The 72,089-nt window shown below is 32.9% G+C and overlaps 3 protein-coding genes across 3 annotated transcripts; 2 read left to right on the top strand and 1 right to left on the bottom strand.

Annotated features, from left to right (window-relative positions):
- Nucleotides 1–3,200: 3,200 nt before the first annotated feature.
- Nucleotides 3,201–8,413, top strand: LOC134686662 (uncharacterized). The gene is made up of 5 exons (XM_063546336.1): nt 3,201–3,296; nt 5,473–5,558; nt 6,406–6,495; nt 7,706–7,720; nt 8,142–8,413. The coding sequence occupies exons 2-5, from the start codon at nt 5,537–5,539 to the stop codon at nt 8,384–8,386; spliced, it is 372 nt and encodes a 123-aa protein (XP_063402406.1). The 5' UTR covers nt 3,201–3,296; nt 5,473–5,536; the 3' UTR covers nt 8,387–8,413.
- Nucleotides 8,414–17,409: 8,996 nt separating this feature from the next.
- Nucleotides 17,410–25,254, top strand: LOC134688611 (uncharacterized). The gene is made up of 5 exons (XM_063549439.1): nt 17,410–17,845; nt 20,555–21,354; nt 21,809–22,007; nt 22,567–22,683; nt 23,724–25,254. The coding sequence occupies exons 2-5, from the start codon at nt 20,605–20,607 to the stop codon at nt 24,518–24,520; spliced, it is 1,863 nt and encodes a 620-aa protein (XP_063405509.1). The 5' UTR covers nt 17,410–17,845; nt 20,555–20,604; the 3' UTR covers nt 24,521–25,254.
- Nucleotides 25,255–34,435: 9,181 nt separating this feature from the next.
- On the bottom strand, nt 34,436–50,244 carry LOC134688206 (uncharacterized). Its single transcript, XM_063548678.1, has 6 exons — nt 49,892–50,244; nt 38,496–38,604; nt 37,596–37,907; nt 36,912–37,079; nt 36,336–36,611; nt 34,436–34,732 (listed from the first exon to the last, which is right to left on the bottom strand). Exons 1-6 carry the CDS (start codon nt 50,242–50,244, stop codon nt 34,436–34,438), a joined length of 1,515 nt encoding a protein of 504 aa, XP_063404748.1.
- Nucleotides 50,245–72,089: the final 21,845 nt, after the last annotated feature.

The following is a 72,089-nucleotide window of genomic DNA, read 5'->3' as shown; positions in this document are numbered from 1 at the left end:
GAATACAATATCATTATATCCATATTCTTATTATTAGCATGTCTATTACCGAATACAATATCATTCTATCCTTATTCTCATCAATATTATGTCTATTATATTACCGAATACAATATCATTTTATCCATATTCTTCTCATTATCATGTCTATCATATTACCGAATACAATATCAGTATATCCATATTCTTATCATTATGTCCATGTTCTTATATCATTATCATGTCTATTACCGAATACAATATCATTTTATCCATATTCTTATCATTATCATGTCTATTATATTACCGAATACAATATCATTATATCCATATTCTTATCATTATGTCCATATTCTTATATCATTATCATGTCTATTACCGAATACAATATCATTATATCCATATTCTTATCATTATGTCCATATTCTTATATCATTATCATGTCTATTACCGAATACAATATCATTTTATCCATATTCTTCTCATTATCATGTCTATTGCCGAATACAATATCATTATATCCATATTCTTATTATTAGCATGTCAATTACCGAATACAATATCATTTTATCCATATTGTTCTCATTAGCATGTCTATTACCGAATACAACACCATTATGTCCATATTCTTATCATTATCATGCCTATTGCCGAATACAATATCATTATATCCATATTCTTATCATTATCATGTCTATTACCGAATACAATATAGTTTTATCCCTATTCTTATCATTATCATGTCTTTTACCGAATACAGTATCGTTATATCCATATTCTTATCAGTATGTCCATATTTTTATATCATTATCATGTCTATTACCGAATACAATATCATTTTATCCATATTCTTATTATTATCATGTCTATTGCCGAATACAATATCATTATATCCATATTCTTCTCATCATCATGTCTATTGCCGAATACAATATCATTATATCCATATTCTTCTCATTATCATGTCTATTGCCGAATACAATATCATTATATCCATATTCTTATAATTATCATGTCTATTGCCGAATACAATATCATTATGTCAATATTCTTACCATTATCATGTCTATTGATGAATACAATATCATTTTATCCATATTCTTATCATAATCATGTCTATTGCCGAATACAATATCATAATGTCAATATTCTTATTATTAGTATGTCTATTGCCGAATACAATATCATTATATCCATATTCTTATCATTATCATGTCTATTGCCGAATACAATATCGTTCTATCCATATTCTTCTCATTATCATGTCTATAGCCGAATACAATATCATTCTATCCTTATTCTCATCATTATCATGTCTATTACCGAATACAATATCATTCTATCCTTATTCTCATCATTATCATGTCTATTTACGAATACAATATCATTATGTCCATATTCTTATTATTATCATGTCTATTGCCGAATACAATATCGTTATATTCTTATTCTTATTATTATTATGTCTATTGCCGAATACAATATCGTTATATCTATATTCTTATCATTATATCCATATTCTTATTATTATCATGTCTATTGTCGAATACAATATCATTATGTCAACATTCTTATTATTATCATGTCTTTTGAATAATACAATATCATTATATCCATATTCTTATCATTATCATGTCTATTGATGAATACAATATCATTATATTCATATTCTTATCATTATCATGTCTATTGATGAATACAATATCATTATATTCATATTCTTATCATTATCATGTCTATTGATGAGTACAATATCATTATATTCATATTCTTATCATTATCATGTCTATTGATGAATACAATATCATTATGTCCATATTCTTATCATAATCATGTCTATTGATGAATACAATATCGTTATATCCATATTCTTATCATTATCATGTCTGTTACCGAATACAATATCATTATGTCCATATTCTAATTAATATCATGGCTATTGCCGAATACAATATCATTATGTCCATATTCTAATTATTATCATGGCTATTGCCGAATACAATATCATTATGTCCATATTCCTTTCATTATGTCCATATTCTTATCATTATGTCCATATTCTTATCATTATGTCCATATTCTTATCATTATGTCCATATTCTTATCATTATCAGGTCCGTTACCGAATACAATATCATTTATATGCCCATAGTCTTATCATTATCATGAGTACGTCCCTGGTAAAGAACCGTATGTAATACAATGTGTTTAACTGAAAACAAATGTTGAACGTTTTGAATATATTTTTATATAAAATTAATATAAATAGACGATATTTAGCTGTCAGTGTAAGTCAAACGTTACTGAGAATTCCGAGGTAAAATATTTGTTCAAGCATCTTGTTGATTGTTTAGAATGTTTTGATTTTTTTTTTACATCAGAACGGTGTGTAAGGGATGTGACAGAATTTTAAAACACGTTTATAATGAAGTAAATTGCAAAACAAAATGGGTTTTTTTTAGAATTGAGGGCGAGGACGGGTCAATTATTGCTTTTGGGCAACAAAAGGTATTCGACTTTGCGGACCAAAAATGTATTGATGTGTGTTTAGAAAAATATGGTTTCAGGAGGAAAAATAGATTGGCTGTTAAAATGTTAATAAGATGCAAAACCTTCGATCCGAAGAAGCGGGTTAACCCCCCCCCCCCCCCCCCCCAAATGTGCTTTTAACTTCTACGTAGAATTGGATTTTATAGAAAGCTTAAATAAACATCATTGAAAAGTTTTTCTTCTACAGTGATCTAGAGGTTTTCGTAATAGCTGTTAATACTGAAATCGAAATTTGACAGATTAGATAATTTTATACTTGGATCATATACGTTATCTAGAGTTGTTGGATTAACACTTATATTAGCTTCATATCATACTAGATCGGAAATATTCTGTAAAATTAAGATTAACTTGTTTTTGTATTTTATTTCACCTAAATTTGATAATTTCTCTAATAAAATGCATTTGGATAGAGCTAAGTTGGAGTTTTCTTGATAATATCTATTGCCGAATCCCATATTATGATGTCCATATTCTTATTATTAGCATGATGATGTTCCTAGTGAAGATAGATAATACACCGAATATTTTGTATTCAGATACTTTCTTTACAATCACATTGCGTTTGATAATTCTTCCTTCATTTCAGCTGTGACGGAATTTCCATGTACCTTTCCAAGTCCATGGTCGAACCAAACATTTTCAGTTTCTATTTCTAATATACATGTTGGGAATTGGCAGTTTAACACTGATTGCCAAACATATACACAACACGACGGATTAACAGTTCTGTGTCATCAAATAACAGAACGCTTCCTTGTTGTCCGGTATGTTATTACTTACAGTTCTTTAACATAAATAAAAGACTCACTCAATCTTTAAAATTCTGAAAACAGAAAAAAAAACATAATCATGAAATATGTCGATACCAGGGCAAGTTGATTGTTAGTTTCTGAGGATATCACCATTTATTAAGCCAATTTCTTGTATTGCATACAACTATGGAAACCCTTGCATTGAATGTGTTGTTTTAAATTTAGGTAATTGATTTTGGAATCATAGAACATCTCTCCCTGATGCATAGTACTAGCTTTCTCAATTTGGCTGGGTTTTTTCTCTTTTACATTAATAATTGTAGTTGTTTTAGAATTTGAAATCTAGCACCAATATGGAAATATCAATTGTAGAACTAAGAATAGTTGTCAATTAGAAATAACTGTCGAATAAAGAATACTTGTCGAATTCAGAATCTAGTGTAGCATCATTGGAACCTCAAATATAATTGTTATTTTCCTAATGCTCATTACTTTAGTAGTATATTCCTATGATGATATCACTATGTATTGTTTGAGAGATATGTGTGTTATTGAAGATTTCCCTCAGATGATATCACTATGTATTGTTTGCGAGAATGATGTATGTTATTGCAGATTTCCCTTAGATGATAACACTATGCATTGTTGGAGAGAATAATGTTTTTATTGACGATTTCCTCAGATGATATCACTATGTATTGTTTGAGAGAATAATGTTTGTTATTGTAGATTTCCCTATGCTGATATCATTTTGTATTGTTGAAGAGAATAATGTTTGTTATTTAAGATTTTCCTCAGATGATATAACTATGCATTGTTTGAGAGAATAATGTTTGTTATTGAAGATTTTCCTATGATGATATCACTATGCATTGTTTGAGAGAATAATGTATGTTATTTAAGATTTTCCTATGATGATATCACTATGCATTGTTTGAGAGAATAATGTATGTTATTTAAGATATTCCTATGATGATATCACTATGCATTGTTTGAGAGAATAATGTATGTTATTGAAGATTTCCCTCAGATGATATCACTATGCATTGGTTGAGAGAATAATGTATGTTATTTAAGATATTCCTATGATGATATCACTATGCATTGTTTGAGAGAATAATGTATGTTATTGAAGATTTCCCTCAGATGATATCACTATGCATTGTTTGAGAGAATAATGTATGTTATTGAAGATTTCCCTCAGATGATATCACTATGCATTGGTTGAGAGAATAATGTATGTTATTGAAGATTTCCCTCAGATGATATCACTATGCATTGTTTGAGAGAATAATGTATGTTATTTAAGATTTTCCTATGATGATATCACTATGCATTGTTTGAGAGAATAATGTTTGTTATTTAAGATTTTCCTATGATGATATCACTATGCATTGTTTGAGAGAATAATGTATGTTATTTAAGATATTCCTATGATGATATCACTATGCATTGTTTGAGAGAATAATGTATGTTATTGAAGATTTCCCTCAGATGATATCACTATGCATTGGTTGAGAGAATAATGTTTGTTATTGAAGATTTCTCTATGATGATATCATTCTGTATTTTTTGAGAGAATAATATGTTAATTGAAGATTTCCCTATGTGCGGGATTTAAATCATCAACACTTTTTGACTTGGATATATATGTTAGAAAAAAAAGGGAGTACAAAACACCTAAGGGAGTTACTTTAACTTAAATATTTCGGTCAAATAGTGAAAGGACAAAAATGATTCGAATAAGTCAAATCTTTTTGAGTCAAATAGTTATCAAAAGAACCTGGATTATAATTTAGTACGCCAGACGCGCCTTCCGTCTACATAAGACTCATCAGTCACGCTCATATCACAATATTTATAAAAAAAAGTAAAATCACAAAAATACTGAACTCAGAGGAAAATCAATTTGGAAAGTCCATAATCACATGGCAAAATCAAAAAACAAAACGCATCAAAAACGAATGGACAAGAACTGTCATATTCCTGACTTGGTACAGGCATTTTCAAATGTAGAAAATGGTGGAAAAGCCAAACAAGTACAAAGTTGAAGAGCATTGAAGAGCATGGTACCCCTTTAAACAAATGATGATATTAATTGAAATGGTATGCAAGTGATCTTTCGGAAAAGAAATGATTGTATATTGATCTTTAGCTGCGAATCAAATTGATATTTTTACTTTTTCAGAGTACAGGGTTCTGACAACTTCGCATGTTTCCCGATCTTTTACAATCTTCAAAGTGCTCCTTTAATGTTTACATTTGGAGCAAGTGGTAAGTTGTAACTTTGTAATGAACTCAGTACACTTTGTAAGAATGTTTCTGGCATTTCTATACCTTGTCTTATTTGTTTATGATATCAATACAAACATTCAAATACAATTCGATACAATTCGTTACATGTTTTTTTTTTGTGATTCGACCTACCAAGTATCAGCAGTTATGACGTAATGTACATTTTTACAAACATCGTTCGAGTTTTTTTATTGCGCCACAGGGATAACAATTGAAGATGCCACGTCAATAAGACGCAAGCCCAATATTTCAAAAATAACTGGAATTAACGTCTCCTTTTCAACAACCGACCTGGGTCTTTTACTTCAATCCCGAACTAGCTATGATATTCGTTTAGACAGCAATAACAATATTACAACTGTGATATTAATAGAGAATATCATATGGCTTTTTCAATATCGCATCCGTATTAACCCCAGAAATGATTGAGGGTTGATGCAGTGTGTGATATTGAAAAAAAACATATCATATACACTTTATTATATAACATAAACCTCAAGTAGATGTTTTTTATGTGACATGACGTCATACAGATAAGGAGGTTTGAAATGACGTCATACAGATTATAGGTTTGACATGACGTAATACAGATTAGGGATTTGATAAAGCCTTTGCAACAGTGACTGCAATCGATGACGTGACGTCAAACAGATTAAGGGTGTGATCAAGCCTTTCCCACCGTGTTGATATGATATCATCATGGTGGCTGATACAGCACGCTTGTCAATAGTTGTATGACACATACAATTTATCCGTATTTACTACAAAGTATATAATATTATAAATGCATTAAGCACTCCATAACTAAATGTTCTTTATCGTTTAGACGGAATCAAAACGTTTGCCAACAAAACGGGAGAATTTACAGATATATGTGCAGTCTGTAAAATGCCAATTGCCACTTTGGTAGTTAAAGGTAAGGATATATATTTAAAATCTGTTCATTCTATAACACAACATAGCATGCATCCTTTGTATATTGAAATTTCTTTTGTTTTATAAACAATACCGTTGAAGATAAGAAATTGTGATGCATCAATCGAAGCGATGCATGTTAAGTCTGAACACATATAATATCAATGCTTGTTTAAATAACTTTTCAGTACACTTGAATACCTCATATATTTCATTAAACGAACTGGTTTTATTCATGAGTGTAAAACACTAGCATCATATAAAATTTCCTTTTAAACTTCTTAATTAAGCCTACGCTCTGAACTTATATTTTTAGATTCTCCTTTTACAAAGATTTATCTGGGATAGATGTGTACATAGTATATTGAAAAAGAGTCGTGAAAGATACCAAAGAGACTTTCAAATTCATTAATCGAAAATAAACTGACAACACCATGGTTGATAAGAACAAGATAAATAGACATATAATCATTACACACAAAATAGAAGTACTAACGACTGAAAAAACGAAGAATAAGAATGATATCAGGTGCTCCGAAAAGGTACACATATACTGCTCAACAAATGACATCCGTCATGTTTATATATGAACAAGTCTAAATTGAAAACAACGTTAAAACCTAAGATTGAGTTTGATATTTTTTAAACGTGTGAATCCAAAACAAATTTCTAGGTAGAGGGGTTCGAATACAACACACACAACATTTCCAACAGACTAAGAAAATGAAAAAGTATATTTTAACAAAACGCATTTGACTAGCAGGACGAAACCGGATGTCAACTGGCATTGCCAAATAAACAGATCACAAGATGTAACAAAATTTTAATTATATTAAATACCAAACAGAAAACAATAAACTTGTGGAAAAGATGAATTAACGCAAACAAAAGTGAAAACATTAACACAATATTTTAGAAAATAAATGGCTCTTTAGTGATGTCAGGAATCGACACGGTACTTTGAAGACCGTATAATTCACTTAAATTTGGGTAAGACTCTTGAATTCTGAAGAGTCGGAAAAGGATCACCAGAACATATCAATCCTGGTATCTTGTTATCTTTGTATCTTTATATAATAATCATTATTTGGCTAAGTAATACCCCTGGTATCTTGTTATCTTTGTATAATGATCGTTGTTTGGCTGAATGATACCCCTGGTATCTTGTTGTCTTTGTATTTTTGTATAATGATCATTGTTTTACTTTGCAGTTTTGGGATCACCTGGTAAGTATATCTAGGCATTTCTGTTTCAATTCATAAATTTAGACGACCAAACGTTACACAATACCCAACTAAAATCACTCATCACCTTGTGTATTCGCCAGTTTCATTGACAGTTTTGAAATAAGCTTTATTGTTTTAACAACAAAGGACATAATTATACGTGTAGATGTCTGTCAATGCAATTGTGGCATGTGTAAGTGTGAGCACAATCCCCAAAAAGAATCAGAAAAAGAATTTTTATTATACATGAAAAATTCCTCGAAATGTAATTAAATATTCAGTTCGATCAAAACTTGTAACATATTAAAAAAAAACACATAGTATTTCATACTGTTCACATGAGTTGCTGACATAATTACTTGTGGCAAAAAAAGGTAATGAACACATTACCGAAATATCAATAATTTGAATATGTTTTCAGCCTTGCCCCCACCGTCTCGTTCCTGTGATATACCTTCAATGTGCCCCTCACCTGGTAAAGCATGTAGTGCGAATGACGTCATCCCTAAAGGTTCTGGATGTCCAATTCCTACACCAACCCCATCCGAACCAACAACAACCACGCCTGAACTAACAACTAGTGTGCCTACAAGTACTTCTGAAGCAAAGACAGCGACTCGTGTCTACCGCAGTCATTGCAGGAAGAGAAATCACCGACATCCTTAGTGTCATCATATAGTGACATGAGAAATCACCGACATCTTTAGTTTCATCATATAGTGACATGAGAAATCATCGACATCTTAAGTGTCATCATATAGTGACATGAGATATCACCGACATCCTTAGTGTCATCATATAGCGACATAGTTCATAACAAATCCAAATATGTGGATTCAAAGAAGACAAATAAAAATTATTTGATTTCACAGTTTTGTCACTTTTCAATCGAGTTACTCTCTGGAGCCTTCTCTTTCTTTTAGTAAATAGTCTTTAATCGTGTTCACAGTCCGTACATTACACCAAATAATTTATGTTAATGAAAATATCCTGTTATTGATTTTTGTGTGTCCAAACGGCCTTTTTGTGTAGTCTTTCATAAGGAACGCTAAAATCCATGAACTGAAAAGGGACGAAAAAGTAACCCAACACTGTAGGAATACGATGACCAACAAAAAAGTCAAATAAACGTGAAAGTAACATGCCTATGTTCCGGATCATATGAGTATCTGGACCATACGCGTATGGTCATGACCATGTGAGTATATACTCATATGGTCCGACCGTACGCGTATGGTCGGGGTAATTTACACTCTTTTAATACTTCTAAACTCTTTATATCTAGTTCATTAAAAAGACGCATTCCTATAGGTAATTTTATTATTATGTTATTATAAATAGATTAGTTAAATAAAAATTACATGTTTCACAAAGTTAATTTAACTTACTTGTCAAAACTATAATAAACACATTTTATACCGATGATCATATACCGATTTGTTATTACAAGTGACTGGCAAAATGTCGACTTAAAGCCTAAACTCCAAATATTTCTTAATGAACCGTTACACAAGAAATCACTGGAAAGTAATATAGTTTTTTAAGATGTCTTCTGAAAATAGTGTATTGCAGTCATGGTACGATATTTGAGATCTTGAGCTTCTTAAACAAAAACGTACACATATCGGAACGGTTAAAGACCTCGGTATCCCTGTACGCAGCTACAAAAAGGATAGCTTTTCACTCGCAAGCAAAAGGTGTAGATAAAAAGGATCGTGCACAACCAAGACTTGCAAATGGAAAAAAACTATGCTATCGTGTGAAAGTAAATGCCAACCAAGCCTTCCCGCAAGATGTAATTAGCGATGAGCATCTATATTTAATTTGTACGTAGTACTTGAATTATAAAAATAATGCATTGCTATTTAAAAGAGGGACGAAAGATACCAAAGGGAAGTCAAACTCATAAATCTAAAACAAACTGACAACGCCATGGCTACAAATGAAAAAGACAAACAGAAAAACAATAGTACACATGACACAACATAGAAAACATTCATTGTTTGTTCGGAAAAAGTTTTTATATAAAGGAAACTTTTATAATGAAATTTAAAAACAAAATAACTATATAGTCCAAATACTCATATTGTCCGACTTGTTGATAACCAAACGAGTATTATAATCATATGGTCCGACCATACGCGCATGGTCGGACCACATGAATATCCGCATATGGTCATGACCATACGCGTATGGTCCCAATACTCATATGGTCCGGAACATTTATATTAAGTGATAATTAAAGTGAAGTAAATGATATGATTGATAAGTTTACCTATACCTTCGAAGCATTCACTTCGTTTGAACTGAGGTTGATTGCTGTTTCATTGGCAAACATACAACATCACTGTACATATCCATAATTTTACATTATTCGTTAAAGCACAAACAGTACAACCATTTCCAACTTGAACCATTTCAATGTACACGAAATGAATAACAAACGTTTGCGCTTAATACAACCAGTGTTGTTGGGAAGGGATCACAACAGAAAGTTATACACAAAAAAAACAACACCAACCAACTATAAAGGAGGGGCGATAGGTACTTAGTCAAGATGGATACTTGAAATGATGACCCGAAAATATACTGACAACTGGCTAAAAAGAAAAAGGCACACATAGAAGGCTGTAGGGTAACATAGTTGTTAATTTCAGTCCTTTGGTCTCTTGTGGAGAGTTGTCTCATTGGCAGTCATACCACATTTTCTTTTTCATACAACATAGAAAAACTAAGTTTAAATAGTTGGCAAAAGTACCAGGATTATAATTTAGTACGCCAGACGCGCGTTTCGTCTACACAAGACTCATCACGGACGCTCATATCAAAATATTTATAAAGCCAAACAAGTACAAAGCTGAAGAGCATTGAGAATCCAAAGTTCCAAAAAGTTGTGCCAAATACGGCACATATATGCCTGGGATAAGAAGATCCTTAGATTATCGAAAAATTCAAAGTTTTGTGAACAGGAAATTTATGAAAATGACCACATCATTGATATTCATGTCAACCCCGAACTGTTGACTACTGGACTGGTGATACCCTCGGGGACGAATTAAACGTCAATCAGCAGTGGCATCGACCCAGTAGTGTAAAGAGTTATCAAAGGTACCAGGATTATAATTTAGTACGCCAGACGAGCGTTTCGTCTACACAAGACTCATCAGTGATGCGTATATCAAAATATTTATAACGCCAAACAAGTACAAAGCTGAAGAGCATTGATGGTTTAAAATTCCAAACAATTGTGCCAAATACGACTAAGGTAATCTATGCCTGGGGTAAGAAATCCTTAGTTTCTCGAAAAATTCAAAGTTTTGTAAACAGGAAATTTATAAAAATGACCACATCATATTCATGTCGACACCGAAGTGTTGACTTCTGGGCTAATTTCATTTTCATACAACATAGAAAACCTTAGTTTAAGCAACACGAACCCCAACAAAATCAAGGGGGGACTCAGGTGCTCTGGAAATATGAGTTAATCCTGCTCCACGTATTGCACCCGTCATGTTGGTCATTTTAGGGCAAACCCCAACTTGGTCTATGTGAATATTCAACAATGATGGATCCATGACAAAATTGTGTTTTGGTGATGGTGATGTGTTTGTAACTCTTACTTTACTGAACATTCTTGCTGTGTACAATAATCCCTATCTATAATGATTAGCCCAGTAGTTTCAGTGGAAAATTTTAGTAAAAATATACAAATTTTATGAAAAATGATTAAAATTGACTATAAAAGGCAATAACTCCTTAGGGGGTCAACTGACCATTTTGGTCATGTTGACCTATTTTTAGGTCTTTCTTTGCTGTAAATTATTGCTGTTTACAGTTTATCTCTATCTATAATAATATTCAAGATAATAACAAAAAACAGCAAAATTTCCTTAAAATTACCAATTCAGGGGCAGCAACCTATCAACCAGTTGTCCAATTCATCTACAAATTGTAGAGCAGATAGATTTTGACCTGATAAACACTATTAACCCCTATCAGATTGCTCTAAATGCTTTGGTTTTTGAGTTATAAGCCAAAAACTGCATTTTACCCCTATGTTCTATCTTTAGCTGTGGCGGCCATCTTGGTTGATTGGCGGGGTCACGCTACACATGTTTTAAACTAAATACCCCAATAATGATTGTGGCCAAGTTTGGTTTAATTTGGCCCAGTAGTTTCAGAGGAGAAGATTATTGTAAAAGATTGCAAAATTTACGAAAAATTGGTAAAAAATGACTATTAAAGGCAATTACTCTTTAAGGGGTCAACAGACCATTTTGATCATGTTGACCTGTTTGCAGATCTTACTTTGTTGAACATTACTGCTGTTTGTAGTTTATTCCTATCTATAATAATTGTCAAGATAATAAGCGAAAACAGACAAAATTTCCTTAAAATTACCAATTAAGGGGCAGCAACCCAACAACGGGTTGTCCGATTCATCTGAAAATATCAGGGCAGATGGATCTTGATCTGATAAACAATTTTACCCCATTACAGATTTGCTCTTAATGCTTTGGTTTTTGAGTTATAAGCCAAAAACTGTATTTTACCCCTATGTTCTATTTTTAGCTGTGGCGGCCATCTTGGTTAATTGGCAGGGTCACGCCACACATTTTTTAAACTAAATACCCCATTGATAATTGTGGCCAGTAGGTTCAGAGGAGACGATTTTTGTAAAAGCTAACGCCGGACGACGGACGATGGACGCCTTTGGGCCAGGTGAGCTAAAAAATGTGTTAGGGTCAGGGTAAGGTTAAAGTCAGGGTTAGGGTTGGGGTTAGGGTCAGGTTTAGGGTTAAGGGTAGGGTGGGGGCTAGGGTTCGGGTTAGGGTTAGATGCAAGGTTTATAAATGAACAGGTGTATATCTCTGTAATAAACAAATGTAATAATTTGATCACATTCCCCGACAAAAATATAATAAGGGTATCTTGTTATTCATAAAAAGCTTACGATCGGCCTCTTTTAAATAACATCCCTTAAAGTCAAAAGAAACCTCAAATTAAAAAAAGAAATATGCATATGTTTTTTTATAACTTAATGGATAGTTTTCATTATACAAATTATATACACATACTTTTTTCTGAAGAAAATTGTTTAATTTGTTCTCATTGAGAGGAAGTTTACCTATTGTTAATTGTTTCCTTCCAGGAAGCAATTCGCTGACATATTTTCCGTATGCATAGTGACCTGAGCGTAACCCTCCTCGTAAAAATCCGGTGATCGCAATACGCATAGATCTGTCATTAAAATAAACAAGTATCTGATTGTACATGTTAAACACGTGCTAAATACCCATGCTTTTTGTTATTTGTTTACTTTAAGGTGACAATCGGTAAACTTCGGTTTCAAAACACGGCATTTAATGAGTAGCCATATTTGTTAAATCATCATAGACAGAGAGAAAACAAATTGTCGATTATACAATTTATTTGCGTAAAAATTGAGAAAATCGTGCACAGAGGACTTAGTTTATGATATATACATGCATTGGTTCAAGAATTGGATAAACATTATTTTTCACCACTCACTCGTTTCATATGACTTTGAAATGACTTAAAGTCCGTACTTTGACTTTTGAGATGAAGAACAGAAATATAAGCGCTGTTTTTTGCGTTTTTTGTTGTTTTTGTATGTAAAGACTGACTTGCGCGTCTGGCGTATAGAATTATAATCCTGGTACTTTTGATAACTATTGTGTACTACCGGGGATTTTTTTTATATCATAGCATATAATCGTACTTTAAAAACACTGTAAATGCTGGACGAAAGATACCAGAGGGACAGCCAAACTCATAAATCATAAATTAACTGACAATGCCTGGCTAAAAATGAAAGAAGACAAACAATAGAACACATGACACAACATAGAACACTAAAGAATAAGCAACACAAACCTTATCAAAAACTAGGTGATTCTGCGGAAGGGTAAGCAGATCCTGCTCCACGTCTGGCACCCGTCGTGTTGCTTATGTTATAACATTGATTGATTTTTGGTTGCTTTACGCCGCATTAGCACAAAAAGGCTATATCGTGTCGCTTATGTTATAACAAATCCGGTAAATAGTCTAATTCGGTAGGTCACATTCATGAAAGGGAAGGGGATTGCAGTTACGACGTGAGGAACATACCCGTTATCATTTGTGAAACGGTTATTCCATAACGGTCAACCAACTCGTGATGGCGTCCGTAAACTTTACGAAGGGATGATTACAACTTCACCATTTGAAACACTTGGTTTAATAGCTTCCTTGTGAGCAGCCACCTTTTATCAAGAAAATCATGATAGGAAATGCAAGCACGGGAATATCGTATCAATTGGAAGATATATACCCCGTATGCAGGTGCTGCTGGAATGTTGCTACTTAAAATTGAAAGTTCACAATTGGAAAGCTGAAATAATCTCTTTTGTCGTGAAATTTAGTTTTCAACCGACACTCATTGTCAATTTCTAGATGTAAGATCCCCCTGGTTTTTGGTGGGGTTCGTGTTGATTATTCTTTGGTTTTCTATGTTGTGTCATGTGTACTATTGTTTGTCTGTTTGTCTTTTTCATTTTTAGCCATGGCGTTTTCAGTTTATTTTCGATTTATGAGTTTGACTGTCCCTTTTGGTATCTTTCGTCCCTCTTTCAAGATATGAAGCCGACTTAACTGTAGATGTTGCATCCTGTATCTCTAGTTCGATGGGATAAATGCGTTCAACATAGTCACCAAATTTTGTATTGTTTAGTGAAAGAACGCCATCTAGATAGCGGAAAGTAGAGTTAAAGGATATTGCTAGCTTCTTAGAAGTTCCTATATGAAGTCAGCCTCATAATAATAAAAAAATAAGTCGGCAAGAAGAAGGGCACAATTGGCGCCCATTGGAATGCCGAGTCTGTTGAAATTCACCTCCTCCGAACGTAACAAATATGTTGTCAATAAAAATTCAAGCATCTTGATAATGTGAGTTTCAGAAGTTTTTTTTCTTTTTCAGAGTGATCCTTTACAGAGTAGGATTTATCCCTCCCTAAGACAAGACACTTGTATCTACGTTGGCCATTCTTTTTTTATAATAATATTGTAAATATTGGTTGATTCCTTACATAAATCATAAAACTCGGAATTGAGTATATATTTCATTGGTCCATGATGATACATAGGAGTCAAGTCTAGAATTTTGCAAAATGTCTTTATATGAAGTATTTCCATTTGATATGACCTTTAAATGTTGATTTATAATTGATTTTCGTTGATTGTTTTGTTATAAAATATGTTGTTTCTTTTCTCAATTTAATTGTTACACATTTTTCATGTCATGTCATTTATAGAAGACTTGATACTATGTTTTTTACTCATTGTTGAAGGCCTTGCTAATGCCTTTATCAGAATTATCGTAAGAATAAGACTCGTTAAATAACAACAGTGTACATCCTGAAATGTCTCGCCTCCTTTAATAATCATTGATATTATGTTGATAGTCCTTAATATAAAGCTTTATTACAACTGACAAATAAACTAAACATTAACCAAGAAAACTATACATTGACCAATGAACCATGAAAATGAGGTCAAGGTCAGATGAACCAAGCCAGACAGGCTTGTACAGCTAACAATTCTCTCATACAACAAATATAGTTGACCTTTTACTTATAGTTTAAAAAAACCAGATCAAATCACAAAAAACTTAACACCGAGCAATGAACCGTGAAAATGAGGTCAAGGTCAAATAAAACCTACGCGACTGACATATAGTTCCATACACCAAATATAGTTGACCTATTGCATATTGTATTAGAATAAAAGACCAAAACTCAAAAACTTAACTTTGACCACTGAACCATGAAAACGAGGTCAAGGTCAGATGACACCTGCCAGCTAGACATGTACACCTTACAATAATTCCAGACACCAAATATAGTAGACCTATTGCATACAGTATAAGAAAAACAGACCAAAACACAACCAGATACTCCGCAGGGCGCAGCTTTATACGACCGCAGAGGTCGAACTCTGAACAGTTAGGGCAGGTATGGACACAACATTTAAGCTTGATACAGCTCTGAATTTGGATTGTGATTAAATAGTTGACACAACATAGGTTTCTGACACAGAATGAAACTTTAAAACTTAAAAATTGTAAATTGGACATTTACCTATTATGGTCCAATATCCAAAATCAAATCTAAATACATGGTTAGATTCAGCATATCATAGAACTCCAAAAATTCTTTGATGAAATCAAATAACGTTCAATTTTAGACCCTTTACACCTCAATGTGGACCAATTTGATAACCGGGCTCAAATATCAAAAATTTAAAGACATGGTTAGATTCAGCATACCAAAGAACCCCAAGAATTCAATTTTTGTTGGACCCTTTGGACCTTAATGTAAAACAATTTGAAAACAGGACCAACAATTAAGAATCTAAATACACTGTTAGATTTGGCATATCCAAGAACCTAATAATTCATTTATTCATGAAATCAAACAAAGTTTAATTTTGGACCCTTTTGGCCCATAATTTCTAAACTGTTGGGACCAAAACTCCCAAAATCAATCCCAACCTTCCTTTTGTGGTCATAAACCTTGTGTTAAATTTCATAGATTTCTATTTACTTTTACTAAAGTTATTGTGCAAAAACCAAATGTCTTCAGACGACGACGACGACGCCACCAACGTCATACCAATATACGATCAACAAAATTCCAATTTTTGCGGTAGTTTGAAAACTTAACTATAACCACTGAACCATGAAAATGCTGGACCTATTGCTAATGGTATCTGAGATATTTACTTGATCACCAAAACTTAACCTTGTTCACTGATTCATGAAATGAGGTCAAGGTCAAGTGAAAACTGTCTGACGGGCATGATGACCTTGTAAGGTACGCACATACCAAATATAGTTATCCTTTTACTTATAATAAGAGAGTATTCAACATTACGAAAATACTAACTTATTTTTCAAGTAGTCACTTAACCATAAAAATGAGGTCAAACCGATAACAGGACAGTGTACTATAATTTAGATGAAGCTATTAGTATCAATATATTATCAAATGTTTTGAAACGATATTAAATTGTTTAAATGTCATGAGCAGCATTGGAATGCTTACATCCACTACATTGAACTTTGATGGATAGTTGTCTCATTGACAATCATACCACATCTCCCTACTTTACATATCAGGGTATATAAATAAAGTTCCCTCAAGTTACAAAGACTTTCAGCTCTTGAATTGTTTTTTCCACTACTTCACTATTTTAATTGAAAAATTATAATGTAAATAGAAAATGAATGCATGCCTTTGTTGTTGTAAATAATAATAATATCAATAATGTGGATGGGGTTGAAATTTTTATGGGTTCTGATTTTTTTCCATCACCAAGATGAGAACTTGAAAGAAAAATACATTCTTTGAAGGTCTATTGTCAGTGTTGACATGAATTATCATTGATATGGTTATAATTACAAGACAATAATAAGGATTTTCTACCCCAGGAGTTATAATTGATATGGTCATAAATACAAAACAATAATAAGGATGTTCTACCCCAGACATAGATTGCCTTGGCTGTATATATCAAAACCGTGAACTGTATACCTTAATTGATTTTTTTTATTCAAGCATCACTGACAAGTCTTTTGTATAAAAACCAAAAGTGTCTGGTCCACATAATTTTAAACCTGATATCTATTAAGGGGGCTCACGGGTTTAAATTTTCGCGCCCACTGCGCAACAAGTTGCGCATAGTTACGGTATCCATGACGGAAACCGGCCAGTTGTCACAACAATTCATACATTATTATTTAGCGTATTAAAAATAGTTTTGAACCAATAAAACATTTGTTTATTAATACAATATCTTACCTTACGTTTATTTATATTTATTTTTATCTCATGAGTTATTTTGTTATTAAATTTTGCACTTCCGGTTTTATAAATATGTAAACAAGGAAGTCAAAAACGAAAGTTATTAATGTATTCAGGCGGTTATTGTAGACTAAGAAATAATAAACGGAAACGACGGAATCTGGTGAATATTTCGGTGTTTTTATATGTCTTGTATATGCTGTTTCACCTACGAAATGAACCAGCCAAAGTCCTGTGCACCTGAAAGAACTCGAGACAAATGGTAAGTAAAATAAATCGGAACAACCGTAAACTATATTATAACCAGCATATCGTCTGCTGTAGGAGTATGTCTGTAATAAGAAATGAGCGAGGGAAGTTTTCAAAGAATAAACAAATACAGAAAACTAAAAGGGTAGAAAACTTGGTTTACAACCGACCAAATTGTGTAACACAAACTGTTGAAGATGAAGTTGATATACATGTTGTCCCTGATATTACTATCGACCATCCTTACGTCAAAGAAACCACAACCACTAACTGTTCTGATCCTTTTTTCCAAAATGAAATCGTTATAGATTCGGCAGAAAATGATTACAATGTAGATTTTGACTTAGACTTCACATACATTCCATCAGATCTTGTTGATTTAAGTTATTGCCGTTTTGTGGTAGAACTTGATGTCCTTGCCAAACAATTACAACAATGCACTAAGTGTTGTACTCCTTTGCACCTGCACAACTCACTTGGAGTCAGACCCCTTGGCTTGTCAGGAATATTGTTTGTTCAGTGTACTGAATGTGGAAATGTTGACAGAATCAAATTGGGCAAAACTCACTATCGCACTGAAGTGAAAAGAGGAAATGGTATTTTTGATATAAATACTAAAGTGGCTACAGGTACTTCAATATGTTACTCTTTTATTATCTTTTCCAATTATAAATGACTACCAATTATTGCATTGAGCCAGTCATATGGAGACTTTCCCTGAAATAATCATGTGTACATGTATGTATTATAATAAGGGATTGTACTTTTGGTATAGGAATGTTGTAGCTACATGTAGTCATTTCTTACAAAAACTTTTTGCCACTATGGGCGGTATAAGGTCCGTTTGTCCTGATAACATGTTCGTCTGCAGTGAGTTTGTTCGCCCATACATATAAAAGTAGATGATGTGGAATATATGATTGCCAATGAGACAAATCTCCACAATAGACCAAAATTACTCTAAAATTAACAACTATAGGTCACCATATACAGCCTTCAACAATAAGCAAAGCCCATATCTCATAGTCAGCAGAGTCCACTGGCCCTTGTTTTGTTCTCTTTACTATAAAATAATATATATCAAGAATACATGTACATGTATTAAAGTTTAATAAATTTAATCAGATATTTATATATGATATTATCATATATATTCTAGATATGTATGGAAACACATGAGAATGTTTAAAAGTTGATAGCTTGTTTTGAAGCATGCATGGTTCAATGAGATAATGATTCTTACTGACTGATTTAATTCTTGTCCTTGATGGATTAATAATTTTTTTGAAAAAGTAGCCTGGTAATACTAACAATGATGTACAAATTTTAGATCATGAAAAGAATTTACAATATAAAAAAGGGGACGTGGTATGATTGCCAATAGGACAACTCTGCACAAAAGACGGTTAGAGACCAAATGACACAGAAATTAACAACTATAGGTCACGGTATGGAATAAGGGGAGGGGGGTTATCAAATGTTTCCGTTGTCTGTTCTGTAAGTCCTCAAGTTTGCATTAACTTTATTTTATAAAACTGATACATGATGCTTATTACCATGAAACAAAGATCAAGTTCAGTCATTTTTTATACGACAACAATTTTTTTTATTTTGTGGTCGTATATTGGTATCATGTTGTCGTCCGAATACTTTTGGTTTTCGCACTATAACTTTAGTCTAATATAAGAAAATAGAAACCTATGAAATTTTGACACAAGGTTTATGAACACAAAAGGAAGGTTGGCATTGATTTTAGGAGTTGGTATCCCAACAGTTGAGGAATTGGGGGCCAAAAAGGGGCCCAAATAAGCATTTTTCTTGGTTTTCGCACCATAACTTTAGTATAAGTAAATAGAAATCTATGAAATTTGGGCTGTTGTCTCTTTGACACATTCCCCATTTCCATTCTCAATTTTATATTTTTGATTTTCACAAAAAATTGAATCCTTTGGGTTCTTTGATATGCTGAATCTAAAAATGTACTTAGATTTTTGATTATTGACCCAGTTTTCAAGTTGGTCCAAATCCGGGTCCAAAATCAATCTTTGTTTAATTACATCAAAAATTGAATAAATGGGGTTCTTTGATATGCCGAATGTAACTGTGTATGTAGATTCTTAATTTTTGGTCCTGTTTTCAAATTAATCTACATTAAGGTCCAAAGGGTCCAAAATTAAACTTAGTTTGATTTCGACAAAAATTGAATCCTTTGGGTTCTTTGATATGCTGAATCTAAAAATGTACATAGATTTTTTATTATTGACCAAGTTTTCAAGTCGGGGTCCAAATCAGGGTCCAAAATTAAACTTTGTTTGATTTCATCAAAAATTGAATAATTGCGGTTCTTTGATATGCCAAATCTAACTGTGTATGTAGATTTTTAATTTTTGGTCCTGTTTTCAAATTGGTCTACATTAAGGTCCAAAGGGTCCAAAATTAAACTAAGTTTGATTTTTACAAAAATTAAATTCTTGGGCTTCTTTGATATGCTGAATCTAAACATGGATCCTTTTTTGATAAAATCTGGCTCTTACTATACAGATTTTAAATAAGACAGATATTTTTTTATGTTCAAATAATGTTATGATGATGTCTGTGTGGTTGTTCAAAGAAGTTTGAGTTTCTCTTTACTGATTTTAACAATTTGATATGTTCCCACTTCTTTGTTACAGCTTAGTGACTTATATGACTATTTACATATATGTATTTATTTTGATTTCAGGAGTAGCATCACTTATTGGGCAGAAGACTGGGAAAGTTCTGCATCATACCATGAGATCTGGGGATTGCAGAGTATGCAGCATAGCAAACAGAAAAGGAGAAGTATTCAGAAAACATAAGTGCTCTAAAAACTGGACTGGATCAGCAAAAGCAATGGAGCCTGACATGGTTGTCCAGATGATCCGTGATTTGAAGGAACAAAATGTCCCAATATCAGAACTTGCTGGGGATGATGATTCAACTGGATACAACAGAGCCATTAAGGAAATGCCGGATCTTCATATGGAGAAAACTAGTGATCGCAATCATGTAACCAAAAATATCGTCAACAAATTATACAGCATGAAGCCAAAGCATAAGGAATTATCTGTAATGGTGATAAATGCTATTACCAGAAACTTTGCCTACATGGTTGACCAAAATAAGGGAAACCAAACTGGAATAGAAAATGGGTTAAGAGCGTCGATTGATCACATTTTTGGTGAACATGCACACTGTGTGCAAAGTTGGTGTGGCTACTTAAAAGACAAAACCACCTACAAACATTCAAGCCTTCCACATGGCAAAGATTTAAAATCTTTGGACTTGAAGTCTGATCTTGAAAAACTGTTCTTGGATAAATTGGTGCCAAACTCAAAGAAACTGGCAAATCTAGCAAGTTCTCAAGCTAATGAGAGTTTGAATATGACCATAGCTACTAAAGCACCAAAATACAAACATTACTCTGCCTCATCCAGCTTAAGCTACAGAGTTAGTTCAGCAGTTCTACAGAAAAATGAAGGCTATAGCTATGTGTCTGAGGTTAGTGTAAAATATGGTTAATATTATGTGCATAAGCAAATTTAGTGTAAATGTAAAATAGCAATATAGAAAATTACAAATATACATTTACACCTAACTATAAGACCTTCAACAATGAAAAGTGTCTACAATTTTGGAATAACAAGATGTTGATCACTAAGATTCTAAAAAAACTGTGAACCAAAGATCTTCAATAACAATTAAAATTACAAAAATAAAATTAGACTTGAAAACACAACAACTGGGCAAGGTTCATGAATAAGTGCAAATTCATAATTCAAATTTACCTCCCTGCTTTCAAGTAAAGCATTGATTGTATAAGCTACAAACGTTTACTCCTCTATCTATCTTATATTTGCCAATATTCTGTTGTACATGTTGTATCATATCAGACTGGCTTAGCCACTAAATGTTTCCCCTTTCCATCAAATGTTAAATGTTAAACTTATTACAGGTACATGAATCATCTGGATTATCACCTGGTACTGAAACATTGAAGAGATCATTGAAATTAAACAGAAAGAGAGACAGAAAGTCAACTGTTTCGAAGACAAGAGAGGGAAAAAAACAACGTCTGCTTCTGAAGAAGAAAAGAAGTTCCAAGAATTCTGGAATGGAAGTCAGAGAAGGAAAAACTTACGAAAGTGAAATAGGTGATTATTTTACATACTGAGTTATTTTTGGTATCATCTACCATGAACAAGTACATGTAATTTTACACTTACATTGACATTGTCATCATCTCATGACATATCATTGTTTGGATGTTAATTTGCTTAATTGGACTTGCTTTTACTAATAGATAGTTTAATATGTGTTTTGAGTTTTTTCACTTAAATTATTATATTAAGATGATCTGATAACTGATAAGTACATAACCTAGATACATTTATTTGAAATTAAAAAAAAATATCTAGCTTTTTTTGTGGTCAAAATTCAGTAAAACCTGCCTGTTGCAAATACATGTATCCACCATCAAATGGTTAAAAAAATCACATTACAATATTGTGTAATTTTATAATACAACTGTCTTTTGACTGTATTGGATAAAATGTTTAGATTTAAGAAACAGCAGAAAAAAAAGTTAGGAAACTGCTGGTAATATACACTTTTAAGTGTCTCTGATGTCATCATTCTAACAACTGATTCAATGTCAATGTCATCTTATCATGTGATCAATTTTATACTTCATGCATACAATTTTTGTTCTAGGACTGGAACATCCAGATCAAGAAGAAATTCCTGAAGTTATGGAAATAGACAAATTTGACAAAGAAGCAATTACAGTAGCACCTTTGTTGGTGTTTGACTTAGAAACCACAGGCCTTAGTAAGTTTTAACTTTCATTGTTTACGTCTGTTTACAGGACGTATTGTGGTATACCATTGTCCATCTGTCCAGTCTGTCTGTAATCAACATGTTGGACATGAACTAAAAAGGGCTTTCACCAATTTGCATAAAACTTTGGTTAATTGCTTATATCTTATGAAGTAAGCTCCTTTTAGAATTCTAAAAAATTCAGATTTTACATTTTTGAGTTATGGGGTTTTATTTATTAAAAAAGGAAATTTCCAGTTCTCGGATAATTACCTAAAAAACTTAATTTACATAGATAGAGGGCCCTCTTTACTTAATTTGGGAAAAATTGATTTACCTCTATGGATATATGTAAAATCGATTTTGAATTAAGAAAACTTGCAGCAATGTTGACCCCAACCCCACTCCACCTTCCACCCCAACATCAAACTATTTGAAATCAGTTTTTTATCCTACATCGATCTTTTGATGTCGTCCCTAATTAAATTCATATAACCAATTTCATGTTCTTTGACTTCATTTATTCAGAAACCTATAATATGTCAAATATTTAATTACAATCCAAATTTAGACCTGAATCAAGCTTTAAGAGAGTCCATTTTTGTCCCCATTCTGTACCCATGAATGTTATGACTATAACATGAATAGAAAAAAGCTAAAATTTAAGTTGTTGGATGGTAGTCTTGTGTTGTATTGTATTGCTATGCAAGTAATTGTATGTCCATCTCAAATTAAAAATATTGAATGACCTGTAACTAACTCATGAATGTTGTTTTCATACTGTGTTTAAAATTACATATTAAAGTAGAGACATTCAAATATGCATAGTAAATTATGATTCTAACTTCTCTTGCATGCAATGTCACAAGCAAAATAATATTATTATGCAACAAAAATGATTTCAGGGACAGAGAGTTTTTTTTATAGCTTTAAGGTTAAACCCGAAGGTAGCATGAGACTTTATACAATCATTGATGATGAAACAAAAGTTTATTGAACCCCTGAATCATTCCTGTAATAGTACCTATTGCATTATAATTTCTTTTTTTCAGGTAGATCATCTGATATTATACAACTTGCAGCCTGTTCAAAAGACAGCACTTTTGATACCTACATCTTACCAAGCCAACCAATATCAAAAGAAGCCACCAACATCACAAAGATCACAGTGCGTGGAAACAATATGCTGTACAATTCAAAACCAGTCAACTTTAAATATCCACATCAAGCTCTTACTGATTTCATTACATTTCTGTCAGAATTTTCATGTAAACCAATTCTTGTTGGACACAATATCAAGAGATTTGACTGTCATATTTTGTACAATGCCTTAAGATTTTATAACATGTACTCAGAATTTTGTAGCCATATAATTGGATTTGTAGATAGTTTAGATGTATTTAAACATGTTGTTCCTGGACTAAGTTCTTATAGTCAGACAAATCTTGTTGACACACTTCTTGATGAAACCTATGCTGCTCATAATGCCTTAGAGGACACTAGACTATTATTTAGATTAATCACTTGTACATCACAAGGAAATGTTATATCTGATAACATCAAAGATTTTATTTTTTCTTCCAACTATCCACATAACTGTCACATGCATCAAGATAATTTAACAACTTTTAGTGAGGCTATTAACTGTAAAGCTTTATCTAAAGCCACAGCTTTGAAAGCTGCACGTTCTAATTTAAGGTTGTGTCATTTAAAATTATCTATTGAAAGAAATGGATTAGATGGTTTACGCGCACTGTTGTCCGAACTTACGAATCAAGGAAAAGTGCGTGTAACCAGTTGTAAAAAGATTATTCAAAAGATGTATGACTTTTTGACTCCTGAAAGTTAAGGTGGCTTGGGCAATTTTAAACTTACTATGATATAAATTGCTTTTTTAAATATTTTTAAATTCTAAGTGATATATTTATATAGGTGCATTGTTCATTTATGCTCACAATCACTCCTTATAAGAAGTATACACTTTTTTGTTTTAAACTTATTAGAAAAATAGATTTATTGATGAATAAAACTAAAAACAGACCTGACCTACAAAAATTTCCAAAATATTTGGTCTAATAGTTTATCTGTATTTATGATTATAAACCAGATATAAGGGAATGCATAACAGTTTTGATAAAAACAATAATGTTGAATTTTTTGGCCAAAACTTTTTTTGTCCTAAGCCACCTTACATATATATTAACATAAATATTGTGTGTGTTGTTCTTTCTGATTAGACGATATCTTGAATTCCATGTATCATTATAACAAATATCATCACTTTTGTTATGAATAAACAAAAATGAAAATAAAAGAAGGGAAATAAAATATATGTGTGCTTCCTATTTCTTTGTAAAAAAAAGGGTTGTATCTATTTTTGATTAATAATTCTAAATCCTTTTCACAGTCTTGATTCCATAAATATAAGTTTCAACAGAAAAGTTTTAATATCAGTTTGTTTGAAAAATAGAACAAATTTTACAAAATGCTGAGAACTTTCAGGCTTGAAAGGGTTCATCATAGATTGGTTAAGAAGTCCGAAACACACACATATTTTTATATGGCCTCACTTTAAAATTGGAATGTGGTTTGTTATTTATTATTTGTGCATGATATAACTGGACATCAATTGTGTTATTTCAGCAGAACTGAATAATTTTGTTTGTCTATTTATCTTAAAAGTTGTGAATAACAAAGTGTCACAAAATGCGTTTAGAGCACATACCAAAGGAAAAAAGGCAAGCAAAAAAAATAAAAGTGCTAGGTACAGTAAGAATATCACTAAAACAGGGGTTGTACTTAGATGCTCTGGAAGGATGAGCAGTTCCTGCTTTTTACAAGACACTTCTTGTGCTGGTCAATGAGGGTCGTGTACAATCTATGACAGGATTATAAAAAAAGAGATGTGGTATGATTACCAATGAGACAACTCTTCACTAAAGACTAAATGAAACAAAAATTTACATTAAAATTGAGAATGAAAATAGGGAATGTGTCAAAGACACAACAACCTGACCATAGAAAAAACTACAGCAGAAGGTCACCAATAGGTCTTCAATGTAGCGTGAAATTCCCACACCCGAAGGCGTCCTTCAGCTGGCCCACAAACAAATACATACTGAAAAATAAGTCAGCATATGTCCTTCAACAATGAGCAAAGACCATTCTGCATGGTCAGCTCAAAAATGGCCATGCAATGATGAATGAGAAAACTAACAGCCTTATTTAAGTACAAAATTGAACAAATACAAATGAGTAACACATCAACGAACGACAACCACTTAAAACAGGCTCCTGACTTAATTCATTAGTTGTTTTGGATCAGGCTGACCAGTTAAGAACTTCCAGATGGTCAGCTTCAGTTGAACCATAGCAATAGTGTACATTGCATGAAGGTTAAGTATTACAAGATCTATATACTTGCTATCATTTTTTTATCAAAATTAGAATACAAATAGTGGAGGTCCCTGTGGTCTTTTGTAGATGAGCTATGGTCTAGAAAACTGAATAATCAGTGCAAGTCATCTTTCTGAGAGAGTGTGTATGGTATTTTTTTTTAGCCTACGACTTCAATATTTTAGTAGATGGAAGACCTGAATGCTCTATACGTCGTATATAGATGTCTAATATTATGAAGTTTCCGGCTGTCACATGTCCAAAGTCCTTGACCTCATTTTCATGGTTGAGTGACTTAACCTTTTTCTATTATTTTTTTTGTAATGTTTATTTGCTCTTATTAATATGATTATTAGAATACCAATATTTGGTATGTGTGTACCTTGCAAGGTATACATGCCGGTCAGACAGATTTTACTTGACCTTGAACTCATTTCATGAATCAGTCAAGTCCATACTCAGTTTATATATCAAGCAATATGTCTAGTATATAGAAAGACTAAAGTGTATATGTGATACTTGGCAGGTGTCATCTGACCTTGAACTGATTTCCCTCGTTCAGTGGTAATAGTCGTGTTTTTCGGGTTTACGGCTGTATTTTTAAGCAATAGCTATATATCAACTATATTTGTTGTATGTAAGGAATATTGTGCTACTCCAGCAGGAAACTAGTGTTATTATTGAAATAGTATGCATTATGGAGGAAAGGGATCACATACTGACCCAATATTTAGCAAGAATTAGCTGCAAAATCCTGTGCTAGGAGCTGTCTTGAAACTTTTATTGAGGCGAAAATTACTTCTCTGTGTTGAAGATATCACTGTTATTCCCCCATCCCCGTAATTCCTATGGTCAATGCCTTATGACCGACTATCCTAGGACATTATAGCCAGTCATGATTGTTAAAAACCCCATAAGTAAATAAGAACTGAATTTACTTTTCAGCTGTCCAAGTTTCATTACAATCAAACGAAATGCTAATATTATCCACTGAAACCAATGATATTTAGCAAGAGAACTTCAGACATACTAAGAACTATTCGCCCCTAGGAATTACGACCTCCATATATATATGCAGGTCCTAAAAAACACATCTCTATTGAAGAATAAGTTTCTGTTCATTTTTCAAATCGTATGATCTTTAATTTGAACTGAACATTAAAAGATTGGCCAAAAATTAGTGATTTTCCCTTTTTACCTATGGTTGCCATGGCAACAAATATGCAAATCATCTGCGATTGTTTGAAAATGTTATATATATAATATATGGTCTTACATGTATAGAAGGTATAACAAGTTTCTATAAACAGGTCTGTTGTATTTTATATATATATATAGTTCCAAACTTTGAAAAAAATGCCAACTATTTTTAATGATGTACGTTTTTTGTCTTAACTAGACGGTGACTTGTTGATTTTATTTTTTATTATGTAAAAAAAATATTTAAGCAACGGAAAAAATACTAACATTAAAAAATCTTATATTAGGTTTCATTAGAAATTCCTCAAAAAAGGTAGCTTTGCGTTCATTTCCCTATCATTTCTTTAGTAATCTTGAATGAAAACCATAAAAATTTGAACCCTAAAAAAAAAATAACTAGACGGTGAACCGATTTTTTTATTTTTGTTTTCACCAAACATATGATAAAGTTCATTTACTAAAAAAATTAGGCAATTCCTATATTAGATTTTTATACCCCCCAGCCACCTTAATAATTTTGCAATCATACAATTACTTCGTAAATAGAAAACACGATATTATCCAAAACCATAGAGTGATCATTTGCGTTTGCCGGATGCGTTTACTTGAATAATTATCCTAACCCTGATACCATCACTTAATCTCATCTCTAAACTTATTCTTATCTGCATTTTAGCCCCTGTCCTTATTACCACTTGTCTCTTTATCTTCTCCTTATCCTCAAACGTAACGTTCTCTTAACCTTCAACTAAAATGAAATCTTATCGTATCCTTAGACATGAACTTATGTTCAACCCTTATCCTTATGGGTTAGGGTTAGGGTTAGATCTAATCTTATTCAAATCTTCACAAACATAACCCTAGCTCTAACCCTTATAATTTACCTCACCCTCATCCTCAGACTTTATAATTAGATTTTAGTTCGCATTTTGCAGCTTTACCTTTTTAGCACTATACCATTGTATTCAACCTTATCCCTATCATTCTCCTTAAACTAAGATATAACCTTCAACCAAACAAAATCCCCATCATTACCCTTACCCTAAAGGTTAACCTTATATCCTTTGATATATCTTTATACTAACCCGTAATGTAAAACTTATCCTTATTGTTTTCCTTAACCTTAAACTTAACCTAATCTCTATCCATAGACAACAACTTATACTATTCATTAACCATACCCTTATCCTCGAACTACTTTAATATCAAATTCTATTTCGTACATGTCGTTACTAAACGCCAGTCTTAGCCCAATCTTTTTTGTGATCATCAATGATCCACCTAAACCTCAAAATAGGAATTGTTGGAGGCCTATAGATGTTAGAATTGAATCAATGATAATTCAACTGTAGTGAATCACCCGATATGTGCCTTTTTTAGAGACAAAATGAAATAGCGACATAACATCACCCGCATTTTTGATGGGGTTAGTGTTCCTCAATCTTTATGTTGTGTTTGGTGAACTATTTTTTGCTTGTCTTTTTCTTTTTTAGCCATGGCGTTGTCAGTTTATTTTCGACTTATGAGTTTGAATGTCCCTTTGATATCTTTTGCTTCTCTTTTATGAGAACTTAGGATTCGTTTTAGTCGTATTATAGGAAGGAGGAGGAGGTATTCGATATTAGGAATGCAATTATTTTTCACAAGACTATTGAAACTCAAACACTTCAGGTTTAGGGTTGAGGTAAAAGCGAAGATTCAACTTTCTGTTCAATATACTTAAAAAGGCAATAAATGTATCTCATGTCTCATTGATATGTTTTGACATTAAAACTTCGATAGCTTACCACTTTCTGATTCATCATCAGAACTTTTGTATTTTTCTGTTGGTGGTGTTTCAGTTGGGTTTGCCATGACTCAATCTGAAAAAATAAGAAAAACGTTGGTTTGCTTTGTGATAACTCTTGTTTTGAAAACTCAAACCTTTAATTTACATTGCTTTTAGCCAGCAAGTTACCGCTGTTTTAAACCCTAACTTAAGGGTCTAATTCGTCATTTTAAACTAACACTTATCCTTAAACTCTGTCTTCATTCTTAAATTTATCCTGGATCACATCTTGCAGTACAACGTATCCCCAATCATACCATCACTCCTTCCTGTAACATTGCGATGACTCATCTTTAACAATGAAGTTTGTGTTGTTCAGTCTCAGTTTTCTATGTAGGCTGTTATTTATTTTTCGGTCGTTCTTCATTTTGCTATTCTATGATATTATCAGTTCATTTTCGACTAATGAGATTGACAAGCCAATATTTTCCAATTTTTTATTTGCCCCAAGCTCTATTCCTAGTTTCAGGATTGACAGTAAGCTCAATGTCCTCACAATAATTATATTAATAAAGGAGATCATTTTTACATTTTTACAAAAAGAAGCTTGTCTCGTTTACTTGAGGCTCATCAGTGACGCTCGTTTCAAAACAGTAAAAACGCAAAATCTACAAACGATACCCTTAACCTAGTGTTTTGTCTGGTGCATAATAATATCCCGGGTTAAGCTTTGCTCTTTACGCAATTTTCAGTCAACTTAACTCTACTTCGATTACTTTGACCGTTTCAACTATTGAGAAAAATGTATTCTCTAAAAACAAATGATAGGCACATTTCTATATCTAATCTAGAAAAGGTCTGAACTATGCTCAGTACATAAGTCAATATCCTTAACCTAGTGTTTTGTATTGACTAATCAGTTGATTCTGATAATATAGATATTTAGGCATTTATTAACATTTAGTTAGTCACTACACATCGATACTCCGAAAACTAACAATGGAAAACTAAAAGATTCTATGGTCATATTATATAAATTGACTTAACTGGAGAATATTAATGATATAAAATCGACTTACCGTTTTAGACCTCACTGTAATGTAAGCACAATTCGTAAGAAAAAAAAAGAAGAAGATTTTGAATACAAAATGTATAAGAAACATGAAGTTGCAGATACGAATAAAAAAGTAGAATATGAATATCGTTAAAGTATGTGTATTCAAAATGATACCCGAATGTTATGCAAAACGTTTGAACTTGATAATAATGAGAATTAAATAGTAAAACTAGAAAACCGGCAGGTAAATTGGCAGTCATAACTGCTTTTCAGTATAGGTTAAAGCTGACGTCATTAATAATCATTACCGTTTTTAACATTTCTTATCCTTATCCACAATCTTATTGTTTACGTTGTCCTGATCTACACACAATTTTTCTATTAAAAATGGTTTTTAATTAACTTATTTTTTCTTTCAATTTATCCCTGTTCCTTTACCCTAAACTTGACCTTATTTATATCATTACTCTAATCCTTGTCATCAGATAAACTCATGGTAACAATTTCATTTTGTTCATATCGTATCATATTCCTTACCTTCATCGTAATGTACTTCTCTACGTATGCTTAAGAAAATCTGTGCTTCTTGAAAATTGTTTTCAATTGCAAACAAATGGCATCCTGGTTGACTTGAAATTATTTAGTTTTAAATTCTTTATATTTAGCCTTTTATCCTTATCATTACCCTTAATCTTATCCTTACCATTACCCTCAACCTTATACATAAACCTATCGTTATCATTACCCTCAACCTTATACTTAAACTTATCCTTATCATTACCCTTAAACTTGTACCTAACCTTATCCTTATCATTACCCTCAACCTTATACTTAAACTTATCCTTATCAATACCCTTAATCTTATACTTAAACTTATCCTTATCATTACCCTTAGCTTTATACGTAACCTTATTCTTAGACGTTATCTTGTACTTAACCTAATCTTTACCGTTAAACTTATCATTAACCTTAATCTTATCATCAGACGACTGTATTATTGTATTTATCTTCGTACATATCGTTTCTTCATAGTTGTCTAAACCTAATCATTTTTGTCCTCGTTACACAATACAGATATGCATTGCTTCCCAACAAAATGAATATGTTTTTGCAAGTAGAAAGCATCTTATTTCACACGACTATATTTTAAGATAGTGCAACGGAATTGTAAATGGAATATTAAAGAGTTATCACACTCGTCCTTGTGTATTTATGATTTGTTTGTCTGAAATACTATCTTAACCTCATACAATGACTTAAACTTATCTATAGACTTATCCACTACTATATAAATATATATAATCTTAAGTTTATCAACACTCCCTTTTTACACCTCTCTTTATCTTCAAAACTAATTTGATACTTACCGTTGTCCTCAAACGTAACTTATACTTAACCTTACCCTTATCCTCAGACGCAACCTTACACTTAACTTTATCATTATCATTACCCTTAACCTTATACCTAACCTTATCCTTATCATTACCCTCAACCTTATCCTTATCATCACCCTTAATCTTATACTTAAACTTATCCTTATCATTACCCTCAGCCTTATACGTAACCTTATGCTTAGACGTTACCTGTACTTAACCTAAACTTTACCGTTAAACTTATCATTAACCTCAATCTGATCATCAGACGACTGTATTATTGTATTTATCTTCGTACATATCGTTTCTACATAGTAGTCTAAACCCAATCATGTTTGTCCTCGTTACACAATACAGATCTGCATTGCTTCCCAAAAAAAATGAATATGTTTTTGCAAGAAGAAAGCATCTTATTTTTCAAGACTATATTTTAAGATAATGCAATAGAATTGTAAATGAAATATTAAAGAGTTATCATACTAGTCCTTGTGTATTTATGATTTGTTTGTCTGAAAGACTATCTTAACCTCATACAATGACTTATACTAATCTTTAGACTTATCCGCTACTATATTAATATATATTATCTTAAGTTTATCAACACTCACTTTTCACACCTCTCTTTATCTTCAAAACTAGTTTTATACTTACCCTTATCCTCAGACGCAACCTTATACTTAACTTATCATTATCATTACCCTTAACCTTATACCTAACCTTATCCTTATCATTATCATTACCCTTAACCTTATACCTAACCCTATCCTTATCATTACCCTTAATCTTATACTTATCCTTATCATTACCCTTAATCTTATACCTAATCTTATCCTTATCAATACCCTCAACCTTATACTTAACCTTATCCTTATCATTACCCTCAACCTTATACTTAACCTTATCCTTATCATCACCCTTAATCTTATACTTAAACTTATCCTTATAATTACCATTAAACCTTATACGTAACCTTATCCTTAGACGTTACCTTGTACTTAACCTAAACTTTACCGTTAAACTTATCATTAACCTCCGTCTGATCATCAGACGACTGTATTATTGTATTTATCTTCGTACATATCGTTTCTACATAGTAGTCTAAACCCAATCATTTTTGTCCTCGTTACAAAATACAGATATGCATTGCTTCCCAACAAAATGAATATGTTTTTGCAAGTAGAAAGCATCTTATTTTACACGACTTTATTTTAAGATAATGCAAAGGAATTGTAAATGGAATAATAAAGAGTTATCATACTAGTCCTTGTGTATTTATGATTTGTTTGTCTGAAAGACTATCTTAACCTCATACAATGACTTATACTAATCTATAGACTTATCCGCTACTATATTAATATATATTATCTTAAGTTTATCAACACTCACTTTTCACACCTCTCTTTATCTTCAAAACTAGTTTTATACTTACCCTTATCCTCAGACGCAACCTTATACTTGACCTTATCATTATCATTACCCTTAACCTTATACCTAACCTTATCCTTATCATTACCCTTAATCTTATACTTAACCTTATCCTTATCATTACCCTTTATCTTATACCTAACCTTATCCTTATCATTACCCTCAACCTAATACATAACCTTATCCTTATCATTTCCCTCAACCTTATACCTAACCTTATCCTTATCATTATCCTCAACCTAATACTTAACCTTATCCTTATCATTACCCTCAACCTTATACTTAACCTTATCATTACCCTCAACCTTATACTTAACCTTATCCTTATTATCACCCTTTATCTTATACTTAAACATATCCTTATCATTACCCTTAATCTTATACCTAACCTTATCCTTATCATTACCCTTAATCTTATACCTAACCTTATCCTTATCATTATCCTCAACCTAATACTTAACCTTATCATTATCATTACCCTTAACCTTATACCTAACCTTATCCTTATCATTACCCTCAACCTTATACCTAACCTTATCCTTATCATTATCCTCAACCTAATACTTAACCTTATCATTATCATTACCCTTAACCTTATACCTAACCTTATCCTTATCATTACCCTCAACCTAATACATAACCTTATCCTTATCATTACACTCAACCTTATACTTAACCTTATCCTTATCATTACCCTCAACCTAATACTTAACCTTATCCTTATCATTACCCTCAACCTTATACTTAACCTTATCCTTATTATCACCCTTTATCTTATACCTAACCTTATCCTTATCATCACCCTTAATCTTATACTTAAACTTATCCTTATCGTTTCCCTTAGCCTTATACGTAACCTTATCCTTAGACGTTACCTTGTACTTTACCTAAACTTTACCGTTAAACTTATAATTAACCTCAGTCTGATCACCAGACGACTGTATTATTGTATTTATCTTCGTACATATCGTTTCTACATAGTAGTCTAAACCCAATCATTTTTGTCCTCGTTACACAATACAGATATGCATTGCTCCCCAACAAAATGAATATATTTTTGCAAGTAGAAAGCATCTTATTTTACACGACTATATTTTAAGATAATGCAAAGGAATTGTAAATGGAATATTAAAGAGTTATCATACTAGTCCTTGTGTATTTATGATCTGTTTGTCTGAAAGACTATCTTAACCTTATACTTATCTATAGACTTATCCCCTCCTATATTAATATATATTATCTTAAGTTTATCAACACTCACTTTTCACACCTCTCTTTATCTTCAAAACTAGTTTTATACTTACCCTTATCCTCAGACGCAACCTTGTACTTAACCTTAGAATTATCATTACCCTCAACCTTATACCTAACCTTATCCTTATCATTATCATTACCCTTAACCTTATACATAACCTTATCCTTATCATTACCCTTAATCTTGTACTTAACCTTATCCTTATCATTACCCTTAATCTTATACCTAATCTTATCCTTATCATTACCCTCAACCTTATACGTAACCTTATCCTTATCATTACCCTCAACCTAATACTTAACCTTATCCTTATCATTACCCTTAACCTTATACTTAACCTTATCCTTATCATTACCCTCAACCTTATACTTAACCTTATCATTACCCTCAACCTTATACTTAACCTTATCATTACCCTCAACCTTATACTTAACCTTATCCTTATTATCACCCTTAATCTTATACTTAAACTTATCCTTATCATTACCCTTAGCCTTATACGTAACCTTATCCTTAGACGTTACCTTGTACTTAACCTTAACTTTACCGTTAAACTTATCATTAACCTCAGTCTGATCACCAGACGACTGTATTATTGTATTTATCTTCATACATATCGTTTCTACATAGTAGTCTAAACCCAACCATTTTTGTCCTCGTTACACAATACAGATATGCATTGCTTCCCAACAAAATGAATATGTTTTTGCAAGTAGAAAGCATCTTATTTTACACGACTATATTTTAAGATAATGCAAAGGAATTGTAAATGGAATATTAAAGAGTTATCATACTAGTCCTTGTGTATTTATGATTTGTTTGTCTGAAAGACTATCTTAACCTTATACAATGACTTATACTAATCTATAGACTTATCCGCTACTATATTAATATATATTATCTTAAGTTTATCAACACTCACTTTTCACACCTCTCATTATCTTCAAAACTAGTTTTATACTTACCCTTATCCTCAGACGCAACCTTATACTTAACCTTATCATTATCAATACCCTTAACCTTATACCTAACCTTATCCTTATCATTATCATTACCCTTAACCTTATACCTAACCTTATCCTTATCATTACCCTTAATCTTATACTTAACCGTATCCTTATCATTACCCTTAACCTTATACTTAAACTTATCCTTATCATTACCCGCAACCTTATACTTAACCTTATCCTTATCATTATCCTCAACCTAATACTTAACCGTATCCTTATCATTACCCTCAACCTTATACCTAAACTTATCCTTATCATTACCCGCAACCTTATACTTAACCTTATCCTTATCATTATCCTCAACCTAATACTTAACCGTATCCTTATCATTACCCTCAACCTTATACCTAAACTTATCCTTATCATTACCCGCAACCTTATACTTAACCTTATCCTTATCATTATCCTCAACCTAATACTTAACCTTATCATTATCATTACCCTTAACCTTATACCTAACCTTATCCTTATCATTACCCTCAACCTTATACCTAACCTTATCCTTATCATTATCCTCAACCTAATACTTAACCTTATCCTTATCATCACCCTTAATCTTATACTTAACCTTATCATTATCATTACCCTTAACCTTATACTTAAACTTATCCTTATCATTACCCTCAACCTAATACATAACCTTATCCTTATCATTTCCCTCAACCTTATACCTAACCTTATCCTTATCATTACCCTCAACCTTATACTTAACCTTATCCTTATCATTATCCTCAACCTAATACTTAACCTTATCCTTATCATTACCCTTAACCTTATACTTAAACTTATCCTTATCATTACCCTCAACCTAATACATAACCTTATCCTTATCATTTCCCTCAACCTTATACCTAACCTTATCCTTATCATTACCCGCAATCTTATACTTAACCTTATCCTTATCATTACCCTTAACCTTATACCTAACCTTATCCTTATCATTACCCTTAACCTTATACCTAACCTTATCCTTATCATTACCCTTAACCTTATACTTAAACTTATCCTTATCATTACCCTCAACCTAATACATAACCTTATCCTTATCATTATCCTCAACCTAATACTTAACCTTATCCTTATCATTACCCTTAACCTTATACTTAAACTTATCCTTATCATTACCCTCAACCTAATACATAACCTTATCCTTATCATTTCCCTCAACCTTATACCTAACCTTATCCTTATCATCACCCTTAATCTTATACTTAACCTTATCATTATCATTACCCTCAACCTTATACTTAACCTTATCCTTATCATTACCCTCAACCTTATACCTAACCTTATCCTTATCATTACCCTTAATCTTATACTTAACCTTATCATTATCATTACCCTCAACCTTATACTTAACCTTATCCTTATCATTACCCTCAACCTTATACCTAACCTTATCCTTATCATTACCCGCAACCTTATACTTAACCTTATCCTTATCATTATCCTCAACCTAATACTTAACCTTATCATTATCATTACCCTTAACCTTATACCTAACCTTATCCTTATCATTACCCTCAACCTAATACTTAACCTTATCCTTATCATTACCCTTAACCTTATACTTAAACTTATCCTTATCATTACCCTCAACCTTATACCTAACCTTATCCTTATCATTATCCTCAACCTAATACTTAACCTTATCCTTATCATTACCCTTAACCTTATACTTAAACTTATCCTTATCATTACCCTCAACCTAATACATAACCTTATCCTTATCATTTCCCTCAACCTTATACCTAACCTTATCCTTATCATTACCCTCAACCTTATACTTAACCTTATCCTTATCATTACCCTCAACCTTATACTTAACCTTATCCTTATCATTACCCTCAACCTTATACCTAAACTTATCCTTATCATTACCCGCAACCTTATACTTAACCTTATCCTTATCATTATCCTCAACCTAATACATAACCTTATCCTTATCATTTCCCTCAACCTTATACCTAACCTTATCCTTATCATTACCCTTAACCTTATACCTAACCTTATCCTTATCATTACCCTTAACCTTATACCTAACCTTATCCTTATCATTACCCTTAACCTTATACTTAAACTTATCCTTATCATTACCCTCAACCTAATACATAACCTTATCCTTATCATTATCCTCAACCTAATACTTAACCTTATCCTTATCATTACCCTCAACCTTATACTTAAACTTATCCTTATCATTACCCTCAACCTAATACATAACCTTATCCTTATCATTTCCCTCAACCTTATACCTAACCTTATCCTTATCATTACCCTCAACCTTATACTTAAACTTATCCTTATCATTACCCTCAACCTAATACATAACCTTATCCTTATCATTTCCCTCAACCTAATACATAACCTTATCCTTATCATTACCCTCAACCTTATACTTAACCTTATCCTTATCATTACCCTTAACCTTATACCTAACCTTATCCTTATCATTACCCTTAATCTTATAATTAACCTTATCCTTATCATTACCCTTAATCTTATACCTAATCTTATCCTTATCATTACCCTCAACCTTATACTTAACCTTATCCTTATCATTATCCTCAACCTTATACCTAACCTTATCCTTATCATTACCCTCAACCTTATACTTAACCTTATCCTTATCATTACCCTTAACCTTATACCTAACCTTATCCTTATCATTTCCCTCAACCTTATACCTAACCTTATCCTTATCATTACCCTCAACCTTATACTTAACCTTATCCTTATCATTATCCTCAACCTAATACTTAACCGTATCCTTATCATTACCCTCAACCTTATACCTAAACTTATCCTTATCATTACCCGCAACCTTATACTTAACCTTATCCTTATCATTATCCTCAACCTAATACTTAACCGTATCCTTATCATTACCCTCAACCTTATACCTAACCTTATCCTTATCATTACCCTTAACCTTATACTTAAACTTATCCTTATCATTACCCTTAACCTTATACCTAACCTTATCCTTATCATTACCCTTAACCTTATACTTAAACTTATCCTTATCATTACCCTCAAACTTATACCTAACCTTATCCTTATCATTTCCCTCAACCTTATACCTAACCTTATCCTTATCATTACCCTCAACCTAATACATAACCTTATCCTTATCATTTCCCTCAAACTTATACCTAACCTTATCCTTATCATTACCCTTAACCTTATACCTAACCTTATCCTTATCATTACCCTTAACCTTATACTTAAACTTATCCTTATCATTACCCTCAACCTAATACATAACCTTATCCTTATCATTTCCCTCAACCTTATACCTAACTTTATCCTTATCATGACCCTTAACCTTATACCTAACCTTATCCTTATCATTACCCTTAATCTTATATTTAACCTTATCCTCATCATTACCCTCAACCTTATACTTAACCTTATCCTTACACATTATCTTGTACTGAACATGATCCCTGTCGTTAAACTTATCATTAACCTTAACATTATCATCAGACCACTTTATTATTTGATTTTTCTTCGTACATATTGTTCTACACTTCAATCTAATCCTGGTATCTATGATGAGTTTATCTAAACCACTCATTTTTTTAAACGTTTAGTAGTCAGCACTTCGGTGTTGACATTACTATCAATTAATTGGTCATTCTTATAAATTTCTTGTTTACAAAAGTATGAATTTTCGAAATACTAAGGATTTTCTTATCCGAGGCATACATGACCTTATCCGTATTTGGTCCTCCTTTTTTTAATTTTGGATTCTCAATGCTCTTAACTTTGTACTTGCTAGGTTTTATAGCTATTTTGATCTGAGCGTCACTGATAAGTCTTATGTAGACGAAATGCGCGTCTGGCGTATTAAATTATAAGCCTGGTAGCTTTGTTAACTATTGACACAATACAGAAATAAATTGGTAACAAGAAAACATTTATACGAATTGCTATTAAAAAGCATCTTGTTTTACATGACGTCTTTCAGTATTCATGATTCGTTTGTCTGAAATACTATCTTCACCTTAAACAATGACTTACATTTATCTATAGACTAATCCGCTATTGTATTATAATCCTAAGTTTACCAAAACTCAGTCTTTACGCTTCTCTTTATCTTCAAAACTAGTTTTAAACTTATTCTTGTCCTTAGACGTTAGTTATACTTAACCTTATCCTTATCATTACCCTTAACCTTATACGTTATTTAATCCTACGACGTTACCTTGTACTTAACCTTATCCTTCCCATTAAACTTATCATTAACTAAAACCTTATCATCAGACGACTGTATTATTGGATTTTACTTCGTACATATCGTTTCTCCACTCTCATCTCAACCTAATCATTTTTGTCATAGACTTATCCGCTACTATATTATAATCTTAAGTTTATCAACACTCACTCTTTACATCTCTCTATATCTTCAAAACAACTAATTTTATACTTATCCTTATCTTCAGACGTTATCTCATACTTAACCTTATCCTAATCATTACTCTTAATCTTATACTTAACCTTATCCTAATCATTACTCTTAATCTTATACTTAACCTTATCCTAATCATTACTCTTAATCTTATACTTAACCTTATCCTAATCATTACTCTTAATCTTATACTTAACCTTATCCTAATCATCCTAAGTTTATCAACACTCACTATATACGATGTTGACTGCTGTACTCCCTATTTTGAGAATTTTACCTTTATGCATATTTGTTTTATTCACGCATCGTTGTTAATACAATGTTCTACATAAGAAAATGCCTGTTCCAAGTAAGGAATATGACAGTTGTTGTCCATTCATTTGTTTGTGATTTTGATTTTGCCATTTGATCAGGGACTTTCCGTTTTGAACTTTCCTCGAATTTCAGTATTTTTTTCTGTTTTTATATCTTATACCTCTCTTTATCTTCGCTAGCTAATGTTACACTCATCCTTGTCCTCAAACGGGAATTATAATTAACCTTATCCTTATCATCATCATGTTCCTTCTACTTAAACTTGTCTTTATCTTTAGACGTTACCTTGAACTTAACCTTAACCTTATCCTTATCCTTACTGTTATCTTTATCTTTATCTTTTTCTTCAAACGATTTTTAAACTGGATTGTATTCTGTTCATATCGTTTCTACACTGCAATCTCAACCAAATCCTTTTTTCTTAACGTTTACACAATACAGAAATGCATTGCTATCCAGAAAAAAGCTAAATAAAATGCGACAAGAACGCTTATTATTTTACATGACATTATTTAACAATAATGCAATGGATTTGTAAAAGGAATAAAACCTTTTTCCCAAAACTGTATAGTGAGTATACTCTTTTTGTGTATTCCTGACTAGTTGGTCTTAACTACTATCTGAACCCTATACAATGACTTGTCATATATATACTTAGCTATTTTATTATAATCATAAAATTTAAACACTAACTGCTTAATACTATCTTTACCCAAAAAAAATATTTTAGTATAAACCTAATCCTCAGATGCAATCTTATACCTAACCTTATCCTTACAATTACCCTAAACCTTATCATTAACCTTATCATCATCGTAAGACGTAACCTATACTTAACCTTATCCTTATATTCACCCGTTAACTTATCATTAACCGTAGCATTATCATCAGATGACTTTAATATTGGATTTTGTTTTGTACATGATTACATCTCCAACTTGCAGTTTTATAATAAATCTAGTGTTATATACTCTTTTCACTGAAGTCATAAGGATACTGCTATTGATTTGGCAATTTAAATATATAAATAGCGGGCATTTTTTTCATTCTTACATAGAAACAAACCTGTTAATTATTGTTTGGCGTATGTAATCGTAAAAGTTCAACTTAGGTTAGGGTTAGGGTGAGGGTAATAGTCAACACCACATTCAACCTTAGACGTTAGCTTGTACTTAACCTTGTCGTCATCATTATCCTTTTTCTCATTATCTACCAAATTCGAATCCTCAGACGACTTTTTGTTTTGGATTATATTTCGTTTCTACACTGAAATCTAAACCCAAGAATTTTTCTCATAGTTTACACAATACAGAAATGCATTGCTTCCATGATAAATGAATATGTTATACAAGTAGAAAGCATCTAATTTTATATGACTTTTATTTAGCAATTGTAATGGTTTTGTAAATGGAATACAAGATATTATCCAAAACTGTGGAGTGATCATACATTTCTTTCTATGATCCTGATCCGTTTGTCTGAAATACTATGTCAACCTCATACAATGACTTATATTCAACTTTGGAATTATTCGCTACTATATTATAATCTTAAGTTTATCAATACTCACTGCTTAATCTTTTCTTTATCCTCAAAAGTAATTTTAAACTTAACATTACCCTCAGACGTAATAGCATACTTAACCTTATCCTTATCATTACCCTTTACCTTAGACGTAATCTTATCTTAATTATTAAACGTAACCTTGTACTTTACCTTATCCTTATCCTTACTCTTATACTTATCATTATCCTCAGACGATTTGTATTTTAGATTATATGTCGTGCATGACGTTTCTACACTGCAATTTAATCACAATCAGTTTTCTTAAAGTTCATACAATACAGAAATGCATTGCTAACCAGAAAAAAATGATACTTATTGAAGTAGAAAGCATCGTATTTTACATCACCTTATTTAGAAATAATGCTACGGTTTTATAAATGGAATACAAAATCTTAACCAAAACTGTATAGTGATCATACTCTTCTTTTTGTGTTCCTGAACTACTATCTCAATCTTATTCAATGACTTATCATCTCTAGACTTATTCGCTCGCCACTATATTCTAATCTTAAGTTTATTAACACTCAATACTTAATCCTATCTTTATCCTCAAATATAATTTTATCCTTAACCTTCTTCTCAGACGAAATTTTATACTTAACCTAACCCTTATCTTATACTTAACCTTATCCTTATCATTACACTTAACCTTATCTTTAATCTAAAACGTAACCTTTTACCTAACCTTATCCTTATTCATTACCTTTATTTTATAATTAACCTAATCCGTATCCTCAGACTACTTTTATGTTGGATTTTTTTTCGAACTTAAACCCAATCATTTTTCTTGTCGTTTACACAATAGAGAAATACATTGCTAACCAGAAAAAAGTGTTATGTATTGTAAGTTGTCTTTTAGATATAACCTTATTATGAACCTTATTATCTTTTGAAAAATGAAAACATCACGTTTCATGCGTTCAAAGCCCTTTTCCTGATTTTTCTTTGTAGGTTTTAGATAACATTATATCTGTATTACAAACGGACGGACAGACGGACCGACTTACGGACGGAAAGTCTAAATATTGATATCCTAAACTCTTACATAGAATCATACTTGTTAAAAATCGTTTGGCGTTTGGAATCGTAAATAAAGGCAACAGTAGTATACTGCTGTTCAAATCTCATAAATCCATGGACAAAAAACAAAATCGGGGCAACAAACCAAAACTGAGGGAAACGCATTAAATATAAGAGGAGAACAACGACACAACACCGAAACGCAACAGCACACAGAAACGGACCAAGCAACAGACAATACACCACAAGAATAACAAATATAACATCAAAACCGAATACATGAATATGGGATAGACAAGTACCGTGCCACGTCTTATCTCAAAAATAAGAGAAAACAGAAACGACTCAACGTTAAAATGCAACACACACACAGAAACGAACAATATTATAACAATGGCCATCTTCCTGACTTGGTACAGGACACTTTTAAAGAGGAATAAAAGTGGTGGGTTGAACCTGGTTTTAAGGCATGCCAAACCTCGCACTTTAATGGCACAGTTAAATATAACATTGAAATGAAAACAAAATATTACAGGACTACAATACAAATAAAAAGCAGAACATATTAGACATAGAAAAGCATGATTAATAGATAACAAAAAGCATCAGGTTTAAAATTCAATACGCCAAAAACGCGTCTAGTCCACACGAGACTCACCAGTGACGAAAAAAATACAAAATTGTACAGCACTGAAGATCAAAAGTTGAAAAGGTTTTGCCAAATACGGCATTGTTTGTATGCACAGGATAAGAACATTCATATTATATACAATTCACACTATTGCAAACAGTAAATTTTAACAAATGAATATGAAAGAGATATACATAATAAAACTGAAGTAAAAACTAATTACAGAAAACTAAACCCGAATACATAACGCCCAGATATATAAGATCGAAAGTGAAAAAAGTACAAAGTTGTACAGCACTGAAGATCAAAAGTTGAAAAGGTTTTGCTAAATACGGCATTGTATTATGCCCGGGATAAGAACACTATTATGTAGAACGATTCATGCTATTGCAAACAGTAAATTTTAACAAATGAATGTGAAAGATATGTTCATAATGAAACTAAAGTATTAACTTATTACAGAAAACTAAACCCGAATACATGATGCCAAGTTCAATACAGCATAGACACACCAGAATCAGTCCAGGCGTTAACGCAATTAAAAAAATGACGTCACATACGATGGCGAAAAGGCAAACGTTATGCTACATTTGAATTTATAAAATTTAGAAACAGCATGACGTCACACATGAATCCTGGTACTTTTGATAACTATGAAAAACTATAATTTAAAAGTGAGCTAGAATTAGGATTGCTTTAAGATTATATTAAAACTAAATACTGATAATTCATTAAAACAAAATGCATATTGCAATACTTATTAATAGCAATTAACTGTAATATGTATATGTCCAGTTTGTTATGAATCCAACTTCAAACGTAATTAATCGTACAAAATTAAATATAATTAATAAAGGCGGTGATTAATTTTTCTATCCGTAACACCTAAATATAATAAAAAGACGTCAACACATTTGACAAAATGAGAAGATGAGAATTACAAATATAACATTAAACATATAAACTAAATACATGAATTTGGGATAAACAAGTACAGAAACACGTCTTATAGTAATACGAATTCACATACAGCAAAACAGTCACAATCGGGAATAAGTCACGTTTGGTAATTAAAAGATAAGACGACATAATGACAAACCACAATCTACCATGTGGTAAAAATGTCCTTAGCTAGTTTGGTTAAAGAGACATCATATGGATCCACCAATTCGTGATGGTGTCCATAAAATTTACGAAGTGTCAATTTTAATCTGTCCTCCTCATAACTTTGTTGGAGCAGTTTCTGCGTAAGGAGCACACTCCTGTATATGAAGTCCGTATAGTGTGAACAAGCACGTGCATAACGTATCAATTGTGATACGTAAACACCATACGAAGGGGCAGAGGGTATGTTACTGCTAAGAAATGGGAAATTGATAATTGGGAAGTTGAAATCGTCCCGTTTATCATAGATTTTCGTGTGAAGTCGTCCATCTACGTCAATATTTAGGAAAAGATCAAGGTATGAAGCAGTCCTTCTAGTATCAGTAGTATCCTTAATTTCAAGTTCACTAGGATATATGAGATGTAAGTATTGGCTGAAGTATGGGTTGTTCAATGATAAAACATCATCAATATATCGGAAAGTAAAATTAAAGAATTTCGCAAGGTGCTTTTTCTTTTTGCCTTTTAGAAGGTTCTGAATAAATTCTGCTTCATACGAATACAAAAACAAATCAGCCAGCAGGGGTGCACAATTAGGTGGGTGCTCCAAACTCAACAAATATATTGTCGATCAAAAAGTCCAGCATTTTAATAATATCATCTTCAGTATATTTTCTGGAAGATTCAGTGTGATTCTTTACAAAATATGAATTATTGTATCCCAAAACAAGAAATTTGTATCTACGATTCCCATGTTTATAGAAAAAGCTCTGTTTTATGAGATGGTGAAGTCGATCTTTCAACTGAGCATGGGGAATAGTAGTGTATAGTGTAGAAAAATCAAAAGTTTTTATGTTGCTGCAAAACCCACCTGTCAACAAAACCTTATGTAATTAACCCTAAGATTCCCCTTATGTTGGAAACTTTATTGTGACGTCACCACATACACTTTTAAAAGGATAATTAAAATGACAATTCAATTTTATATAACGAAAACAAAAATTCATATAGAAATTCATTAGCTGAAAAATTAGTCCAATAATTTCTACACATTTAAAAAAAAAACTCACAAAGATTTATCAAGGAATAAAGAAGTTACTACAAAATTAAGGGACTACCTTTGCACATCTATACCCTTCAAAGTCTCAGCATTAAAAAGGGCGAAATGTGGAGGGGAACGATGTTTTATGTTAAAGGCTAGAAAAATGGCATTTGATTGTTTTAACCCATTCATTTTAAATAGTTGTATCTTACTCAATTCTCAACGGATTTTCATCATCTAGACACCAATTTAAAGCTAATTGTTTGCAATCATCCTAAAAATTATTACAAAATTATTAAAGTTAATGTAAATCCACATGTGGCATTATATTTTTTCCCATGCGTTTTACACTGCAGTAACTTATTCAAAATTCAATGGCCTTTCATAATGTGTGTGTAAAATTGAGAATGGAAATGGGGAATGTGTCAAAGAGACAACAACCCGACCAAAATAAAAAAATACAACAGCAGAAGGTCACCAACAGGTCTTCAATGTAGCGAGAAATTCCCGCACCCGGAGGCGTCCTTCAGCTGGCCCCTAAACAAATATATACTAGTTCAGTGATAATGAACGCCATACTAATTTCCAAATTGTACACAAGAAACTAAAATTTTAAATAATACAAGACTAACAAAGGCCAGAGGCTGCTGACTTGGGACAGGCGCAAAAATGCGGCGGGGTTAAACATGTTTGTGAGATCTCAACCCTCCCCCTATACCTCTAACCAGTGTAGAAAAGTAAAAGCATAACAATACGCACATTAAAATTCAATCAGCTCCAGACTTCAATTAAACTGACTGAAAGATTATGATTTCATCAAATGAACATCAGGCACAATCCTTCCCGTAAGGGGTTTAGTATCATACCATCATAACATATATGAGAAGAACATAACCCGTGTCATGCCAACAACTGTTTTTAGAATAAATGTGTTTAGTTCCGACGCAAAGACCTTATCAGTGACTCAATATTAACGCCAAAATATGCAATCTTTAATGACTTGACAACAGTATCGTAATTATACCCCTTCTTAATAAGTCTATTCAAAGGTTTTGTAAGTTTATGAGGTGAATACTGACACCTTTGTGCTTTATAAAGAATATTTCCATAAAAAATTGGATGTGAAATACCTGAACGTATAAAAAGTCTGCATGTTGAGCTATATTTACGAATGATGTCTTTATACCGATGATAAAATTTAGTAAATGTTTTGACTAGTTTGTGATATCGAAAACCCTGGTGTAATAATTTTTCAGTAATACATAAATTTCTCTCGTTAAAATCTAAAACATTGTTACATACACGAGCGAATCGTACAAGTTGAGATATATAAACACCGTAAGATGGTGACAAGGGAACGTCACCATCTAAAAACGGATAATTAACGATAGGAAATGAAAAATCATCCCTTTTATCATAAATTTTAGTATTCAGCTTTCCGTTAGTGATATAAATATCAAGATCGAGAAAAGGGCAGTGGTCATTGTTAGTATTAGCTTTATTTAAAGTAAGTTCACCAGGATAAATTTCATTAATATACATACTGAAGTCGTCATTATTGAGAGCCAAAATATCATCCAAATATCTAAAAGTATTATTAAATTTGTTTATCAGATGTTGTTTTGATGGGTCTTTGCTTATTTTTGTCATAAATTGTAACTCGTACAAAAAGAGGTCCGCAATAAGTGGTGCACAGTTAGTCCCCATTGGAATTCCGATAATCTGACGATATACGGAATCCCCAAAGCGAACAAAAATGTTATCTAGTAAAAATTCAAGGGCATATATAGTATCAAAGCATGTCCAATTAACATAGTTTTTATGTTTATTGCTACTAAAAAATGACCTAAAAGAGTTAGAACATATATATTCACATTCTGATTTTTTGAATGCCCATTTAATTAGGTGTGTGAATTTTTTCTTAATGAGAATGTGAGGCAATGTGGTATACAGGGTAGAAAAATCAAAACTTTGAACAGATTTAAAATCACCAATATAAGCATGCAATTTATCAAGTACTTCCAACGAGTTCTTGACACTCCAAAAGTAATTTATTCCACTATTTTCGAAGGCCTTATTTGAACAATTTATTATAAGGTTTTTAATTGTACCAAGTGTGCTGGTAAGAATAATAGACAATTTAGTAGTTGAACAATGGCTTGAAGACGAAATAAATCTATATTTGTAAGGGGTTTTGTGTAGCTTCGGAAGCCAATACATAGTTGGGACTTTCATTGTATTTGGCTCTGCTTGTAAAGCGGTGGCTAAAAGTTTATATTTGTTACAGATTTCGTTTTCTGAAAATGGAGTCAGTTGGAATGTTGGTGAATTGGTGATTTCCTGTTTCAGAACCTCAATGTAAAATTTACGTCAAACAATAATAATATTATTAGCAGCTTTATCGGCCGGGACAAAAACAAATTGTGTGTGTGTTTGTGTGTTGATAAAAGTGTTCATGTGTATGTTCATCGTATTGTATGTGTGTGAATGTGTCTTAGACATAACCTTATACTGAACCTTATATTATCCTTTAAAACATGAATATAAAAGAGAAAATGTGGTATGATTGCCAATGAGACAACTGTCCACAAGAGACTAAACTGTCACAGACATTAACAACTATAGGTCGTCGTACGGCCTTCAACATTGAGCAAAGCTCATACCGCATAGTCAGCTATAATAGGCCCCGATATGACAATGTAAACAATTCAAACGAGAAAACTAATGGCCTTATTTATATAAAAAAAATGAAAGAAAAACAAATATGTAACACATTAACAAACGACAACCATTGAATTACATGCTCCTGACTTGGGACAGGCACATACATAAATAATGTGGCGGGGTTAAGCATTGTAGCGGGATCCCAACCTTCCCCTAACCTGGGACAGTGGTAAAACAGTACAACATAAGAACGAACTATAAAAATCAGTTGAAAAAGGCTTAACTCATCAGATGGACAAAAATACAAGTGGACGTGGCCGGGTACTTGTACATCCTGACAACAAAAAGACACTAGGAACAGATATGAGAGTACTCGCAGTTATCTGACAAAGCCACTAACATCTAATAAAAAACATCATGCATCTAAGACTAAACTATCAATCCGTACACATCCAACATCCAATGGATTTAGTGTAAAGACGTCATAAACTGTCAGAGAAAAACATGACCTTGTGAAATGCCAAGTTACATGTATCGAAAAACAACAATAACCCTTAAATTCCATGAGTCCGAAAGGCTAAGATAACCTTAAAAGTGTTTTAATCTTATCATCAACCATAATCTGATCAGGATTGTATAATGGATTTTATTTCTTACATATCGGATCCCAACCCAAATCTTATCCCAATCATCAATTCCTTTTCTGAAGTACAAAAAAAAACCTTGCTCACAAGTAAAAAGGAAAGAAGTAGAACCAAATTTTGGGACATGCACATTTTTTGCAAAATCTGACCCAAAACAGTAGATGGGTCCGTCTTTTCTTTGAGTTTGCCGGATGGAATTATTTGAATCCTTCCATGACTTTCACTGATCTATAGACGTATTCTCTACTGCATTATTCCACATGACCCACTCAGCACTCATCTAGGTAACTTTCCCTCAAACATAAAATTATATCCAACCATATACCTATCACTATCCTTAATAGTACCCGTAAACTTGCACAAATCATTATCTCTTTCAATGCCCTCAACTTTATAGTTAACCTTATCCTTATCATTAGCTATATCTTTATACTTAACCTTAATCTAAATCGTATCCTTATTATTACCCTTAAACTTAAACTGAACCTTATTTTACCTTAAACTCAGCCTAATCCTCATCATTAACCTCACCCTATTCTCATTATACCTTCTAATAAGAATTTATTCCGAACATATTGTTTGTATACGCACATCTTAACCCCATCATTTGGTCATACAAAAAGTTGGGGTAAGTTAGGGTGAGTGTTAGGTTTGATCTATAGTCAAAGTGGTAGATGTCCTTGTCTAATGCAATCTCTTTACTAGAACATTGCCAAGGTATACCAATTCTGCATATGTGGCAAGCCAAATAAAAAAATACTATGAATATTTCTGTAAAGCTTTAATTCTGAAATATTTTATCTTAATTGAGGCATAAGAACGGTCGGGTATTTCAACTTTTTTGCAAAGTCTGGGGTATTCTGTATATGCTAACTTTGTATTTTGACAGTTCAAGGTTAGCACATTGTCCATAACTTCCATTTCCGTTGAGGTCCATCTGGCTTTATTTCCTGCTGGCAAATGTATCCTAAGCATTTTCGTGACGTTGTCGTCTACAGCAATATCAGAAACACTAGATTCATGTAAGCGTTTCAGCAGCAAATGTCGCAACTTTGGTCGTGAGAAAAAAGACAAAATCTCACAGCTTTGAAGAAGCTGAATGAAATGCGAAATTTCAGCCACAAGTTTTTTATGCAGTAATTCAATGTTTCTAAAATGAACAAACCAATTATTTTGCATAAGACCTAAGCATGTTAAGTACGGCAACAGGTGCATAAGACTATCGGAAAGAAGAATATCGTCTGGAAGCCTTTCCAAGATGATGCACATCAATGGAAACAAAAAGTCATTGTTATGATTTGTCATAATTGCTTCGAATTTTGATTTGTACACTAACATATTTTCATCTAAGTATATGATTGTTTCCATTGACAGTGTTTTTGCCCTATTTTCTAGGTTTTCTGAACTTACACCTCCAGAACCAAGTCGTAGAACTCCTAGTCCACTCCAATGGATGCTAGGATTTCTATTGGAATCATACGTACGCAGGTCGGGGAAAAAAATAAGCTTCTGATGAGTAAGTCCCGCTTTTAGCACCTCCTTTATATCTATATTCCATTGTTCTAAAAGCTCCAAAACACGACCAAACACATACGGTGACCTGTTAAACTTTTTATTCCCAATTCGATCACATAAAGTGTCTAAAGTTATAGAATCTGTAATTTTTTCCCAATCAGATAAGTCTCTCATTTTTAAGTCTGATAACAATGATTTGTTACATTTTGCTACTTTTTTCGGATCGTATAGAATATCTTGTATAAGAATAAGTATTGCTTTTTTTTTTTTTTTTTCAACTTTAAATATTTTATTTCACTCCTGGTTGTGAACAATGTCCCTTAGCGCTACAACAATGACGGTATTGCTCTGCTACCGATAACGTTATGAGAGGCAGTATATAAATCAGAAAAGTTTGAGATACGTCGAATTCTGTCTTTGTTTGTTGCAGATAGTTTCCAGAAGTACAGCGGTTGGAGTGATCTTTCATTCATTGCACAAGTCGTGCTATCTTCTAGTGCAAGGAATCCTTTTTCCCAAGTTGCTGCACGGGAAGGTTTTGATCCTCCAGGACCTAGATTTATGGCACAAATGTTGTCATTAAAGGCATTCGGTCTTCCTCTCTAGAAAAATTCATTCGCTGTTTCATACTGATATGCTTTCCACACATTCAGAAAACCACCTTTACGGTTGTAATCATTAAACAAATCGTTTAGAGTAGTTGCAATGTGCTGCGGAATTGAGCGAAGTGCTTCAATGAATCTGTATGTTGGTATACAGTTCTCGGTAAAAGGAACAAGTAAAGGATATTTTTCAATAATTTCTTTAACCATATCTAAGCAAATAAAGTCTTCAGCTTGGAGACAATTAGTATTTAATATGTTCTCACAAACAACTTCTAATCGCGCATTTACTCGGTTCAATTTCATAACGTTTTCAGAGGTGAGTGTTATATATTCCCGTGCATGGTTTTCTAAGGCAACTTGTACCTTTTCATGAAGCATTCCACAGGATACAATTGCTCCAAAAACAGGGTGAAGATATTTCGAATGCAAATGCGGAGTGACTGCATAAAATTGTATGAATGTTAATGAATTAGGAAAAAGAAGTATTTTCCTAAGATCAGCTGTTATATCCATACCTCTTCCATCTAAGTTACTTTGAAAGTTTGCACAGGACGAAATCGAGAGTGCGGAAACAATATTACCTCGTTCTCCAACCAAGTCCTGAATACCAAATCGTGACCAAAATAAACTTTGGTTTAATATTGGAGATGAGATAGTAAGCGCAACATGAACAGTAACTCTTGCAGCTTCAAACACATTTTTAAGTCTATGCGATCGCAACGATCTCTGGCGACGAATTTGAAGGCAATCAGAACAGGTTCAAAATTGCTCACTTCTTCAATTTGAGACAAGGCTAAATGCATTATTTGCAAAATAAATTGTCTGTCATCAGGTAAGACATCAAGTTTTCGAATATCTGAAATGACGTTCTTTTTAAAAGTATTTCGTGAAATGTTTTCTCCATCAAGGCGCTTGATGACGCACGAAAGTTGTTTTCTAAATATATCATAATATGACCATTGGACTTCATTCAAATCCTTTTTACTGTACTTTTGAAATTTGATTTTCCCCGCTTTTGGCAATAACACAAAGTGAAAATCAAATCCATCTCCATCGCAAATTTTCATACTTTTGGACCATCTTAAGTACTGCTGTCCCACTGAATTATAGTGATGCAGACACACGTGTTTCCTTAAGATTTGAAACACATCTATGAGACTTGCCTGTTTTCTCTGCAGCAGAGTTATATATGAAAAAGGCGTGAGAATGCTGGAAAAATTATTTAAAGTTCCCACTATTCCATCAATGTCGAATATAAAATCTAGTCATAAATTTTGAGCTAAGGTTCCGATTTTGGCATCTCGAATCCTTGTCTTCTTAGAAATTCCTCAGGACAATAATTATGGACTTCAAAATCAGATATAAAATTTTGAGTATTTTCCCTGCCGCATGAAATTAAAGATCCTTATTCACAAGCATATGCTTCCATCGCCACTCCTATAAATAGGGAGACATATTTAGATTTAAAATCAACAGTACAAAAAAAGGTTTTACTTTTCCGGTCACTTATCATCAACATAAAACTCAAGTTGAAAACTAATTACCAACTTTACCATATAACACTGCTCATAAATTATCCTAGCCATTCACATAGACTAAAATTAATACTTAGCCTTAACAGTTCAATTCATTTCTTACCCTGAAACATAACACACATGTCAATTTACACTTATCCCTGATCAAATCGTACTCTAAGGGATACCCTTGAATTTATCAATATTAACAGACTAAACAAAAACTTCACCTTATCCTCGTCGTTAACATTTCCGGATAACTTCCCTTTTTAACTTTTTTTAATTCTTCACAATAAGGATATGCGAGCGTATAAAAATGCGAATATGTAAATTGCCAAAAAATACTTTTTTATATCAAAGTATGAATAAAGTATCCATGATATAAATTAATTGTGTTGTAGACGGATAAGAAAGCTGATTCTATCTCTAAGTTGGATCTAACTGTATTCATTCTTGGAAGTAACCTTGGGAATACTACTTGTTTGTCAGTTTTTGTGGGATACAAACAATATTGATAGGAATCAACAATTTTTTAAACAACTGAGTGTAGTTATGCAGGACCACATAATTTTCTCAATCTTCCGTTTTCTGTGGGTTGCTTCGCTGTGGTAATTCACTTTTATTTTTGCCATTGGTGTGTCGCATTCTTTTTCACCTCTAGAAACATACATCATTAAACACACACTGACAAGGCTAATTCTTGAGGTAATAAAACATATAATAATCTAAAATAATGTGTTTTTTTTATATTACAATTCGTTCGTCTTATCTCATTTTTGTTTAGAGGTTAAATATCATTTCTATTATTTACATTTTAAAATTAAACCAAATGCATACCTTATATTAACAGTGATTGTCTTTCAGTCGTAGTCTGTAACAAAAGACCTTCAATACCATAATTAAGAATTGTAGTTAAACCTCGCTCATTTCGTAGTTCATCTCGTCACGTGGTGTTTTGTAGGTGTGGCCAAATGATGATCCACCTTATCCTTAGACGTTACCTTGTACTTAACCTTATCCTGATCAATATCGTTATACGTCTCATTAACCTCACCTTTATCTTCAGACGATTTTTGTATTGGATTTTATTGCGTAGATATCGTTTCTACACTGCAATCTAAACCCACTCTTTTTTCTAAATGTTTACACAATACAGAAATAAAATGCTAAACAGAAAAAAATGATATGAATTGTAATGAGAAAGCATCTTATTTTACATGACTTCTTTGTGTATTGATAATTCGTTTTTCTGAAATATTATCTAAATCTTATACAATGACATATATTTATCTAAAGACTTCTCCGCTACTATATTATAATTTTCAGTTTATCAACACTCACTCTTTACACCTCTCTTTATCTTCAGAGCTTATTTTATACTTATCCTTGTCATCTGACGTAAATTATGCTTAACCTTATCCGTAGACGTTACCTTGTACTTAACTTTATCCTTATCCATACCGTTATACGTCTCATTAACCTCACCTTTATCTTCAGACGATTTTTAATTTTGATTTTATTGCGTATATATCGTTTCTACACTGCAATCTAAACCCAAACTTTTTTTGCGGTAAATGGCTACATTCTGGCGGTATACTGCTACTTGCTGGCGGTAAATTACTACATGATGGCGGTATATGGCTACTTTTTTTAGCGGTAAATTACTACATTTCAGGGTAATTGGCTACATGTTTATACTTAACATCGCTTTATGGCTACATGAGGCATACATTATCGGCCTTTACCGTTCTAAAGTTAAAACAAAATCACGAAACCGTAAATAGCTTAATGATTACAGCATTTTTACATACGTTTTCTTATTGTCTTTGTCTTTTCTTCACCTTTTTGTCTTTTTTTGCTCATGAACTCAAAATAAAATAAACTAAAGATAAACTAAAGATAGACTAAATATTCAAAATGCAACAAAATCGGAAACTCAAATTGAAGATCAGAAAATTAAAGTGGAAAATTTGGAAGAGAAAAAAGAGTAAATGGAAGATTTTTGTCAACTAAATATGCATTCAAACTAAAAAAAAACTTCAACAGAAAACACAAATAAATATTTTAAAGCTAGAAACTGAATATGATTTGCTTCAAAATTATGATGTAAACAAAAGCCGTAACTAGTTAAAAAAAGCTTCCTCAGTATCAAAAGAAAAAATAGCAAAAGGAAAAACAAATTCTGCCATTTCAAACAGAAAAAAAATTATTAAAAAGGTACCAATTGAAATAAATTTTGTATGATACGAAATGAAAATGTTCTTCTTGACAAAATATTAACAAATTATGATAATCTTCTACAGAAAAAATAGCAATGTAGACAGGGTATCACCAGCCCAGTAGTCAGCACTTCGGTGTTGACATGAATATCAATTATATGGTCATTTTTATAAATTTTCTGTTTACAAAACTTTGAATTATTTGAAAAACTAAGGATTTTCTTACCCCAGGAGTAGATTACCTTAGCCGTATTTGGCACAACTTTTTGGAATTTTGGGTCCTCAATGCTCTTCAACTTTGTATTTGTTTGGCTTTTTAACTATTTTGATCTGAGCGTCACTGATGAGTCTTATGTAGACGAAACGCGCGTCTGGCGTATAAAATTATAATCCTGGTACGTTTGATAACTATTTACACCACTGGGTCGATGCCACTGCTGGTGGACGTTTCGTCCCCGAGGGTATCACCAGCCCAGTAGTCAGCACTTCGGTGTTGACATAAATATCAATTATATGGTCATTTTTATAAATTTTCTGTTTACAAAACTTTGATTATTTGAAAAACTAAAGATTTTCTTACCCCAGGAGTAGATTACCTTAGCCGTATTTGGCACAACTTTTTGGAATTTTGGGTCCTCAATGCTCTTCAACTTTGTATTTGTTTTGCTTTTTAACTATTTTGATCTGAGCGTCACTGATGAGTCTTATGTAGACGAAACGCGCGTCTGGCGTATAAAATTATAATCCTGGTACGTTTGATAACTATTTACACCACTGGGTCGATGCCACTGCTGGTGGACGTTTCGTCCCCGAGGGTATCACCAGCCCAGTAGTCAGCACTTCGGTGTTGACATGAATATCAATTATATGGTCATTTTTATACATTTTCTGTTTACAAAACTTTGAATTATTTGAAAAACTAAGGATTTTCTTACCCCAGGAGTAGATTACCTTAGCCGTATTTGGCACAACTTTTTGGAATTTTGGGTCCTCAATGCTCTTCAACTTTGTATTTGTTTGGCTTTTTAACTATTTTGATATGAGCGTCACTGATGAGTCTTATGTAGACGAAACGCGCGTCTGGCGTATAAAATTATAATCCTGGTACGTTTGATAACTATTTACACCACTGGGTCGATGCCACTGCTGGTGGACGTTTCGTCCCCGAGGGTATCACCAGCCCAGTAGTCAGCACTTCGGTGTTGACATAAATATCAATTATATGGTCATTTTTATAAATTTTCTGTTTACAAAACTTTGATTATTTGAAAAACTAAAGATTTTCTTACCCCAGGAGTAGATTACCTTAGCCGTATTTGGCACAACTTTTTGGAATTTTGGGTCCTCAATGCTCTTCAACTTTGTATTTGTTTTGCTTTTTAACTATTTTGATCTGAGCGTCACTGATGAGTCTTATGTAGACGAAACGCGCGTCTGGCGTATAAAATTATAATCCTGGTACGTTTGATAACTATTTACACCACTGGGTCGATGCCACTGCTGGTGGACGTTTCGTCCCCGAGGGTATCACCAGCCCAGTAGTCAGCACTTCGGTGTTGACATGAATATCAATTATATGGTCATTTTTATACATTTTCTGTTTACAAAACTTTGAATTATTTGAAAAACTAAGGATTTTCTTACCCCAGGAGTAGATTACCTTAGCCGTATTTGGCACAACTTTTTGGAATTTTGGGTCCTCAATGCTCTTCAACTTTGTATTTGTTTGGCTTTTTAACTATTTTGATATGAGCGTCACTGATGAGTCTTATGTAGACGAAACGCGCGTCTGGCGTATAAAATTATAATCCTGGTACGTTTGATAACTATTTACACCACTGGGTCGATGCCACTGCTGGTGGACGTTTCGTCCCCGAGGGTATCACCAGCCCAGTAGTCAGCACTTCGGTGTTGACATGAATATCAATTATATGGTCATTTTTATAAATTTTCTGTTTACAAAACTTTGAATTATTTGAAAAACTAAGGATTTTCTTACCCCAGGAGTAGATTACCTTAGCCGTATTTGGCACAACTTTTTGGAATTTTGGGTCCTCAATGCTCTTCAACTTTGTATTTGTTTGGCTTTTTAACTATTTTGATCTGAGCGTCACTGATGAGTCTTATGTAGACGAAACGCGCGTCTGGCGTATAAAATTATAATTCTGGTACGTTTGATAACTATTTACACCACTGGGTCGATGCCACTGCTGGTGGACGTTTCGTCCCCGAGGGTATCACCAGCCCAGTAGTCAGCACTTCGGTGTTGACATGAATATCAATTATATGGTCATTTTTATAAATTTTCTGTTTACAAAACTTTGAATTATTTGAAAAAGTAAGGATTTTCTTACCCCAGGAGTAGATTACCTTAGCCGTATTTGGCACAACTTTTTGGAATTTTGGGTCCTCAATGCTCTTCAACTTTGTATTTGTTTGGCTTTTTAACTATTTTGATCTGAGCGTCACTGATGAGTCTTATGTAGACGAAACGCGCGTCTGGCGTATAAAATTATAATCCTGGTACGTTTGATAACTATTTACACCACTGGGTCGATGCCACTGCTGGTGGACGTTTCGTCCCCGAGGGTATCACCAGCCCAGTAGTCAGCACTTCGGTGTTGACATGAATATCAATTATATGGTCATTTTTATACATTTTCTGTTTACAAAACTTTGATTATTTGAAAAACTAAAGATTTTCTTACCCCAGGAGTAGATTACCTTAGCCGTATTTGGCACAACTTTTTGGAATTTTGGGTCCTCAATGCTCTTCAACTTTGTATTTGTTTTGCTTTTTAACTATTTTGATCTGAGCGTCACTGATGAGTCTTATGTAGACGAAACGCGCGTCTGGCGTATAAAATTATAATCCTGGTACGTTTGATAACTATTTACACCACTGGGTCGATGCCACTGCTGGTGGACGTTTCGTCCCCGAGGGTATCACCAGCCCAGTAGTCAGCACTTCGGTGTTGACATGAATATCAATTATATGGTCATTTTTATACATTTTCTGTTTACAAAACTTTGAATTATTTGAAAAACTAAGGATTTTCTTACCCCAGGAGTAGATTACCTTAGCCGTATTTGGCACAACTTTTTGGAATTTTGGGTCCTCAATGCTCTTCAACTTTGTATTTGTTTGGCTTTTTAACTATTTTGATATGAGCGTCACTGATGAGTCTTATGTAGACGAAACGCGCGTCTGGCGTATAAAATTATAATCCTGGTACGTTTGATAACTATTTACACCACTGGGTCGATGCCACTGCTGGTGGACGTTTCGTCCCCGAGGGTATCACCAGCCCAGTAGTCAGCACTTCGGTGTTGACATGAATATCAATTATATGGTCATTTTTATAAATTTTCTGTTTACAAAACTTTGAATTATTTGAAAAACTAAGGATTTTCTTACCCCAGGAGTAGATTACCTTAGCCGTATTTGGCACAACTTTTTGGAATTTTGGGTCCTCAATGCTCTTCAACTTTGTATTTGTTTGGCTTTTTAACTATTTTGATCTGAGCGTCACTGATGAGTCTTATGTAGACGAAACGCGCGTCTGGCGTATAAAATTATAATTCTGGTACGTTTGATAACTATTTACACCACTGGGTCGATGCCACTGCTGGTGGACGTTTCGTCCCCGAGGGTATCACCAGCCCAGTAGTCAGCACTTCGGTGTTGACATGAATATCAATTATATGGTCATTTTTATAAATTTTCTGTTTACAAAACTTTGAATTATTTGAAAAAGTAAGGATTTTCTTACCCCAGGAGTAGATTACCTTAGCCGTATTTGGCACAACTTTTTGGAATTTTGGGTCCTCAATGCTCTTCAACTTTGTATTTGTTTGGCTTTTTAACTATTTTGATCTGAGCGTCACTGATGAGTCTTATGTAGACGAAACGCGCGTCTGGCGTATAAAATTATAATCCTGGTACGTTTGATAACTATTTACACCACTGGGTCGATGCCACTGCTGGTGGACGTTTCGTCCCCGAGGGTATCACCAGCCCAGTAGTCAGCACTTCGGTGTTGACATGAATATCAATTATATGGTCATTTTTATAAATTTTCTGTTTACAAAACTTTGAATTATTTGAAAAACTAAGGATTTTCTTACCCCAGGAGTAGATTACCTACGCCGTTTTTGGCACAACCTTTTGGAATTTTGGGTCCTCAATGCTCTTCAACTTTGTATTTGTTTGGCTTTTTAACTATTTTGATCTGAGCGTCACTGATGAGTCTTATGTAGACGAAACGCGCGTCTGGCGTATAAAATTATAATCCTGGTACGTTTGATAACTATTTACACCACTGGGTCGATGCCACTGCTGGTGGACGTTTCGTCCCCGAGGGTATCACCAGCCCAGTAGTCAGCACTTCGGTGTTGACATGAATATCAATTATATGGTCATTTTTATAAATTTTCTGTTTACAAAACTTTGAATTATTTGAAAAACTAAGGATTTTCTTACCCCAGGAGTAGATTACCTTAGCCGTATTTGGCACAACTTTTTGGAATTTTGGGTCCTCTATGCTCTTCAACTTTGTATTTGTTTGGCTTTTTAACTATTTTGATCTGAGCGTCACTGATGAGTCTTATGTAGACGAAACGCGCGTCTGGCGTATAAAATTATAATCCTGGTACTTTTGATAACTATTTACACCACTAGGTCGATGCCACTGCTGGTGGACGTTTCGTCCCCGAGGGTATCACCAGCCCAGTAGTCAGCACTTCGGTGTTGACATGAATATCAATTATATGGTCATTTTTATAAATTTTCTGTTTACAAAACTTTGAATTATTTGAAAAACTTAGGATTTTCTTACCCCAGGAGTAGATTACCTTAGCCGTATTTGGCACAACTTTTTGGAATTTTGGGTCCTCAATGCTCTTCAACTTTGTATTTGTTTGGCTTTTTAACTATTTTGATCTGAGCGTCACTGATGAGTCTTATGTAGACGAAACGCGCGTCTGGCGTATAAAATTATAATCCTGGTACGTTTGATAACTATTTACACCACTGGGTCGATGCCACTGCTGGTGGACGTTTCGTCCCCGATGGTATCACCAGCCAAGTAGTCAGTACTTCGGTGTTGACATGAATATCAATTATATGGTCATTTTTATAAATTTTCTGTTTACAAAACTTTGAATTATTTGAAAAACTAAGGATTTTCTTACCCCAGGAGTAGATTACCTTAGCCGTATTTGGCACAACTTTTTGGAATTTTGGGTCCTCAATGCTCTTCAACTTTGTATTTGTTTAGCTTTTTAACTATTTTGATCTGAGCGTCACTGATGAGTCTTATGTAGACGAAACGCGCGTCTGGCGTATAAAATTATAATCCTGGTACGTTTGATAACTATTTACACCACTGGGTCGATGCCACTGCTGGTGGACGTTTCGTCCCCGAGGGTATCACCAGCCCAGTAGTCAGCACTTCGGTGTTGACATGAATATCAATTATATGGTCATTTTTATAAATTTTCTGTTTACAAAACTTTGAATTATTTGAAAAACAAAGGATTTTCTTACCCCAGGAGTAGATTACCTTAGCCGTATTTGGCACAACATTTTGGAATTTTGGGTCCTCAATGCTCTTCAACTTTGTATTTGTTTGGCTTTTTAACTATTTTGATCTGAGCGTCACTGATGAGTCTTATGTAGACGAAACGCGCGTCTGGCGTATAAAATTATAATCCTGGTACGTTTGATAACTATTTACAGCCATTGGCCAAAAAATCATCAAAATCGAAATTCTCGTCCTGACAAAAACTTAAAGCTGAATCAAAATGTTGTTGAGATTGAAAACAAAATAATCCAAACGGAAGATTTAAATCCATAAACAAAACATAAATAGAGAAACTGATATAACTGAAGAAAAAAATAAACCAATGAGCAATATCAGTATCTGAAAAAAAAATAAAAAAATCATACAGGACCTATCAAGTAGAATTGTGTTACAAGTCAGCAATCTTTCAACAAAGCACAGATATCGCCAAAGTAAAGCGGTTGCTTATTGGAATGTCTGTATCCCTATCTGATTATATTTTTTCTAATTAACTTACTACCGTCTTTTTCTTTCTCTGTTATATCTTGCCTTTTATCTAAAATATTCAAAATAAAGGTTATTAAAAATCATGTTTGAAATATTCCCCACAACGAACCATCAGTCAGGGTCTTATATGAAACGCATCTATGAGACTTGCTTGTTTTCTCTGCAGTAGAGTTATATATGAAAAAAAAAGCGTGAGAATGCTTAAAAATACTATTAAAAGTTCCCACTATTCCATCAATGCCGAATATAAAATAAAGCCATAAATTTTGAGCTAAGGTTCCGATTGTGGCATCTCGAATCCTTACCACTTGATTTTCTTGTTAAACATTCCTCAGGACTATGATTATGGCCTTCAAAATCTGATATAAAATTTTTGAGTATTTTCCGTGACGCATGAAATTAAAGATCCTGATTTACAAGCATGTGCTTCCATCGCAACTCCTGTAAATAGAGAGACATATTTCGATTTAAAATCAACAGTACCAAAAATGTTTTACTTATCTGGTCACTTATCAGCAACACAAAACTCAAGTTGGAAACTTACTACCAACTTCACCATATAAATAATAAATAATCCTAACCATTCCCATAGACTTAACTTAATACTTAGCCTTAACAGTTCAATTCATTTCTGACCCTGAAGCATAACACACATGTCAATTTACACTTATCCCTGACCAAATCTTACCCTAAGGGATACCCCGTGAACATATCATTATTAACAGACTAAACAAAAACTTCACCTTATCCTCGTCGTAAACATTCCGGATAACTTCCCTATTTAACTATTTTTAATTCTGCACAATAAGGATATCCGAGCGTATAAAATGCGTATGAAAATTGCAAAAACAATACTGTTTTATATCAAAATATTAATAAGGTATCTATGATATAGATTAATTGTGTTGTAGACGGATAAGAAAAATTATTCTAACTCCACGTTGGATCTTACAACATTCATTCTTAGAGGTCAGTCTTCATTTTTCTGTGGGTGGCTTCGCTATGGTAACTTCACTTTTATTTTTGCAATAGTTGTGTAACCTCTAGAAAAATATCTCATTATACACACACTGACAAGGCTACAAATTATTGAGGTTATAAAGCATAAAATAACCTAAAATAATGTTGTTTTTTTATATGACAATTCCTTAGTCTTATCTTATTTTTTCACAGCTTAAAAATTATGTGCATTTTATATTTAAACAATTAAAATAAAATGCATACCTAATGTATATATACACTGATTGTCTTTGAACCGAAGTCTATAACAAAAGACCTGCGATATCATAATGAAGAATTGTAATTAAACCTTATCCTCGCATGATCATAACTTGGCCACACCTAGCTAACACTACGTGACCAAAAAGTGACGTTGACGAGATAAACCACGAAAGGATCTCGTAAATATGCTATAATCCGAACCCTTACCCTAATCCTTACCCTAACCCTAACCCATATAACACTGCATCTAAATATTCCTGACCATTCCCATAGACTTAACTTAATATTTAGCCTTAACAGTTCAATTCATTTCTGACCCTGAAACATAACACACATGTCAACTTACACTTATCCCTGACCACATCTTACCCTAAGGGATACCCTTGAACATATCATTATTAACAGACTAAACCAAACTTTACCTTATCCTCGTCGTTAACATTTCCGGATAACTTGCCTTTTTAACTATTTTTAATTCTTCACAATAAGGATATCCGAGCGTATGAACATGCGACTATATAAATTGCAAAAACAATATTTTTTTTATCTCAAAATATGAATAAGTTATCTATGATATAAATTAATTGTGTTGTAGACGGATAAAAAACCTGATCCTATCTCCAAGTTGGATCTTACTTTATTCATTCTTAAAGGTATCCTCGGAAACACTACTTGTTTGTCAGCTTTTGCGGGATACAAACAATATTGATTGGAATCAACCATTTTATTTTTAAACTGAATGAAGTTATGCAGGATCACATAATTTGCTCAGTCTTTAGTTTTCTGTGGGTTGCTTCGCTATGATAACTTTACTTTTAGTGTCGTCATGGGTGTGTTGCATTCTTGTTCACTTCTAGAGAAATACCTAATTAAAATCACACTGACAAGGCTACAAATTATTGAAGTTAAAAAGTAATGTTGTTGTTTTTTTATTTGATAATTCGTTTTTCTCATCTCATGTCTTTAACAGCTTACATTTTTTTTTTTCATTATTTACATTTTAAAAATCAAAATAAATACCTGATATCTACACTGATTATCTTTCAACCGAAGTCTATCAAAAACAAAAGACCTGCAATTCCATAATAAAGAAAAAACATTAAACCTTATCCTCACATGATCATCACGTGGCCACACCTACTAACACCACGTGACGAAAAAGTGACGTTGACGAGATGAACCACGAAATGAACTCGTAATATGTTATAACCCTAACCCTAACCCTAACCTAACCCTAACCTAACCATAACCCTTACCCTAACCCTAACCTACCCCTAACCCTAACCCTAACCATAGAACATGATAGCCAAATATTCACAACTTAAACATTTTTAGGTTCACATATAACAAATATTAGGCCTTTATATTATTGAGAGTAATATACAGATTCTTACTACTTTATAGAATAGTCATCACACACTCCACACGAATTATGTAAAAAGGTTATAGAAAAACACAATTATCCCAAGAACACAAATGCACACAATCAGAGCTATAGTTAATTTCAAAATGTCATAGTATTTTTTTCTTTCCTGGTATTCTACTGTGATAGTATAAGTTTCAGCGTTTTTTTCATATAAAAAGATCTCCACTGTGTCATTAAAATGTACTCTCTTTTCCATTATCCTAAAAATAATAGTAAAAACATAAAACGTGGACAAAAGTATTATATCTATTCTACATGTGTATACTATTAACATTCTTTTATTTCAAAAAAAAAATGACGACTCCTGTTTCAAAGTTCGTTAATTGATTATATTTATTATGATTATTGTTCAGAGTGCAATTATCAATATCTATAACAGAATCCCTGGTTTATCCGGACGGATTTTCGCAAACTTAAGTTTTTTTGTTGTTTTTTTTCAGCAAATATTTAGGCAATTCTTATCTATCACTCGTGTAATTTACATCCTTTTCAGATTAAAACAATTATTTGTTTTTAAAGCGGTCGGACAGTTACCAAAAGGCATTTAATTATTTGACCCTATTCGTTTTGAAATTTTTACCCTATTCATTTTAAATTATTACCTTTCAACCGAAGTCTATCAAAAACAAAAGACCTGCAATTCCATAATAAAGAATAAAAATTAAACCTTATCCTCACATGATCATCACTTGGCCACACCTACTAAACACCACGTGACGAAAAAGTGACGTTGACGAGATGAACCACGAAATGAACTCGTAAAATGTTATAACCCTAACCCTAACCCTAACCGTAACCCTGAGAAAGCATGTAGCCATTTTTTTTTCAAACCCTCAGCGGTGATAAAGTGACATGGCCCGGGGTTAAGGTTTGCGGGGAAAGGATCGATTGCGTTTTGGTGGGTACAGACAGGGGCCCTGGGGGCCTAGATACCCCATGAACTTCATTTCTTTCGTATGTCGTGTTTTCAAGGGACTAACCCTTTGCCTTTCCTAAAAAGAGTTAGGAAAAAAATTTACGGTCGATAGGGGTTAGCTAAATTACCCGTCCCATGCCACCTAAAAAAATGGGGACTCTAAGTTCAAAACACGACTTTCCACATATTGGGGTCTACCTGGTATACCCAGGACAATATTCTCAAGATCTTTATAACGTGTTAAATACAGATATAGAGCTAGAATCTTCATATGTTATAATATACCTGTAAAATTTGGCAGGAAGTTTGGCAGGTACCCAACACAGCATCATGCAAAATTTGGTTCGACTCCTATGTACCAATTTTTTCCTGATTTTTTTCTGTGTTAAAAAGTTAAGCTTAACCTACATTTTCTCAAAAACGAGTTGAAACCCTATTGACTGAGAATTTTTTTGTATTTGTCCTATTCTTTGCATTTTTTGTATAAGTTGTGCCCATTAACGTACTCTAGCGAACTGTTACTGTTTCATTGACCAATCAAGTTGCATTTTTGAGTACTGGGGTCATTTTCTAGGTCTAAAATGCCTTAAAAAGCGATAAAATGCAAGTTTTGGGCTTATAAGGGGTTGTTTGTACTCCTATAATTTTTTAATTAACTCCTGCACCTATATATGGCGTTAAAGATCAACATCTAAGAATTCCAAAACAGGTCTTAGATTCTCAAAAGCATGAATTATAGAGAAATAACGAGCGATTGAAGGTGACTACCATTTTTGTGAACTTCAGTTTTTCTCCAAATTTAACTTATCAACTGATCAAAGTGATCGATTTACTTTTGTGCTTATATATAGATATAGGAAGATGTGGTGTGAGTGCCAATGAGACAACTCTCCATCCAAATAACAATTTAAAAATTAAACCATTATAGGTTAAAGTACGGCCTTCAACACGGAGCCTTGGCTCACACCGAACAACAAGCTATAAAGGGCCCCAAAATTACTAGTGTAAAACCATTCAAACGGGAAAACCAACGGTCTAATCTATATAAACAAAACGAGAAACGAGAAACACGTATATATTACATAAACAAACGACAACTACTGTACATCAGATTCCTGACTTAGGACAGGTGCAAACATTTGCAGCGGGATTAAACGTTTTAATGGGCCCAAACCTTCTCCCTTTTTCTAAAACAATAGCATAACATCACAACATATAAAAACATACGATAAAATATCAATTAGCAGACTTAACTCAATCAAAAAACGTATGATTACACAAAGAACGAATAAATTTGATCTGCGATATCTGAATACAAATGCACAGTTAATTAAATATTAGAGACAAACAGTCATGACCAAAAGGCTATCAAACAAATTCAAACACACTGAGAAATATTTAACCAATCAATGTTCACTTTAGAAAAAAACCGGTTTTTTATAATCTTGAAGTTTATACAAATGTTGTAAGAATAAGTGAAAAATTGAAGATATTACAAATAATCAAAGCTGGTATACAGCCAAGATCCATATAAATAAAAAATGACAAAAAAGCATTATAAACAGTATCAACAGGTCGAATTAACAAGAAAATACGATTTGAGAGTACTCGCAGTTACTGACAGCTAGTTAAAAGCCAAAACCAATTAATAGTAAAAAATCATGCATCAGAGACTAAAATCGACTAAAACACATCACAGGGATTTAGTATTTTAACGTCATTAATAGTCAAAGAAGACATGACTTGTGCAATGCCAAAAATAAATGTATCGACAGGTAGTAGTATAGTGAAGAGCGACTTCTATAGAAATAAAAGTTAACGTGGCTGTGTCCCCTATACATCTCGCCTCAAAAGATAATGAAATTTAGTTATGTTTTAATTTGCTAATGACAAAATCAATATTAGTGCCAATGTGAACTATATTCAGAGATCTAATTACAATATTGGTACGATAACCCTTACTTATAAGTTTGTTTAAAGGTTCGATGAGTTTACAAGGATCACATAGTGATTTCCTCGCTTTAAGTACAATATTACCATAAAATTTAGGATGAGAAATACCATTTTTAATAAGCTTTCTACAGGTATAGCCAAATTTACTAATCAAATCTTTGTATCTATGAAAGAATTTAGTAAAAGTTTTAAGTAATTTATGGTATCGAAATCCCTGACACAACAATTTACCAGTGATGCATTGATTACGTTCGTTAAAATCTATGACATCAGAACACACACGGGCAAACCGAACGAGTTGCGATATATAAACACCGTATGATGGAGCCAAAGGCACATCGCCGTCTAAAAAAGGAAAATTAACAATAGGAAATGAAAAATCGTCTCTTTTGTCGTAAATTTTAGTGTGAAGTTTCCCGTTTGAAATTGAAATGTCTAAATCTAGAAAAGGACAACTGCTGCTGTTTATGTTAGATTTAGTTAAAGTAAGTTCGTTTGGGTAAATTTCTGAAGTATATTTAAAGAACTCTGGATTATTCAACGAAAAAATATCATCGAGATAACGGTAGGTATTTTTGAATGTATCAACCAAATGTAACAATGATGGGTCTTTACTGAGTTTGGTCATAAACTGAGATTCATAGCAATATAGAAATAAATCTGCTATTAAAGGGGCACAGTTGGTGCCCATAGGAATACCTACTACCTGACGATACACTTTATCGCCGAAACGTACATAAATGTTATCAAGCAGAAAGTTTAAAGCTTCAATCATATCCTCACATTTCCAGTAAGTGTATCTAGCATACTTTCCTTTTTCGTTACAGAAAAAGGCCTTAAACGAGTTACAGCAAATAAAATTACAATGAGATTTTTCGAAAGACCATTTTATCAAATACAGAAACTTTTTCTTTATAAGATTGTGTGGAAGTGTAGTGTGTCAGTATTTGGTCCAAAATGTTTTATAGTCCGAGAAAGAGCTATACTTTGGCTATCCAAAACAGGCTTCAGATCATTTATAACCTCTTGCATATTGTTATAAAGTTGGATTTTATAGACCGACCTTAAGGGGCAAAAACCTACAATTAGATACAAGTTAGGGGTTCATTAGGGGTCTATTTTTCTTCTTCGTCCTTTTGCATAGCGCTTGTAGATATATTTGAGCTTAAATATTTGGCAGATAGGAATCCAAAACAGTTTTTGGATTAAAAATAACTGTAATTTTAGTCAAATAACGAGTAACAGAAATATGATAGCATGATAGCATACTCTAGTGACCAATTACCGCTGACTTGTACAAATAGCATTATATACCTTTATACTACCAAAATTCATTACTTTAACGCTGATATTAGAAGAGAGTAGATGTGTAAAGGTAGGGTCTCTATTTTTATCAGAACTTCTTTATTTTTCGGTCGATTTTAAAAATTGTAGGTGGAAAATGTGCAGAAATTATCAATCTTATTTTCTAGTAACTGAAATTGAGGGACAAAAAATTTTCTAATTCAATTTTTATCAAAAATTAAATTTTAAGATTTCAAAAATATGTGAAATGACGCTTATGAATCCACGGCTTTTATTGGATAACACTGTCCATTGCAAGGGTAGGTCGATAACTGATAAATTGTGGGGAACGTCTCAAAGATAGTTTGTCAGTTTTGATAATCTTTGATGTGATTATTTTAGATAAATAGGCAAGAAGAGACAGAAAGAAGAAGATAGTGGTAAGTTTTTTAAAACAATATTTAAAAGAAAGGTAAGGGAATATGGGTTAGGGAATTAAATATCGGTTTAATTCGTAAATATTTGGCGTTTGCATTCTGTTGTTAGCTTTCTGAGTTTTAACCCAAATCTACTTGATAATAATATTTCTTTTTATTTCCTTTTTTGTATGCAAAATTTGCACCTGTTTGATTTTTTTTCATTTTTTTCACAGAGACTGATACTGCTCATTGGTTTATTTAATTCTTACCTTTACATCAGTTTATCTATTTATGTTTTATTCATGGATCTTCCATTTGGATTATTTTGTTTTCAATCTCAACTACATTTTATCTCAGCTTCGACTTTTTGTCAAGACGAGGATTTAGATTTCGAGGATTTTTTGGCCCATGGATGTAACTACATAGCTATTTTTGACGTAGACGGTTACTTTAATTTACTTATATTTTGCCAAGAACAGAAGTTTTGTTTTGTAGCTTACAAAATTTTATCAGATTCGTACCTTTTTGATGTATGGAAGCCGCAGCCTTTGTTTTTCCTTTTGCCGTTTTTTCTTTCGAATCTTAACAAGAATTTTTTACAAGCTACGGTTTTTGTTTACATCACGATATTGAGGCAGAACATACTCAGTTTCTCAAAATTTTCCACTTTGATTATTTTCATTTTTGAGTTTTCATTTTGTTTAGTTAAATATCTGTAGTTTTATTTAGTTTATTTTCTTGAGTTCATGAGCAAAAAAAAGGTGAAGCGAAGATAGAGACAAAAAGAAAACGTATGTAAAATTGTTGTAACCATTAGGCTATTAACGGTTTCGTGATTTTTCACTTTGGAACAGTAAATTACAATAGAGTATATCTCGTGTAGCCATAAAGTGATATTAAGTATGAAAAATGTATCCAATTACCGCTAAAATGTAGTCATTTACCGCGAAACAGTAGCCATACACCGCAAGAATGTAGTCGTTTACCGCAAGAATGTAGTTGTTTACCGCAAGAATGTAGTCGTTTACCGCAAAAATGTAGCCGTACACCGCAAGGATGTAGCCATTTACCACCAAAAAAGTAATAAATTTAACCCACCAAGTTATCATTATACTGCAAAAAGTAATGTGTTACCGCAACATTGTAGCCATTTAGCGCCAAAAAAGTCATACTTTACCGCAAACGTGTAACTGTATACCGCAAACATGTAGCGTTTTACCGCACGGAAGTTGTCAAGTACCGCACAAATGTAGCAGTTTACCGCACGGTAGTTGTAAAGTACTGCAAAAATGTAGGCGTTCACCGTAAAAAAGTTGCGGGATATGGATACTTGATTGCGGTATTTGACGACCAAGTTAGAAAATACCGCAAACATGTAGCCATTTACCACAAAAATGTAGCCAGCTAGCGCCAAAAAGTAATCAATTACCGCAATAATATAGCCATTTACCGCACTGAATTAGTCATTTATAGCAATAAAGTAGCCAAATAACTATGTGGGAAGTGAATACTTAACGGTAGATTAGTACTTTTTGCGGTTAATTACTCCTTTTTTGCAGTAAATGCAACAACTGTTTTCTTTTGTTTTCAGAAAACTTAAAGATTTCTGCCAATTTGATGCAATTGCCTTCATTCATTTTTCTCTCACTTGTTTAGTGAATTTTTATATGAACAATGGACAGTGTTCAACATCCTTATGGATTTCTTTGCTTTTTTTATAATTTTGATTTTAGAGATGCTATTGAGTTTTGTACAGAGAATAATATTGACTGCACTGATTTTTCATTCCATGGGTGTGAATATATTGCTGTTTTTTCTGTCCATGAATTTTTTGCTCTGGTTCAATTTTGTGAAAACGAAGCCCATGATTGTGTAAAGTTTGTTTATCTGTAAATTGTTAATAATAGTTTCACTTTTTTTTTGGTTAAAAGTTTTTTTTCTCATTTTATATAATTCAAATTGGCAGAAATAAGAATACGTAAAGACAAGCTAAAGGTATGTATATTTAACATACAAATCCATTGTGTTTGTTCGCTACTGGACGTCCGTTCGTCTGTATTTAAGTACTTTAGTGTTTGGTCTGTCTGTCTGTCACACACATACATCATCCATAGTGTTTTTTTCGCTACTCAACGTCCGTTCGTCGGCATTTAAGTACTTAAGTGTTTGATCTGTCTGTCTGTCATACACATACATCATTCGTTGTGTTTTTCGCTACTAAACGTCCTTTCGTCTGCATTTAAGTACCTCAGTGTTTGGTCTGTCAGTCTGTCTCACAGATACATCATCCGCTGTGTTTGTCTGCTACTGGACGTCCGTTCGTCTGTATTTGAGTACCTGAATGTTTAGTCTGTCTGTCACACACATACATCATCCGTTGTGTTTGTTCACTACTGGACGTCCGTTCGTCTGTATTTGAGTATCTTAGTGTTCAGTCTGTCTGTTTGTCTGTCACACAAATACATCATCCGTTGTGTTTGTTTGCTACTGGACGTCCGTTCGTCTGTATTTAAGTACCTTAGTGTTTGGTCTGTCTTTCCTGTCACACAAATACATCAGTTTATATCTAATCTCCAAATTGAAAGTCTTTGAATCCGGAACTTTCACATTGTAGCCTTTAACCGCCAATATGTAGTAATTTACCGCCAATATGTTGCCAGTTACCGCTGGTAACAATTTTGCGGTATAAAACGGTAATTTACTACATTTTTGCGGTAAGTTACTACATTCCTGCGGTAACGAAATATGTAGCCAATTGCCGTAAACATGTAATAATTTACCGCAAAAATGTTGCCTTATACCGCTTTAAAGAAATTGCGGCAAATTACTACATAATTGCGGTAAATGATTACATTTGCGCGGTGATTATTGTATGTAGCCAATGACCGCAAGTATGTATTAAATTTACCCCAAAAATGTTGTCAGTTACCGCTAAAATGTTGCTTGTACCGTTCTCTAAAAAAATGTGGTAAATTACTACATCATTGCGGTAAATAATAACATTTGTGCGGTGGTGATTGTATGTAGCCAATCACCGCACAGATGTAGTTATTCACCGCAAAAATGTTGCCCATCTTCCGCTATTTACGATTTGCATTAAATTGTTACATATTTGCGGTAAATGACTACATGTTTGCGGAACATGACTACATTTTTGCGGTATAGTCGGTGTGTAGCCGTTTTCCGCCATTTTGTAGTAAATCACCGTTGAAAAGTAGCAATACACCGCTGTTAATAAGCCAATAAAAATGTAACCACTTAGTCATTTGATTAACAACAAACCAAACATATTTAATATATTTTTCTTTTTCAGAGAAAGAATCACCCCACCAATGTTTTTTCTTTCTAGTGTGTTTTTCTTTTGTTTTTAAGTGTCTCTGGGTTTTTTTAGTTTTGTAAATTCTGAAGACTACATTTCGGCCTTTGATTTTGGTACTGTCAAAAATTATAAATTAAGTTCTGTTTCTGGTAAAAATCATCTCTTACTTTATTCTATTGAAACCTTTTTTTCTTTTAAAAATTTCCTAGTATCAAATAACAAACATTTTACCTGTCATTTTCTCAACAACTACCAGTCTTTGGTGGGGTGGTGAATTTTTTGAAACGGTTAATGTGAGTATACATCTAGAAATCTATAGGGGGGTTGAGGAAATGTACACGTGACAACAGTTCACACTAAAAACACATTAATACTAACTTGACTTTCATTCTACGAATGAGAAACAGTAAAATTATTGTTTTAATAGGCAATGAAGGCAAACGGTGCATTTCATTTGCACACTTTACTGTTTCATAAGCGTTTTTTTCTTCTAAATTACAGAAGCAAACTGTTTAAGCTCAACTGGCCATAGGCCGTATAATTTGATGACGACTGCGTCATCGTCAACTTTCCAGTCTGAGAAATAGACATTGTATAGCTGACTATGCGGTTTGGGCTTTGTTCATTGTTGAAGGCCGTACGGTGACCTAAGTTGTTAATGTCTGTGTCACTTTGATCCTTTGTAGATAGTTGTCTCATTGGCAATCATACCACATCTTTTTTATATTTATGCACATCAGAGACATTATCCCTTTCAGACATAGACATTTTTCACCACCATCAGACACAGATACCACAATTATGTAGTATATTACCGTTAAAATGTTACAAAATACCGCTGAAAAGTAGCCAATTACCGTTGAATAGTTATCAATAATTTGCTAAAAAGTATGCTAAAAAGTAGCCAATCACCAACGGTAATTTGTTACATTTAGCGTTAATTGACAACTTTTCAAGGGTAATTGGATACTTTACAGCGGTAAGTTGCAACTTTTCAACGGCAATTGGATACTTTACAGCGGTAAGTTGGAACTTTTCAACAGTATTTGGTTACTTTACAGCGGTAAATTGT

Source organism: Mytilus trossulus, chromosome 10 (assembly GCF_036588685.1).
Source record: "Mytilus trossulus isolate FHL-02 chromosome 10, PNRI_Mtr1.1.1.hap1, whole genome shotgun sequence".
NCBI lineage: Eukaryota > Metazoa > Mollusca > Bivalvia > Mytilida > Mytilidae > Mytilus > Mytilus trossulus.
This window is presented reverse-complemented; position numbering and strand designations above follow the sequence as displayed.

Bases quoted from the DNA above. Each gene is read 5' to 3' on its own strand.
- LOC134686662 (XM_063546336.1), top strand. From the start codon at position 5,537: ATGTTTACATTTGGAGCAAGTG. The intron at 5,559-6,405 runs GTAAGTTGTAAC...TTTATCGTTTAG, and splicing joins GTTTACATTTGGAGCAAGTG to ACGGAATCAAAACGTTTGCC.
- LOC134688611 (XM_063549439.1), top strand. From the start codon at position 20,605: ATGAGATCTGGGGATTGCAGAGTATGCAGCATAGCAAACAGAAAAGGA. The intron at 21,355-21,808 runs GTTAGTGTAAAA...AACTTATTACAG, and splicing joins GCTATAGCTATGTGTCTGAG to GTACATGAATCATCTGGATT. The intron at 22,684-23,723 runs GTAAGTTTTAAC...TCTTTTTTTCAG, and splicing joins CTTAGAAACCACAGGCCTTA to GTAGATCATCTGATATTATA.
- LOC134688206 (XM_063548678.1), bottom strand. From the start codon at position 50,244: ATGAGAGACTTATCTGATTGGGAAAAAATTACAGATTCTATAACTTTA. The intron at 37,908-38,495 runs GTTAGGTATAAG...GTTAAGTATTAG, and splicing joins AGGGTAATGATAAGGATAAG to GTTGAGGATAATGATAAGGA. The intron at 37,080-37,595 runs GTTAGGTATAAG...GTTATGTATTAG, and splicing joins AGGGTAATGATAAGGATAAG to GTTGAGGATAATGATAAGGA.